Source organism: Pinus tabuliformis, chromosome 6 (genome assembly GCF_031772625.1).
Source record: "Pinus tabuliformis cultivar Carrire ecotype Pingquan chromosome 6, CPIR1, whole genome shotgun sequence".
NCBI classification, from domain to species: domain Eukaryota; kingdom Viridiplantae; phylum Streptophyta; class Pinopsida; order Pinales; family Pinaceae; genus Pinus; species Pinus tabuliformis.
The window spans coordinates 166,997,426-167,069,514 of NC_142292.1; the positions used below are offsets into that span (position 1 = coordinate 166,997,426).

General features: G+C 39.6%; 1 pseudogene; it reads left to right on the forward strand.

Annotated features, from left to right (window-relative positions):
• Positions 1–889, forward strand: part of LOC149257906 (uncharacterized) — a 1,515-nt pseudogene extending 626 nt beyond the window's left edge.
• Positions 890–72,089: the final 71,200 nt, after the last annotated feature.

Below are 72,089 nucleotides of genomic sequence, written 5' to 3' on the forward strand. Positions count from 1 at the left end.
TACTACCAGCTTAGTGGATTTAAATGAGAAGATTTCCCTTGATCTTCCTGCAGCACAGGTGATGCCTTAGATTTTGAGAGATTACAAAAGCAGGACTCCAGATTTGTCTGATCCTAAATGCTTTCGCGACCTCTCCAAGCCAATAGGAGCTCTTAATCCTGACCGACTTGCTATATTCAAGGATCGCTACTCGCAGATGATTGAAAGTGGTACCTCTGAGCCACCATTTTTGTATGGGACACATTATTCGACTCCTGGCTATGTGCTATATTGGCTTGTCCGTTCTGCCCCTACTCACATGCTTCGTTTGCAGAATGGATGCTTTGACACACCAGATCGACTTTTTGTTAGCATGGAAGAATCTTGGCAAAATGTCCTAAATAATACTGCTAACCTGAAGGAGCTTATTCCAGAATTTTTCAGTTTACCATATGATTTTCTTAGAATAAGGGATAACTTGAAATTTGGAACACGACAGAGAGGAGACATTGTCGGGGATGTAATATTGCCACCATGGGAAAATGATGCAGATGCTTTCATTATTAAACATAGAGAAGCTCTGGAATGTGAGCATGTTTCTCAACATCTGCATGAATGGATAGACCTCATTTCTGGTTATAAGCAGCATGGCATGGCTGCTTTGGTGACAGATAACTTATTTCACTTTCTATCATATGAGGGTACAGTTGATTTGGAGGAGATAGACGATCCCATCAAACGTGCTGGGCTTGAAGTTTAGATTCATGAATTTGCGCAAGTGCCACAACAAATTTTTGAGGAACCTCACCCCACACAGTTTCCTCATGAGAAAAATGTTGGAGCTACTTCATTTTCATCAATGCGTCAGCGGAGCAGGTGTTTTACGATGTGTCCTTGGAGGGTCAGATAGGCAATCTGCTACTGAAGGCGGAGGTTCCAAATTTGATCACGGTGGCAGCACATCACAAACTGGTCAAGAAAGCTCTGGTATAGCTATGAGCATGCCTCTAGAATCACAGTTTAGGTCAGCTGAAAAAGTTGATGCTATGAGAGAAGCAAATATGAACACTAATAGAAATGTTCGTGAAACCCAGTCTCTGTCCTCAGTTAATGTTGCAACAATAGGGGTTAATAGAAGGCTCGAGGACACTCATGGGTGTCAGAATTTTGATCACGGCACCAAAAGATTTAGGAATGATGAGAGAAACAAGCTTCTAGGATTTGAAAATACAATTGATTTTTCTTCATACAACCATAGCTCCGCCATGGGTGGAAGGTATTCACATGAGGATTTCACACCTCGATTTGGGAGTGCTGGCGTGTCTTTAACGTTGGGCCTGCGCCACAGTGGAGGTCAAGAGAAGTACAGCAATGGTCTTTATATATCTAGAGATGATGCAGCAGCAGATTCCAATCACCATTATAATATCCACGACAGTCATGATCAAGGCTATGGAAGTGGCTTTGATGCCCAAGACATGCAGTTCAGAAAGCACGTAGGAAGTCAGCTCTTGCATTGATTTAGTGGCTTAATTAGGAACTATAGAAACACTAAAGAGTTTCTTGCAGAAGATGACATCTTAATGCAGACATATAACGTCTCAAATTATGTGGAACGAGGTGAGAGTTTCAACCTTCAACTCCCCATCTCGCTCTGTACAAATTAACCCACGGAAACAGGAAACTTGGATTGATGGTGGGCTTGTTTTCTTCATCAGTCTTGCAAATCATGATGGATGAGATAGAAAATACACAGTTTTCGCTTCAGTTATTTTACAAGATATGTATGCGCTGATATTAGAGAAGATATTGCGCTATTTTTATTAAAGATTAGTTCTTATTCAAAGGCAGAGTAAAGTCAAACCCAGATTAAACGCAGATTATCAACCTGAGCAGAAAAATAGGGACAGATTGCTTATCCTAGTCTTCAGTTATGATTTGGAGGGTTCACACTACAGCTTCCGCCTTTGTATTGGTCACAGAAAATGTAGCGTTGTTCTTTAGGAACCGATGAGTGGCTTTTTACTATTTTTCATAATGTCAGTTGAAACAGTTCCATCTTTTCATGTATCGGTTTTCTCCTGAGCTTTTTATTGTATTAAAAAAATATTTTGTAAAAAAGGAGAGAGAGTTCTGAGCGCTGGTGGAGAAAAACAGAGCTTCATTGTACAGATTTTGACAGAGATTTTAATTAAAAAATGCAGCTCTGACCCCTGAGATTCCTGTGGTATGAGATTTAACATTTGTGTCCTCTTTTGTTTCATATGTAGCCTGTTATGTGTTCATGTCATTTCATATTCGTTTCCATTTGAACAAATGAAGTGTTAAGGTAGAATTCATAATTTCTATGCTCTGCCTTTAAGTTTGTTCATATTTAATGTTTTCTTCTGTTTGACAAGGATTCATCTTCTATGCCCTTGTCAGCTCCTCAGCAGTCTTGCCATTCCATTTAATCTCAATTTGATGTTAAACTTTCTTGCCTACCTTGCCTCAGGGGATAATCTGTGTTTTTTATTACATTTCTCTGTTCAAACTGTTCCTTTGCCCCATGCAGCCCAGAAAAACCCCATCATTTTATTAAAAACCCCTTTTTATCAATTTACTAGCCTAAAATCAGTTTCTTTTAAAGTCATCTCAGCCCCTTTTAGAAAAAAATTTGCTGAGATAGACTGGAGAGAGCCCTCTCCTATCCTCGTAGGGCTAGCTACGAGGCTAAGTGGTTTGATGTTGCCTTGGATTTTGCCTTCCTCAGCCTGGGGCCAAATTCGAGCGCTAACAGGACCTATGCTGATCTAAAAACTTATGACACTTCATTAATATAGCATAAGATCCCTTTGAAACTAGAGGCAGTACCTTATCAACAAAAACTTAGGAGGATTAATCCAACCCTTTTACCAACTACAGAAAAGGAAATTAAGAAAATGCCAGATGCCCAGATCATTCTCCCTCTTAGATATTCTAATTAGGTTGCAAATTTAGTTCCTGTCAGGAAAAAGAATGGAGAAATTAGACTTTGTGTGGACTTTAGAAATTTGAACAAAGAATCATTGAAAGTTAATTACCCTTTGCCTAAAATGGATCAGTTACTTCAAATGATTTCAGGAGCACAAATACTTTCTATGCTTGATGGTTTTTCAGGTTATAATAAGGTGAATGTTGATCCAACAGACAGGGAAAAGACAACCTTCACTACACCCTGGGGTACATTTATGTACGCTAGAGCAACATTTCAGAGAGCTGTGGATGTAGCTTTCATGGGTCAGGTAAACAAATTTGTGGTTATTTATCTTGATGACATTACTGTTTTTTCTAAATCTGATCAGAAACATATAAAGCACTTGATCAAGGTTTTTGACAGGTGTAGGAAATTTGGGATATCATTGAACCCTAAAAAGTCTTTGTTGCTATCAAAGAAGGAAAACTATTAGGCGATATAATCTCAAAGGAAGGAGTGGTAATTGATCCCAAGCGTGTGTCTTCCATTGAAACATTGACCTTACCTAGAGACAAGAAAGAAATTCAAGATTTTCTGGGTAAGATTAATTTTTTAAGGAGATTCATCCCGAATTATGCAGAGATTGTAAAAGATATAACTAACATGCTCCGAAAGGACCATGAAGTTAAATGGATTGACTCTTCTAGGCATGCATTTGATCAGATCAAGAAAGCTATTTCCGAAGCTCCCACCTTGACTAGCCCTGATTATACTAAACCATTGAGTATCTTTTCTTTTGCCTCAGAAACAACGCTTGTTTTTGTTCTATTACAAAAGAATGAAGATTCCCGTGACCATCCCATAGCCTTTTTCAGTAAGGTTATGGGAGATGTCGAGCTTAAGTATGACATAATCAATAAGCAAGCATGTGCCCTCATTCAAGCCCTGAAATATTTCAGGATGTATGTCCTACATTCACCCATTATTGTTTATGTTCCTAATGGTGTTGTACAAATCATTTTAACCCAACCTGAAACTGATGGGAAAAGAGGTAGGTGGATCACTCAAATACTTGAGTTTGATCTAACTATCAAAACTACAAAGCTAGTAAAAGGCCAGGGATTAGCCAAGCTTCTAGCAGAATCCAATTGCAAAGTGCTTGGAATCAATTCTACTTTCGAAGTACAAGGGAAGAATCCACAAGAACCTTTTTTCCTTGCACAAGGGAAGAATCCACAAGAACCTTATGCCCTTGCATAAGGGGAGAATCCACAAGAACCTTCTCTTCAACCTGAAGAAAAGAATCCATAAGAACCTTTACCTTCAGATCAGATTATCCCTTTACATATTGATGACAAATTTCTATTGTCAGATTGGTATCAAGACATTGTAAATTTTCTGCTCCATTTTGAATGCCCAACATCATTCTCCAAAGCCCAGTGTAAAACTCTTAAATTGAAAGTAGTCAAGTACTGCATCATAAATGCAAATTTGTACTAGAAAGATCCACTGAATATTTTGTTATTATGTTTAACAGAATCAGAAACTGAAGGAATCATTGATCAGTTTCATACAGGATTTTGAGGAGGACATTATGCTTGGAGAGCAACAACATACAAGATTTTAAGAGGAGGATTTTATTGGCCAACATTGTTCTTGCAAGTAGGGGAAAAAGTCGGAGGTTGTGTTCCTTGTCAGATGTGTGATGGTAAGAAGAAACTAGCATCTCTTCCACTAGTACCATCAATAATCTCAGTACCTTTCCTTCAATGGGGATTAGATTTTGTTGGAGAAATCCATCTCACTTCAAGTAACCAGCACAGATGGATCCTCACAGCAACAGACTACTTCACTAAATGCGTAGAAGAAATTCCGATAAGAAATGCTACCGATTCAATAGTAATTAAATTCATTGAAGAAAATATCTTATCTAGGTTTGGTTGCCCAAATCAAATTATCACAGATTAAGTAGCAACATTCTCTAGTGTTAAAATGATTGAGTTTTGCTAGAAATATCAGATTTTGTTACATCATTCAACTCCATACTACCCTCAAGGTAATGGCCTCGCAGAATCCTCAAATAAAAGTCTAGTGAAGGTAATCAAAAAGACCCTAGAAGATCATAAAAAGAGCTGGGACTCTCATTTAATTTATACAGTATGGGCAAATAGAATAACTCCAAAAAGATCTACTAGGAAATCTCCTTTTCAGTTATTCTATGGGAAATATGCAATTTTTCCCACCAATTTGGCTTTCCCAATTTTAAAATTATCGCAAGACTCAACAGATGAACCTGATGATTTTTCAAGAAGGATAAATCAGATTATTGAACTAAATGAAAACAGAGATGAAGTTCAATACAAATTGGAGAAATATCAAAATAAGATGAAAATCATGTTTGACAAAAGAGCCAGGGAAAGAGACTTCAGGGAAGGTGACCTAGTTCTAAGATGGGACTCCAGGAGAGAGGAAAAGGGAAAGCATGATAAGTTTGACAACATATGGTTTGGTCCTTTAGCAATTGCTGAAGTAAAGGGTAACAACACTTTTGTGCTATAAAATCTTGAGGGACTGTATTCCAATTACCCTGTAAATGGAAGGTTTCACAAACATTTTATTCAATACTGAGAAGTTGGGAATACATTTCATTGTAAATACTCTGGTTTCTTTTACTTTTAAAGCTGTTAGTAAGATTTTTACAGCAAAGGAATCCATAGCCCGAGGAGAAGGCACATGGATTTGCAGGTTCTCTGCATTCTATAGGAGAAATCAGTCCCCAATTGGAGCCAATGTTGTAGCATTTTTTGGTTTTGATAAGTTAGAATAAATTAGACAAAAAATGAAAATGTATTTACAAAATGTTAAGATATGATATGGACAAAAATAATATTGAATAAAAAATGTTAGGAAACTATTTTGATAAATACGTCCATACCAAATAAAATGTTAGGGTAGATTCCCTAAAAAATAAAGGCAAAATAAAATGTTAGGTTAGACAAAAAAGAAAAATAAATAGACTCTTAAAGTGTTGTGAATCTAAATGCCACTGCTTTGTTCTAAATTCAGTTTGAAAAATAATAGTTGTGTGTAGTTTGTTTAGATGCCACATAATTTTTATTTTTTTTCAATTATACAGTTGCATCATAATTGGATTTGTTTTAAATTAATTTTCATAGGTGGAAAATAAATTGGCTCAACAGTTTAATCTGAGCCAATGGAAGAAATAAGGTATAGAGATAGATTGTTTATAAAAAGAAAATATTGGGTTGCTAGTTCAAATGCACTCTGGAAGGATAAGTAAAGCTGTTAGGAATAGAAGGGTAGGTAGAAATGTGAAAGTTTGAATGGTTATTTCCTAAAGATCCATATCACATCACATCATTCATAAGTGAATAAACCATTGGGCAGAAGAAAGTGTGATGTGCGATATACGATATCACTATCAACCATTGGATGACTGCTCTTTCCTCGTTGTAGGATCATATCACATAGCATCATTCATAACTGCATGAACCATTGGGCAAAGGAAAGTGCAATGCGTGATATTCTATCATTTCATATCATATCGTGACCCCACCATTCATTCCCCACTCATACACGTTAAACTCCCTCCACCTCACCTCTCATCCTGCACACTCCTCTACAATCACATGACCCACAGTCCCTTTCGGCCCTCATTCACCGACCGAAGTTTATCAGTCGGGGGGGGGCGAAATGGACAGTCTTTAATACCACCCATATAAACCACAAAAATACCTTTTAGTCTTTCAGGACTAAAAATCCCAAAACCACAAACTGCTCCGTCTTACCCCCGAACACGGTATCTTTCATAGTTGTTACTGCCACTCCATGTCACGCTCCACTTCATATCTCCCGTCCATTCATCAGTCGCCTATCCGTTGCCCATTCATTTTCGCTCCCACGCATTTATAACAAAATGTCTGTTAATTAACCAGTTGGTAATTAATGAACTTTCAAATGTTCAACGCCACCCTTCCACTCCATTTTTCTCTTTATAAGCACTTTGCCATACATTTCAAAGGTTACACAGTTAACTTCTGTGACCGGAACAATCTTCAAGCTTTCCTGCTCAATAACTCAGCCACTATCTGACATTCTAACAACCATTTGTCCTGTTCGCAAGCACACCTTCCAGGTCCACTTATCAGTTAACTGTTTCCACTTTGTTTACTCCTTTTCTTATATCATTTTGTCATTTATAGTCCATGGTTTCACTTGCAAAAATGCCTCCCAAGGGAAGAGCAATTGTAGAAGTGTCGAATCCTCTAATCCAACCACAAATTGATTTCCACCATACTCCACTAGTTGACAAGGATTGCAAAATCATTGAGACTTCTTCTCAACTAGATTTTTTTGAAATTTATTGTTGGTGGGAAGAGCAGCTGATTGACCAGAGTGATGAAATTGGGCTTTGGGAATCCCAATTATCCCATTATATTTTTCCACAGATACACAGAGCTTTAGAGTTTGTGAGAAAATGCCATGAATACTATGATACTAGCCAGAGAGCCATTATCTCACCTACTAGAGAAACCCTCTATCCTATTAACGCTGATTCAATTTAGAAAATGTTGCAAGCCCCTGCCACTACACCAACTCATCCTTTTTCTCATGAAAACTTGATAGAAGCTTATAACAAATTGGACTTCACCAAGAGATCCCAGACCCTGGAACTATTTTTAGCAATTGGTAGTCCTCTACCAAAGAGAAACCCACCTTATGATTCATCTATGTTTCCTGATAGAACCAGGCATATCACTACTATCCTATCCTATTTGCTTGGTTATCACTCTAATCAGTCTATCAATGAAGTCATCCTTGGTTTCTTATCCATGTTTTCTTCTGATTCCAAGCCTACTGTTATTTATGATTTTGGTCATTTCATAGCTGAAACCATACATGAGTAGTTTGTCAAATTCAACACTGAAGAAGTATTCAAGTATGCTTCAGTACTTGTGTATCTTTTTATATATTTTCAGGGGGACAAATTCCCATTTTCTTTGTAGAAACTTGATGAAGAAGGATCGCCACAATTAGTGATTTTGTGGACTTCAAAGGGGATAAAGGAGAAAGAAGAATTCACATACAAGAAATTTATAGAACTATTCATCCATCCAGCCCTCAACCTTATGAGCATCACTCCATTACCAAGGATCAGTGAAGAGATTGCCAAAGAGCCTCAGTTCATAGATAAAGTTGCAACATGAGATTGGTATTGCTACCAGAACTACACAAAAATTAGGGTTTCTTGTTGTGATCTTCCACCCTACAAACTTCCAAAGTACCTCCCTATTAGAATCTTTGCACTGGAGTACTTGAGGCAAATATTGAATGCAGATGAAGTGCATTTTGTAGTTGCCAAAAAGAAATCACAATTGAAGCTCAAATCTCAAGTTGGTCCCTTCATTTGTAAGACCAAGGTAGTAGGGGAGGAAGATGATAAGCTGCTAAAGGAAATGAAATTTTCCCTTAGTTTCTCTTGGTCATATGACCCATTTGGAGTCATCTCCAAACTCAGGGTGGAAAATAATTTCACACCATATCATCATACAGCAAGGCCTGAGATAGAACAGTTCAAAAATCAGTTGGAATGGACAGAGAATACCCTCGAGGAGGCTGAGGATCAAGTAGTCTCTACATCAAATATGCAAACTCCAATTGCATAGGAAAAGGTATCCAAGAGAGGGAGGGAAGAACAATCTTCACCTGCGACAGAGGCAACAAGCCAAGGCTTCAAGGCATTTCACAGGAAAAAGAAAAAAAGAGTCTCTATGAATGTTGATAACCAGTCTGGTGAACAATCTATACAATCTTCAACTCAGTCCACCACTTCTCATGAACAACAGATAATCCAACATGTTGGAGGCATTCCAGAGAATAAAGAGGAAGACATCTTCCATGTCTTCAATGAAATCAAAATAAAGAATGAGGAATTGAAGTTAAATAATTACACCCAGTTCTAGAAGCATTCTTCCATCTCTTAAGCAAGGCTTCTTTTAGTCTTTGACTCTAATAAAGGGAAGATGAAAATGGCTTTATTACAGGCCCAAGTTCCTCAGCCTAGGACTGCAGCACAATATCATAAACATACTTCTTTTGAGTTCAATGTCTAGGATGTGCATCCAATTGATCAAATTGAGATGCACAAACAAACTGGATAGATGATTGCTTCAACCTTGACAAACACTATTATGAGTTTGTCAAAATTGCAGGTTACATTGGCCAACATTTAGTCACAGTTGAAGTTGGAGAAGGTCTCCTCGTTAGCAAAGGATACCAAGATTCAGTCCCTGGAAAATGCAGTGCTAAGGATGGGATATAATCCATGAAACATAGATACTGTTGAGGAGTTCATTAAGAAAAAGAACACTGAAGTTGCATCACTAAAGAAACAGCTAAAACTGCCAGCATCTAAGGATCCCATGGCCAAAGAAATTGAGGAGATAGAGACTCAAAAGTCAGACATGGTGAAGCTCATCATAGAACAAAATTTGCAAATAAAACAAATGGAGGATAAAATGGATAAATTGGTTAACAAGAAGGAGGAAGCTATCAAGAACATCTAAACTTAAACATATGCAGTTTCTCTTGTAGCAGTTCCCATAACTAGAGTTTCTACTACAACCACTACATTAGCAACAGGTACAACGGAAGGAGATGAACAGCTTACTGACATTGTTCAAAACCTGTCTATCTAGACAAGATAAATCAATAGATTGAAGGATGAACTCAAAGAATTACAGCTCTTGAAGTCTATATCAGACAATACACACACAACTGAAACAAACAGACTTAAAGGCCAAGTGGAATTGTTGAAGAAAGAACTCACAGATTCCTTCATAGTTAACAAATTGGGTTTAGCAAAAGAAATTCTATGGGAGGAAATCACAAAGGCAATCAAGGAAATTTGGCCCTCCATTAAGATAATATTCAACCAAAAAGATCTCTTGGAGAAAGCTCAGGAAGCAGTGGAATCCATAAATAGGCAGCTGGAGGATATGCCAGAGACTGCCTCTGATATAATCAAATTTTTGAATTCCAAGGATGATTATGAGCTTGAGGAGTTAAGGATAAGTGACAGAACTGCAACAATATTAGAAGTAAAGAAGGTTATCACTAAAAGAAATCTCAACCTTCAGCTACAAGAAAAGTGCAGCAATGTTAACAACATGGTTCAGAGATTCTTCAACAAAATTGAACCTTTGATTAGCAAAGGTTTACCTTCCATGATGGTTATTAATGATAAATTGATGCCAATTGAAGATTATGTCAAGAAGTTAACAGAAGTGGGCACCCATGCAGCTTCAGTAGCCAATATCAAAGGATCAGCAACACCAACTCTCATAATAAAAACACTCAGGGATTCTTTCTTCATCCTGGATGAAATCAAGCATATATTCTTGGTAAAACCCACTTTTACCAAATACACTGAGATGGATGAAATCTACAGGAGGGTAACAAAGATTTCTATCCCAGATAAGAAACGCTGGGAAGAATTAACAGATTAACTAGATTGAGGATAATGGAACAACATTCAGTTTTTGTACAAATAGTCAGCCATCTCCAACCATTTTTCAAATTTTTCAGCATTAGTCATCAAAAGCGCAACACCAAAGCAGTGCCAGATCATTAGACATTTTTATTTTTTATTGTGTAAATAATCTACTTTTGTAAAATCAGTTTAGGATATTTTTCATACTATTGTTGTATAAATAACTCTCTTCAGGAGTTATCATGGATTGCACCCTTGAAGAAGCATTTCTAGACATCCGATGTAATTAATCTTTTTGGATCATTAATACGAAGCAAAGGATTCCGAATTCTGTTTTGCGCAGTTTATGTTTCCTGTAAGTGTTTCCAGTGTCATTCAGTATGTTTTTCTTCATATACTTGTTTCTTGCAAAGATAACTAGGTAGGAGTAATTATATCTCAATCTATCCCTATAAGATTTCTAAAGTGATAATCTCTAAAGAGAATGAATTAATGGACTATTTGTTTAATTAATTCCCTCAAAATCAATAAATCATCAGCATCTTTTGTAAGCACATGTATTTTCTCAAACCTGTAAACATAGTTTAAAGGTTTTCATACTTATGATTATCTAGCTTTCTATTTGAAAACTGTGGAAATCATATTACTTTTCTATTTCTGCCCATCATTTTAAAAGTTATTTCAATGTGTAAATATTTATAGCAGCCCTCCGCTGAGATATTGATATTATTCAAGAGGTTAGGCACATTAGTTCTATATCTTTTTCATCCATTGGTCTCCCAAATTAAAACAAAACCCCCCAAACATTTATCTTAGATGCTCTGGCATAATAGCTTGTCATTATTATCTCAGAGGTACAACAAAACCACCCATTTCACGTGAATTTGAAATGTTGAAGATCGGATATAAAAGTGCGTGATGGCTATTGGATGTGGGAGAGTTGGATCGAAGGGCTATAAGGAGTTGAAGTTGTGGAGTGATTCATTAGGGTGGGACCTGGGTATATTATAATAAAAAGTTGGTTTTAACAATGCTTATGAGGGATTTAATATAATATATGATGGGAGATTTAATAATATGGTGTTAATAAAAATAGGAGAGGTTTATATAATAGCGGGGAAGTTAAAACATGAAGTGGGGATAATATTTATACGCAGGATTTAAAAGGTATATGAAGGGGAAGGTTTAAGGGGTTAGCGCGGGAAAGGGTAAATAGGAAAAGGAAAGGGTTTAGCATAAGGGGAAAATATTTTAGCAAGGGAGAATAGTTGGGATAAGGGAAAAATAGGGAAGGAGTTTTTTCTTTTTAAGGGAAAAGGATTTAGAATATTAGTGCCATAAACTAACCAGATTTGATGCTTTTCCATGCCCTGTAGAACCTGCTTTCTTCCCATCCTTCTTTACATTTTTTGTTTCTAATATGGGAAAAAAAATTGCAGAAGGAAAAAAGGATGTACAATATTACTAGACTGATCCTCACCCATTGAAAATTATGAATCCTATCACTATAGGACTCTAATAGTGGCTCCACATGGGGATGGCATTTCCTAGTGAAATGTCAAGAACTTTCATATCGATAGTGTTAACACCCAGGTTGTTCCCTTTGACTCCTGAGGGAATACGGCCGGGGTAACCACTAACCAAGCTTTGGATTACAGTTTCTAGCCAAACTGTAATCAGAGAGGGCTCTCTCTTATAATTGTTTAACTGTGTTCATGAGGATCTTAGGCTAGCTATAAGGTGAGGGTTTGGTTTTATATTTTGGTTGAGTGATGTCTTTCAGTACCTAAGATGATATCTTCAGATAGTTTTAGTCCATTGGGCAATGGAGTCTGTGGTTACAGGTTGTTTGAAGTGTTGAGTGGGATTGTTGAAACTGCAGGGCCATTTAAATATTTCATGAAACAAACTTGAAATTGTGATGATGAAGTATGTTTAACCAGTGGAAGGCAATTAAGAATTTTCCACTAAGCTGGTGGTGTGAGAAAGAGATGTATTGCCCAGAAGCAGGTTTGAATTCCAGAACAATAATCACTATGAAAGCTATAGTCTGAAGGTGCAGCAATTAAGAATCACACTCTTATAACTATGACTGAGGAAAACATTCATAACAGCATAGATTGAGTTCAGGGTATTCTATGAATAAATCCTGAAACTATTCTTTTTCTTTGCCATTAAACTGTGAAACATAGAACATGAATGGATTATGAAGGAAATAACAAACATAACAAAGAGGATAAAGAAAAACTTATTGTTCCATGAAATACACAGGAATCCTGTAGCATTCAGCAAACACACCATAACGCATCAGACAACGCAGAACTTTGGAAATTCCATTAGCTCTCTGTATTAAAACTCTGAAAATTTACAACATAGGCTCTCTTGAATAGAAAATCAACAACCTCTGCAAACTTATGCGAGGGGATATATATACAATGAGTTTTACAAAATATCTAAACGCTGAGTTAATTACTCAATAAATGCATTCACCAACTTTCAAAATAGCAGATCAGGAAGTTATTGCTGCTCTAAATACAAAATGAATGCTCTTTAATTCTGTCAGAAGTCTTTTTGACCTTTGGAGGCCACTGAGTCGGTTGAGCGTTCTGCATTAATGCTGAATGATGTGTCTTTATGGCTCTGTCATACTGTAGAGTTCTCGGCCTTGTCACCTGTAGCTGTCAGTGTTGCTGTGGTGGCCGAATCTGTCTGCTGAGTTGGCTCAGCCCAGTCTTTTCCAGTCATATTAAATTTTCTGAACAAGATGACTTATATTTTAATAAAAAAAACTTGATGAAAGCTTGTTGTTTACAGTAATAATTGTATCATGCTGGTCCACCATTCCTGTGTAGGCAATTGATGTCTCAAAATTGCACCTAAGGTTTCATCTGCCTCTGTATATTTGTAGAAATTTGGAGGCACCTCGAACAAATGCCTGATTTCATTCATAATAAAAAACAAATTCTCCACTTTTTCATAAAGGCTCTGCCCAGATGCAGGCCCTACTTCCTCTGGAGTGCTTGATCCTGCAGTGATCTGATTGGTGGCAAATGAATTTACCGTTTTTGCATAGTTCTCATGTGATAGTAGCCTTCCTGCGCTGTTCAGTAAGCTGGGAAGGCCTTTGTTATGCAATACTGTGACTTTTTCCACAAATTTATTTACTTCTGTTTGCATTTACTGGCATCTTCTTTCCAATGTTTGCACCAGGTTTCTCAAAGTGAGCACTCTTTTTATCAATAATATGGTGTCAGTTCTGCCAGAGATACCCATGGCTGTCAGCTGAGAGCCTGTACGGTTGTTGAGGACGTTGATCATCCTGTTGGCTATCTCAGGCCTGTTTCCAAGAGATGCCCTTGCTTTTTGAATTTCCTTGTGAGCCCTGCTGATGAGATCCATCTGCTCATGAATAGTCTCTATATACTGCCATTGATCTGTTATTGATTGGCCAATGTTGGCCCATAAAACCTTCTTGATCTCGGCCACCACTTTGTCAAGAGTGAGCTCCTTTTCCAGCTCCTTTATCTTCTCCTTAAGAGCTTTTATTTCTCTTCCTTTTTCAGCTACACTTTGCTTAGATTTGTCATATTTTTCATTAAGAGTAGCTAGCTTTTACTTGGCCTCATTCAGCTCTGCCATCTGGGCTTCTAGGACTTGAATTTCATTCATCAACTTTTGCATGTCCAGGCTTGGAGCCTGCTCTGATGTTGGTGTTGGTGCTGATGTTGATGGAGCTGTCTCAACTGTCTGTTCTATAGGAGGAGTGACAATTTGAGGGGGGTCCTCAAGGTTGATTACTTGCTGAGGGGGCTGAGATGTTTGGCCTCCTTCTTTCTGTTGTAGGGCTGCCTGCAATGCAGCCTCTGTCTCTACCAATTTTCCCTCTGTCTGTACCAGTTGCTTATGGAGTGATACGAGCATGGCTGCTACATCTTGGTCCTGCCTTCGCTGGGCAACCTCTTTCGTTTGAGGGTGAAGGGTTGCTGGGATCTTTATCATCTTTCTTAAGGCTACAATGTCTGAATCTCTTATCTTTAGCAGCTCCTTTATAGCTTTAGAATCCTTTGGGTCATGCCCAAGCTCTATGATTATATCCTCCAAAGACCTGATCCTGTTGTCTTTGGCCTGAGAGGATGCCTTCTCCAACTCAGGTTGGGCAGTTGTATTGTTTAGGCTATTTTCCAACCTATGTGCCAAGAAGGTCTTGTCTGCCAGTGTTGAATAGACCATCTCACTCGTTTGCTTGTGAAGTTCTATTTGATCCATAGGGTGGATGTCTTTTGCAAGAACCTCAAGGTTGGTCCTTATATAGTCTGCAGCTGACTGTGGCTGCAGCATGGTTGGCATGAAATGACTCATGGTCATTTTCCCCTCTGTTATGTCATAAGCTGACATAAGCCTCTGTTGGTTTGTAGGGGCCATTTTAAGCAATTGATTGTAGAGCTGGAGCCTGAGTGGCTCATTTCTCTTTTTTATGTCAATGAATTGTTTCTTGATGCCTTTTTCAGCTCTCCTTTGCTGACTTGAGGAGCTGACCTCTCCTCCAATTATTCTTTCTTGTTCCTGCTGAAAGGAACTAGTAGATGCTTCCATGCTTGGCGGGCCCATGCCCAAGGATTTCCCAATAGGCATCTCTTCTTCTGAAAGGGGATTTATCCTCTGCCTTTTCTCCCCTTGAGTTGTGGATGCGGTGAGGGGAGTCTCCTGCTCTCTATCCCTCTTTCGGTTTCTTTCTTCATTCTGTGGAGTTTGGAGCACCGAGGCCTCCACTGTCATTTCTTGCCTAGGAGGCACAGTTTCTTGAGCCTGCTGCTCTTTGGATTTTGCGGCCTCAGCTGTTTCTTCTTGCTGCATTGGCTGCTCTTCTTTTTGTTGTTCTTTTTGCTGTTCTTTTTGTTGTTCTGCTGTAGGAGGTGGTTGTTCCTGCTCCATCTGCTTTTCTTTACCTTTGCTTGATACCTGAGGAGCAGTTCTATCTGCTTGCTGGTGGGCTGTAGAGGATGAGGCAGCTGCTCCAAGTTGCCTTTGATAGGAAGAGGAAACCTGCCCACAAGTTTCCAAGTCAGCCTCTTTCTCAATATTCTTTGCCTCTCTTTGTAGCATTTTCTCTCTAGTGATTGCCTCCTCTAGAGTGCCCTCTTTCCAACTTAATAAATTGGCATATTTCTCAATATGAGGCAATCTGATGTGAGCATAGCCACCCAATTTATGTTTTACCCTCCTGAGAGAAATGAAATGATTAGGGTCATAAGGTACCCAGTGGAAACTGGTTTCTAATTGGAGGGTCTCTAGGATCCTATCTGCTTCCTTCCATCCCTCCTCCCTTTTGTTGTAAAGAAATGGGCCTAGCTGGTTCCTGACCTTTAGTTGCACCTTCTTGTTTTTACTGTGGAAATGGACCTGGTCTGCATTTCCAAATTGCCTGAAATACTCCAAGGAAAAGAGTCTCATAGGGACATATCTTGGCAGCCTATAAGGGTCCAACTCACAGCCATATATTCTTATTACTGTATGGTGTTGGTAAAAGTACCAATCACCAATGCTGTAGGCCTTTGAGAGCTGGAGTATTCTTTGCATCTCATCGGTCAATCTTGGAGGAGGGACACCAAATAACAAGGTCATAGCTGGATGGATAAAAAGGTCTATGAATTCACAGTAGGTGTATGGTGAACAGGAGGTGTGATGAAAAACTGAAGTCCAAAATACTACAGACCTTGGGTTTCCCTGGGCATCAAGCTTCTTGAGAGGAATAGGGAAACTGTCAGGTTGATAAAATAAGAACAAGTGATAGATGTATGAGGTGTATCTAAACACCTTTTCCCTCTCTAGATTCATCAGTTGCTCATGAATCTTATTGGCAATGTATGTAGCATAATCATAGTGCACAGTAGGAGGCTTTCCAAGGGAAAAGATGGACAGCATGGCCATAATGGTGTCATCAACATCCTCACATGACCTGTATCCCAGGACATAACTGATCAAGTCCACAAGCATTTTGCCCAAGTCATTTAGATATGGATTTCCAATAGGAGGTGTTCTCATAGCTTCAGAGCTTGGCTGAACAAATAACTGATTAATCTTGATGATCTGGGCACTGGACAGCTTGCCCCCCTTCTTTAACAAGTCCATCATGGAAAGGGGAGTTAGTGGCTTTGTAGTGTGAAAGTGCAGCATCTCATTTATGGCCTCAGGGGTGATATGGAACAAGACTGAACCTGTGGGACTGAGAACAGCTCTTTGACATGGATCATAGTTTTCACAGCATCTATGGATCAAGTCTGGAAGGACATTGACTTGAGGAAGGTTGAAAATGGGCAAATTGGAGTCCCAAATCCCTAAAATATCAGCTCCACTGAGGTTTTGAGCATAAGGCTCATTTAGCATATGAATGTTAAATTTGGAATTCATTGAGAATGTCTCTGTCATCTGATAATCATTATCACCCAGGGCCTTCCACTCTAACTCTCTGTGTGGGGCATTCAGAGGTGGAACATTTAATGCTACTGGTGTTTCCATGGCTAATTAGGACTCTGATTTGTATTAGGACTTGTTTTACTGGACAGAGCAACTCCGAGGGGTATTTTTGCAAGAGTGAGGCAAATTGCAGGGAAATACGGGGTAAATTATGGTGAGAGCAACTGAAATGCTCCAAAGAGAGTTAAATGAGCAAATGCTGGGCTAGTAACACTGTTTTCCCGGTGAATTAGTGCAGCAAGGTTTCAAGTTCACGAATGCGCGAACTAACTGTGAATTTATGAAAACTTGACTAAATGTGGGCTCTGCAGGTGAATTTCGACCCAACAACTGAAAATAAAGCTGGTCACTGGAGAATTGCTGGTAATTACAGTGATTTTCACTCTTTTTATGCTTGCTTGGTAAATTATACTCAAAACCAGGCGCGGAGGGGAAACTCGGATAAATACCTGGTAGAACTTTGGCAATAGTGACAAATGCAGGCGAATTTGCAGGCGCCCACGGTCTTTAAGTTGAATTCTGCAGGTTGGCGGCGAAAAGATCGTATTTTGCATGCAAACCGGAGCAATAGTTCTTTTGGCCAAAGTGACAAAAAACACGAATTTTGGCGAAAATATGGACTTTTTGGGTTATTGGCGCTTTTTTTGAATGACGTCAGCATGACGTCATCGAGTGGGGTCGGGTACGAAAGGGTGACGTGGCGGCCTGTGAGTGGTCCACGGGGACTGGTGAGGTGGCGGACAGGTCAGAGCAGTGGCGGGTCGGGCGCTGACACGGCGCTGAGTTGACATGATGTGGGCGTGACGTAGCGGTGACGTGGGCGGGTGGTATACACAGGGTGGTAAGCGGTTCCATCGGACCGCTTATGGTACGGTGGTGGCAATGGCAGGCGGCCTCCCGATGAGATTTGGGAGCAACGCGTGGCAGAGGCCTGACGTCACCCTCTGCCATTTCTCGGGAGGTAACGTCCGGCCATCGGGGCCGACCTGATATGGATATGGGCCGTCGGATGGGAAAGCCCAGATCCGACGGTCGATGGGTCGATAAGGTAGCAGGATGATACGGCAGCGGGCGGGGAATATTTTAATGTATTCCTTGAAATGCGCACCCGGGCGGAACTTTAAGCTTTGGCGGTTTTGTGGGCTTTTTCAATTTTTTTGGGAAAAATGGGTTATAAGGGGTTTATTTACAAAGACGGGGTTAGGCTATTAAACCAAGCGGTTCTTGGTTTAATCCCAAAAATTAAACTCTCGGCGTCTTTTGCATTATGCTCTAATGTTTAGCGCTCAAACCTTTTAGAGCATATATAAAGCTATAACGCTTGGGAAAGGGGATATGTACATATTTGGGATTTTTCTATAGGATTAACCTAATAATAGGGTAAAGGGATTATAGGGAGTTAAATAATAAGAAATTAGGAGTTAATATGAGTGGAAGAGGTGGATGAGGGGGGAAAAACACTAAGTTTTATATGAAATCAACTTAGTTTAGGAAGAAGATCAAAATGAAAAGAATTTTATACAATAAATGTGGCTCTTAAAGGAACAAGAACCAACAAAAGACTTTGACTTCTTTCATGAACATAGGTAGTATTGGGATGTTAGTAATGAATGTAATGGGGGATAATCAGGGAGTTAGACATGCTTCATTGTACTGTTGCAAAACTGCTGAATAAGAGACCTGCACTGGCACCATAGTTTTCCTTTGCTTGGGCCAGTGACAAAAAGGAAACCATGCTTCTGCAACCCCATCTACCTACCCACTCCATTGCCTAGCATTTTTTATTACTCCAAGGAGGGTGCACTTAGACTTGCAAACCCTTATGTGCCTTTTCTTTTCTTTTGGCCTTTTCTTTTGATTTTCTATCTAAGGCTAGCCTTATTGCTTCCAAGGCCCCAGATTAAACAGTTGGGAACCTTCTTTCTCTACCTAACTACTTTATCTGCCAAGATTGAACTGTTTGGACAGATTTCTTTCTCTAATCTACAACAGAAAATTGAAACATGGGATGACCCAGCTTAGACTGTTGGATCACCCATTCAGAAGTGGGGCAACATCAACCAACTGTAAACATGTGTCTTTCACCAAAATATGAGATCTTTGCATCACCAAAGTAGATCATATTGGCACTTCCCCTGCCAATCATGAAACATGAAACCTATTGGTATAGGTAGCTAACAGTGGCTCCACTTGGGGATGGTTTTTCTTCTTGAAAGACCAAGAACAGCAGGTCAGATTGCCTTGGCTTTTGACTTCTCTTCAAAACTTGAAAACTTTCTCTTTGGACTTCAAACTGGAATCTGCTATCTTTGTGGAACTTGCTGAACTAAAAGCCTTTTCCTGCTTATATACAATACCTTTCAAACTGAGCTATTTACATGCTGAAAGAAAATAGTATATACAACTGATTATGTACAGGGGAGCAGCCATGCTATATACATGGAAAGTAATCAAAGTAGTGCTTTAACATCCGGCCATTTACAGGGCCCTCTTCAGCTTCAGTGCCATCCAGACTTTCCAAGAAATAAGTATTATTTCCTTGTACTGCTTGAATCACAAAAGGTCCTCTCCAAAGTGAGTCAAACTTGCCATGCTTACCCTTGTCTTCTCTTCTTGAATCCCATTTAAGCACTTTGTCACCAATAAAGAAATCTTCAGCTTTGGTTCTTCTATCAAAGGCTTTCTTTAGTTTCTCTTGTAGGACTTGAACTCTGTTAAACACCTGATCTCTGGTTTGCTGTAAGCATATAATTTGGTTTACCCTTCTTTGCATGTCATTTGGTTCAGCTTGACTTTCTTGAAGAAGTTTCATGACAGGGATCCCTAAGGATGAAGGGAATTTGGCTTCCATTCCATAAACCAATTCATATGGGCTAACCCCTATGGATCTCTTGGTTGTTAGCCTGTCTGCCCATAAGGCATTTACAAGCTTCTTATGCCAATTTTTCTTATTCTCTTCCAATACTTTCTTAATGATGTTGATGAGACTTTTGTTTGATGATTCTGCCAAACCATTGCCTTGAGGGTAGTATGCTGTGGAGTGACCCAAAGTGATATGGAATTTGTGACAAAAGTTCACCATCTTCTTGGATCTGAAAGCAGCAGCATTGTCTGTTATAACCTTGTCAGGACAGCCAAATCTAGAAAGGATATTGGTCTCAAGGAACTGAATGATAGTTGAATCATTTGCCTGCCTACATGGAACAGCTTCAATCCATTTAGTAAAGTAATCTGTGGCTGTTAGAATCCATCTATGTTGGCCTGAGGATGAAGGATGAATTTCCCCAATGAAGTCCAAGCCCCATTGTTGAAAGGGTTTTTCTGTTGCAATAGGCTTTAAAGGAAGTGGTAGTAACTTTCTTTTTCCCTCAAACACTTGACATTTGTGACATGAAGTGGTAAATTTTTTAACATCAGAGAACAGAGTAGGCCAATAGTAACCAGCTCTTAATATCTTATCCACAGTGGACTTCCAGTACAAATGACCACCACAATCTCCTGCATGAAATTCTTTCATAACATTGTCAGTCTCATCCATATTCAAACAGTTCAGCAGTATACCTTCATGATTTTTCCATAGTAAATTACCATCTATAACACAAAATTTTGAAGCTTTCATTTTTAGAAATCTAGATTTGGTTCTGGACAATCCTGGGGGAGCACACAGGTTTTGCAATATATAACAAATATCAGAATACCAAGGGGATTGTTCAAAGGCTACATTGATCTTTGGAGTCGCCAGCTCCGATTCATTGTCCAGTTGGTTAATGTCCAAGGCTTGGAAATTTGCTTCAGACATTAGTTTGGCCAAACCTTGCCCTTTTATCAGTTTTGTAGGTTTTATTTCAATGTCAAATTCTAAAATGTTGGCAATCCATTTTCCTCTCCTACCCTCTAAGTTTTCTTGAGTGAGTATGTCTTTCACAATGGGACTTGGTACATAAGCTATAACATGGGAGTATAAGATGTAGATCCTAAAGTCTTTGATGGCTTTGACCAAAGCATAAGCTTGCTTCTCCATGATCTGATATTTCAGAGGTGCATCTCTAAGGGCTCTACTAAAGAAAGCAATAGGTTTTTCATTTCCTTGGTCATCTTTCTGCAATAAGACAGCAGCAATGGTATGCTGGGAGGCAAAAGAGAAAATGATAAACTCTCTGTCAAATTGAGGATTTGTTAGGACTGGGGTTTGGGTAAGGGCCAATTTTATACCTTCAAAAGCTTGATTTGCTTCTACTGTCCATTTTACCTTTGAATCCTTCTTTAGCATGTTGTTTAGTAATCTGATCAATTCTGCTAAATTTGGGATAAACCTCCTTAAGAAGTTGATCTTTCCCAAGAAGGCTTGTAATTCTTTGATGTTTCTTGGATGGGGCATTTGCAGGATGGCCTGTATTCTGTCTGGGTCAATTCTAATGCCATCCTTTGAGATGATATGACCTAACAGCTTACCTTCTTCCAAACCAAATAAAGACTTCTTAGGATTTAAGGAAATTCCATACTTCCTACATGTTTTGAATATTTGTCTCAAGTGTTTTAGATGTTCATGGTCAGATTTTGAGAAAGGTGTGAGGTCATCTAAGTAAACGACAAGAAAGTCATGAATCTCTTTAGCAAACGCAATATCCATTGCTCTTTGAAACGTAGCTCCTGCATTTTTCAATCCAAAAGGCATTTTAACATATTTGAAAGTTCCCCATGGGGTTGTGAATGTTGTTTTATCTTGATCATCAGGGTGGACTAGGATCTGATTAAAGCCTGAGAATCCATCAAGTAATGATATTCTTGAAGCCCCTACCACTCTTTGGAGAATGTGATCCATCTTAGGTAAGGGATAATTGTCTTTGAGGGATACTTGGTTCAAATTCCTTAGATCAACGCAAAGCCTAATCTCACCGGTTTTCTTTCTTGTGGGCACCAAATTTGAAATTCAGTCTGAGAACATGATTGGTGCTATGATACCCGCTTTAAACATTTTTTGTACCTCTTTCTCAATTGAAGGAAGAAGCATAGGATTGATCCTTCTCAATTTTTGCTTGAATGGCTTTTGATTAGGCTTGAGAGGGATGGTGTGTTGGATAACAGAGGTGTCATAGGATTTTAAATCCTCATAACTCCATGCAAAGACATCTTGGAACTCTTTAAAGAGGTCAACGTATTTAGGTTTCTGGTCAAGAGGTAAAGGTACGGACAATTTTATTATTTTGGGTTTTTCAGGAGTCCCGATGTTACATTCTTCAATGGCAGCATTGAGGGGCTGCATTTTCGGTTTCCTAGGGACATCATTTGAGTCAAAAATGTCCTCCAATGGAGTTAGGCCTGTTGGTAGAAAGTTATCCTTTAGTTCTATGATTTCAGCCTCTGTTCCAGCTACTTCATCAAAATGGAATTGTTCAAGTTCTTGTATTTTCTCCTTGTCAAAGTTAGTTGGACAAAGCATTTGATTTTCTGTTTTGGGTGATATCGCTGTTTGGTCCTGTTCACTCAATGGTTGTGTGTCTTTCACAGTGTCAGCATCAATGTTCAAGCTTGAAAATTCATGCTGCAAGGTTAAGAAATTATTTATCTGTGTGTCATCCTCAAATACTTGCCAGTCTTTAACATTGTTTGGGACAGAAGGTCTGTGTTTTATCTCAGCTGTAAAACAATGGTTAGGTTCAAAAGGCAATTTGCATGTACTAGCAAATGTGGCTAAACTGTGTGCATGAAGGTTGTGGGTTCTAGCTATTTTGGTTATTTGAAATTCACTAAAAGTTTCGAGCATTTCAATTGCAGCAGACCGGTATGACCTTAGTCTTTTGTCATTGGTGACAAAATTGCCTTTCACTTGTTGGATAATAAGGTCTGAATCTCCCATAATTGAAACTTTTGTGGCCTGCAATGATTTTACCAATTTGAGGCCTAGTAGAAGAGCTTCATATTCTGCCATATTGTTAGTACATCTGAAATTGAGCCTAAAATCTTGGCCTTCTGCATGATTTCTTTGTTTGTTATGAATCCACACTCCAGCTCCTGCCCCTAATTTGTTGACTGATCCATCAAAATAAAGGAACCATAGGATCTCTTGGTTCAAGGGATTTTCAACATTTTCTCTATGACTTGGGATTATAAGTTGGAGTTCTTGTTTTTCACCTGGCTTGCCTCCTAGAACAGTTTCATTACTAGATTGCACACCCTTGTTTTCTTGGGAACTTGATTCCTCACTTATATGTAGGTCTTGTTCAAGCATGATAGATTTGTTATTGCCCATTGGACTTACATCATCGCTGAACAGAATAAAGGAGTCCATATCTGAATGGACTGCATAAATGGGGAAATTTTGAGGTTTTTCTTCACTGCTCACCATGTATTTCATGAGTGACTCTCTGTATAGCCTCTTGGGTTGCCCAAAGACAGAGATGGTGGCATATGACATGTCTAATTGCAGGGAACCTTGGAGTTTAGCCCCCATTGATCTTGATAATAGCATTCCATACTTGGGTGGGATATCAGCAACTACAACATCCATCAAGATTGCCTTATTTGGGTATTGGACAAGTGACACACAGAGATCCTTTATCAGGCCTAAACACTTAACTTGGCTGGAGTCAAATGAAAATAGGTCCTTGTATGGTCTTGTAATATCTAGGTTCAATCTTTCCATGACTGATTTGGGCATCAGGTTGTGAGAGGCGCCTGAGTCAAACATTGCATTATGTAATACCTTATCATGAACATGCAGGCTGACATAAAAAGGTAAGATTCCTGTACCTGCTGTCTTTCCATCAACCTCTGGGCCAAAAAGTAGCTCTGGGGTGTCATCCAACACATTGACATCATCTTTATTTTGAGTGAGTTGCAGGGATTTCTTGATTTGTTGTTTATAGATGCTATGCTTGGCTAACTCTGAAAGAGGGATGGCTATCTTCAATTTTCCAATTTCAGCTTCTAAATCAAAAGGTCTTTCAGATTGGGTCTTGGTGTCTTGTTTAACAACTTTTTCTTTGCTAATTAAGTTTTCTTCTTGACTCTCACTTTGATCTTGAGGCTTGTCCTTCTTGTTTACCTTTTGAAAAGTGTTGCTTGGATTATGCTGCAAGGGTGAAGTAGCCATTGGTTGTTGTTTGGAGGGAGATGCTTCAGTTATTTCTTCAACTGTTACTTCACTTCTTATTGAATCAGTTTTGTCAATTGGTTCTGTGACAATGGTTTTCTTGGGCAGTGGGGTGTCCTTTGTTTTCTCAGGCTGTGTCACATTTATAGTTCTGCTCCTTAGCTTGTATTGCTTATGAACTTCATAAACAGCTGTGTCATAGCCTTGTTTAAAATCAAATGACTCACCTGATTTGGTTTGGAACTGCTTAATGTCATCATCCTTATGATCTTCTTGACTTAGAAAAATTTGTTGATCATCGTTCAGGCCCATTAGGTTAATGTGGGTATCATCTATCTGCTCATTTGAAGTGGATGTTTCAGCATAGTTTTCCTGGAATGGTGGTCTAATTTCTGGTTCAGGGCTTGCTCTACCAACATTAGGATTTTGATTTCTTCTAAAATTGGGATTCCTGATTGGGTTATTTTGTGGTGCTTCCCATGATGACTTCCTCTCAACTGATTCTACTCTGTCACCTAATCTCTGCATACCAGTGATTATTGCATCCAGTTTTTGATCCCAGCCTGAAGGCTCTTCTTTAAAGGTAGTCTTTCTCTCAGTTCTTGTCCTATTTCTCTTGGCTATCAGGTTGGCTTCTACACTCACTGCTATATCTTGCATTTCAGCTAAAGTTCGGGGAGCCCTTTCCCTTAATTGATATGCCATATCTGAATCAAACCCATCAGGAAAGGTATATAGGGCCAGATCCGGTGGGGGTCTAAGATTTTGGGGAATAGCATTGTAGACATTGTTAAACCGAGCACAGTAGTCCAAGACAGTTTCTTGTGGACCTCTTTTGATTGTATTGTATTCAGATAAAATATGAAGTGGATCCTTCTTCTTCTCCCATCTGTTGATAAATGTTTGATAGAGGGCTTCAGGGTCAGCTATTGAGTTTGCTGTAAGTGACCTAAACCATGTTCTTACATCTCCTGTTAGGCTTTGCACAAAAATTTTCATTCTAACCCCATCATCATCTATTTCGTAGTTTTCAAAGTAGTCCTGCATTTTCTTAGTATGTTGAAGGGCTGGATAAGAGCCAGTACCATCAAAGTATGAGATCTTACTTTGGTACTCTTGAGGCATAGGGGCTGGATTGGCCGGTAACTGCAGTGGAGCATATCTATTAGCCATGTTTGGAGGGATGATATGAATAACAGGGATGAATGGGACAAGTGGGGGAAAGGGGGTGAAAGGGGTATGTGTAGTTGATGGAGGGGTTGGAAGAATACCTTGTGAAGTGGATGATGAACTGGTAGATTGTGGACCAGTGGTATTAGGATGAAGAGAAGCCTTAGCAGGGGTTGGAATGTCAGTTTGAATACCTGCTTCTGAACTGGATTCTGATAAAGTCCCTTCTGATTTATGTCTCTTGAGGATTCTTGAAATCAAGTTTGGGTTTTGAAACTCAGGTGATGGGTCAGGATCTGGGTTAGATCTTGTATAGCGAGTTTTCTTCTTAGGAGCCAGCTTCTGTGATTTTTATTTAGGAGAATTTTCAAGGAGGCTACTGATATTTGATAAGGACTGATCAGATATAGCGCAACTGTATGGAACTTAAGACTGAATAAAGATTGACTGAGGCAGCTTTTATATACTCCTGCAAATGCAAAGCAGAGGCAGTTTCTAAGGCTATCTGGCTGTCACTCAGGCTTTATCTACAGTATTAAGAATCAGACAGGGGGTTATAAAGTTTATTCAGGTCCCCAGTGGAGTCGCCATTTATGTTAACACCCAGGTTGTTCCCTTTGACTCCTGAGGGAATACGACCGGGGTAACCACTAACCAAGCTTTGGATTACAATTTCTAGCCAAACTGTAATCAGAGAGGGCTCTCTCTTATAATTGTTTAATTGTGTTCATGAGGATCTTAGGCTAGCTATGAGGTGAGGGTTTGGTTTTATATTTTGGTTGAGTGATGTCTTTCAGTACCTAAGATGATATCTTCAGATAGTTTTAGTCCATTGGGCAATGGAGTCTGTGGTTACAGGTTATTTGAAGTGTTGAGTGGGATTGTTGAAACTGCAGGGCCATATAAATATTTCATGAGACAAAATTGAAATTGTGATGATGAAGTATGCTTAACCAGTGGAAGGCAATTAAGAATTTTCCACTAAGCTGGTGGTGTGAGAAAGAGATGTATTGCCCAGGAGCAGGTTTGAATTCCAGAACAATAATCACTATGAAAGCTATAGTCTGAAGGTGCAGCAATTAAGAATCACACTCTTATAACTATAACTGAGGAAAACATTCATAACAGCATAGATTGAGTTCAGGGTATTCTATGAATAAATCCTGAAACTATTCTTTTTCTTTGCCATTAAACTGTGAAACATAGAACATGAATGGATTATGAAGGAAATAACAAACATAACGAAGAGGTTAAAGAAAACTTATTGTTCCATGAAATACGCAGGAATCCTGTAGCATTCAGCAAACACACCATAACGCATCAGACAACACAGAACTTTGGAAATTCCATTAGCTCTCTGTATTAAAACTCTGAAAATTTACAACATAGGCTCTCTTGAATAGAAAATCAACAACCTCTGCAAACTTATGCGAGGGGATATATATACAATGAGTTTTACAAAATATCTAAACGCTGAGTCAATTACTCAATAAATGCGTTCACCAACTTTCAGAATAGCAGATAAGGAAGTTATTGCTGCTCTAAATACAAAATGAATGCTCTTTAATTCTGTCAGAAGTCTTTTTGACCTTTGGAGGCCACTGAGTCGGTTGAGAGTTCTGCATTAATGTTGAATGATGTGTCTTTATGGCTCTGTCATACTGTAGAGTTCTCGGCCTTGTCACCTGTAGCTATCAGTGTTGTTGTGGTGGCCGAATCTGTTCGCTGAGTTGGCTCAGCCTAGTCTTTTCCAGTCATATTAAATTTTCTGAACAAGATGACTTATATTTTAATAAAAAAAACTTGATGAAAGCCTGTTGTTTACAGTAATAACTATATCATGCTGGTCCACCATTCCTGTGTAGGCAATTGATGTCTCAAAATTGCACCTAAGGTTTCATCTGCCTCTGTATATTTGTAGAAATTTGGAGGCACCTCGAACAAATGCCTGATTTCATTCATAATAAAAAACAAATTCTCCACTTTTTCATAAAGGCTCTGCCCAGATGCAGGCCCTACTTCCTCTGGAATGCTTGATCCTGTAGTGATCTGATTGGTGGCAAATGCATTTACCCTTTTTGCATAGTTCTCATGTGATAGTAGCCTTCCTGCGCTGTTCAGTAAGCTGGGAAGGCCTTAGTTATGCAATACTGTGACTTTTTCCACAAATTTATTTACTTCTGTTTGCATTTCCTGGCATCTTCTTTCCAATGTTTGCACCAGGTTTCTCAAAGTGAGCACTCTTTTTATCAATAATATGGTGTCAGTTCTGCCAGAGATACCCATGGCTGTCAGCTGAGAGCCTGTACGGTTGTTGAGGACGTTGATCATCCTGTTGGCTATCTCAGGCATGTTTCCAAGAGATGCCCTTGCCTTTTGAATTTCCTTGTGAGCCCTGCTGATGAGATCCATCTGCTCATGAATAGTCTCTATATACTGCCATTGATCTGTTATTGATTGGCCAATGTTGGCCCATAAAACCTTCTTGATCTCGGCCACCACTTTGTCAAGAGTGAGCTCCTTTTCCAGCTCCTTTATCTTCTCCTTAAGAGCTTTTATTTCTCTTCCTTTTTCAGCTACACTTTGCTTAGATTTGTCATATTTTTCATTAAGAGTAGCTAGCTTTTCCTTGGCCTCATTCAGCTCTGCCATCTGGGCTTCTAGGACTTGAAATTCATTCATCAACTTCTGCATGTCCAGGCTTGGAGCCTGCTCTAATGTTGTTGCTGGTGCTGATGTTGATGGAGTTGTCTCAACTGTCTGTTCTGTAGGAGGAGTGACAATTTGAGGGGGGTCCTCAAGGTTGATTACTTGCTGAGGGGGCTGAGATGTTTGGCCTCCTTCTTTCTGTTGTAGGGCTGCCTGCAATGCATCCTCTGTCTCTACCAATTTTCCCTCTGTCTGTACCAGTTGCTTATGGAGTGATACGAGCATGGCTGCTACATCTTGGTCCTACCGTCGCTGGGCAACCTCTTCCGTTTGAGGGTGAAGGGTTGCTGGGATATTTATCATCTTTCTTAAAGCTGCAATGTCTGAATCTCTTATCTTTAGCAGCTCCTTTATAGCTTTAGGATCCTTTGGGTCATGCCCAAGCTCTATGATTATATCCTCCAAAGACCTGATCCTGTTGTCTTTGGCCTGAGAGGATGCCTTCTCCAACTCAAGTTGGGCAGTTGTATTGTTCAGGCTATTTTCCAACCTATGTGCCAAGAAGGTCTTGTCTGCCAGTGTCGAATAGACCATCTCACCTGTTTGCTTGTGAAGTTCTATTTGATCCATAGGGTGGATGTCTTTTGCAAGAACCTCAAGGTTGGTCCTTATATAGTCTGCAGCTGACTGTGGCTGCAGCATGGTTGGCATGAAATGACTCATGGTCATTTTCCCCTCTGTTATGTCATAAGCTGACATAAGCCTCTGTTGGTTTGTAGGGGCCATTTTAAGCAATTGATTGTAGAGCTGGAGCCTGAGTGGCTCATTTCTCTTTTTTATGTCAATGAATTGTTGCATGATGCCTTTTTCATCTCTCCTTTGCTGACTTGAGGAGCTGACCTCTCCTCCAATTATTCTTTCTTGTTCCTGCTGAAAGGAACTAGCAGATACTTCCATGCTTGGCGGGCCCATGCCCAAGGATTGCCCAATAGGCATCTCTTCTTCTGAAAGGGGATTTATCCTCTGCCTTTTCTCCCCTTGAGTTGTGGATGCGGTGAGGGGAGTCTCCTGCTCTCTATCCCTCTTTCGGTTTCTTTCTTCATTCTGTGGAGTTTGGAGCACCGAGGCCTCCACTGTTGTTTCCTACCTAGGAGGCACAGTTTCTTGAGCCTGCTGCTCTTTGGATTTTGGGGCCTCAGCTGTTTCTTCTTGCTGCATTGGCTGCTCTTCTTTTTTCTGTTCTTTTTGCTGTTCTTTTTGTTGTTCTGCTGTAGGAGGTGGTTGTTCCTGCTCCATCTGCTTTTCTTTACCTTTGCTTGATACCTGAGGAGCAGTTCTATCTGCTTGCTAGTGGGCTGTAGAGGATGAGGCAGCTGCTCCAAGTTGCCTTTGATAGGAAGAGGAAACCTGCCCACAAGTTTCCAAGTCAGCCTCTTTCTCAATATTCTTTGCCTCTCTTTGTAGCATTTTCTCTCTAGTGATTGCCTCCTCTAGAGTGCCCTCTTTCCAACTTAATAAATTGGCATATTTCTCAATATGAGGCAATCTGATGTGAGCATAGCCACCCAATTTATGTTTTACCCTCCTGAGAGAAATGAAATGATTAGGGTCATAAGGTACCCAGCGGAAACTGGTTTCTAATTGGAGGGTCTCTAGGATCCTATCTGCTTCCTTCCATCCCTCCTCCCTTTTGTTGTAAAGAAATGGGCCTAGCTGGTTCCTGACCTTTAGTTGCACCTTCTTGTTTTTACTATGGAAATGGACCTGGTCTGCATTTCCAAATTGTCTGAAATACTCCAAGGAAAAGAGTCTCATAGGGACATATCTTGGCAGCCTATAAGGGTCCAACTCACAGCCATATATTCTGATTACTTTATGGTGTTGGTAAAAGTACCAATCACCAATGTTGTAGGCCTTTGAGAGCTGGAGTATTCTTTGCATCTCATCGGTCAATCTTGGAGGAGGGACACCAAATAACAAGGTCATAGCTGGATGGATAAAAAGGTCTATGAATTCACAGTAGGTGTATGGTGAACAGGAGGTGTGATGAAAAACTGAAGTCCAAAATACTACAGACCTTGGGTTTCCCTGGGCATCAAGCTTCTTGAGAGGAATAGGGAAACTGTCAGGTTGATAAAATAAGAACAAGTGATAGATGTATGAGGTGTATCTAAACACCTTTTCCCTCTCTAGATTCATCAGTTGCTCATGAATCTTATTGGCAATGTATGTAGCATAATCATAGTGCATAGCAGGAGGCTTTCCAGGGGAAAAAATGGACAGCACATGACCTGTATCCCAGGACATAACTGATCAAGTCCACCAGCATTTTGCCCAAGTCATTTAGATACGGATTTCCAATAGGAGGTGTTCTCATAGCTTCAGAGCTTGGCTGAACAAATAACTGATTAATCTTGATGATCTAGGCACTGGACAGCTTGGCCCCCTTCTTTAAAAAGTCCATCATGGAAAGAGGAGTTAGTGGCTTTGCAGTGTGAAAGTGCAGCATCTCATTTATGGCCTCAGGGGTGATATGGAACAAGACTGAACCTATGGGACTGAGAATAGCTCTTTGACATGGATCATAGTTTTCACAGCATCTATGGATCAAGTCTGGAAGGACATTGACTTGAGGAAGGTTGAAAATGGGCAAATTGGAGTCCCAAATCCCTAAAATATCAGCTCCACTGAGGTGTTGAGCATAAGGCTCATTTAGCATATGAATGCTAAAATTTGGAATTCATTGAGAATGTCTCTGTCATCTGATAATCTTTATCACCCAGGGCCTTCCACTCTAACTCTCTGTGTGGGGCATTCAGAGGTGGAACATTTAATGCTACTGGTGTTTCCATGGCTAATTAGGACTCTGATTTGTATTAGGACTTGTTTTACTGGACAGAGCAACTCCGAGGGGTATTTTTGCAAGAGTGAGGCAAATTGCAGGGAAATACGGGGTAAATTATGGTGAGAGCAACTGAAATGCTCCAAAGAGAGTTAAATGAGCAAATGCTGGGCTAGTAACACTGTTTTCCTGGTGAATTAGTGCAGGAAGGTTTCAAGTTCACGAATGCGTGAACTAACTGTGAATTTATGAAAACTTGACTAAATGTGGGCTCTGCAGGTGAATTTCGACCCAACAACTGAAAATAAACGCTGGTCACTGGAGAATTGCTGGTAATTACAGTGATTTTCACTCTTTTTATGCTTTCTTGGTAAATTATACTCAAAACTAGGCGCGGGGGGGAAACTCGGATAAATACCTGGTAGAACTTTGGCAATGGTGACAAATGCAGGCGAATTTGCAGGCGCCCACAGTCTTTAAGTTGAATTCTGCAGGTTGGCGGCGAAAATATCGTATTTTGCATGCAAACCGGAGCAATAGTTCTTTTGGCCAAAGTGACAAAAAACACGAATTTTGGCGAAAATATGGACTTTTTGGGTTATTGGCGCTTTTTTTGAATGACGTCAGCATGACGTCATCGGGTGGGGTCGGGTACGGAAGGGTGACGTGGCGGCCTGTGAGTGGTCCACGGGGACTGGTGAGGTGGCGGACAGGTCAGAGCAGTGGCGGGCCGGGCGCTGACACGGCGCTGAGTTGACATGATGTGGGCGTGACGTAGCGATGACGTGGGCGGGTGGTATACACAGGGTGGTAAGCGGTTCCATCGGACCGCTTATGGTACGGTGGTGGTAATGGCAGGCGGCCTCCCGATGAGATTTGGGAGCGACGCGTGGCAGAGGCCTGACGTCACCCTCTGCCATTTCTCGGGAGGTAACGTCCGGTCATCGGGGCCGACCCGATATGGATATGGGCCGTCGGATGGGAAAGCCCAGATCCGACGGTCGACGGGTCGATAAGGTAGCAGGACGATACGGCAGCGGGCGGGGAATATTTTAATGTATTCCTTGAAATGCGCGCCCGGGCGGAACTTTAAGCTTTGGCGGTTTTGCGGGTTTTTTCAATGTTTTTGGGCAAAATGGGTTATAAGGGGTTTATTTACAAAGACAGGGTTAGGCTATTAAACCAAGCGGGTCTTGGTTTAATCCCAAAAATTAAGCTCTCGGCGCCTTTTTGCATTGCGCTCTAATGTTTTAGCGCTCAAACCTTTTAGAGCATATATAAAGCTATAACGCTTGGGAAAGGGGATATGTACATATTTGGGATTTTTCTATAGGATTAACCTAATAATAGGGGAAAGGGAGTATAGGGAGTTAAATAATAAGAAATTAGGAGTTAATATGAGTGGAAGAGGTGGATGAGGGGGGAAAAACACTAAGTTTTATATGAAATCAACTTAGTTTAGGAAGTAGATCAAAATGAAAAGAATTTTATACAAGAAATGTGGCTCTTAAAGGAACAAGAACCAATAAAAGACTTTGACTTCTTTCATGAACATAGGTAGTATTGGGATGTTAGTAATGAATGTAATGGGGGATAATCAGGGAGTTAGACATGCTTCATTGTACTGTTGAAAAACTGCTGAATAAGAGACCTGCACTTGCACCATGTTTTTCCTTTGCTTGGGCCAGTGACAAAAAGGAAATCATGCTTCTGCAACCCCATCTGCCTACCCACTCTATTGCCTAGCATTTTTTGTTACTCCAAGGAGGGTGCACTTAGACTTGCAAACCCTTATGTGCCTTTTCTTTTCTTTTGGCCTTTTCTTTTGATTTTCTATCTAAGGCTAGCCTTATTGCTTCCAATGCCCCAGATTAAACAGTTGGGAACCTTCTTTCTCTACCTAACTACTTTATCTGCCAAGATTGAACTGTTTGGACAGATTTCTTTCTCTAATCCACAACAGAAAATTGAAACATGGGATGAGCCAGCTTAGACTGTTGGATCACCCATTCAGAAGTGGGGCAACATCAACCAATTGTAAACATGTGTCTTTCACCAAAATATGAGATCTTTGCATCACCAAAGTAGATCATATTGGCACTTCCCCTGCCAATCATGAAACATGAAACCTATTGGTATAGGTAGCTAACAGATAGCTTTCTCCATTGGGCTGTTTCCAAATCTGCAACCTATTTCTGCCATTGCAACTGCAAAAATCTCAAACTAAAATCAAATCTACTCTACAAAATGAAATATAAAACACACTAAATTGATATTTGTACTGCTAATTGAACCGAAACTGAAAATATGCTCAGAATCCTGAACTTATTTGCACACTGCTATCTACCCTATACTACTAAAAATCTTGCTAAATCAAGTAATACAATAGTGCCAATGAAGCCAATCAAGTAGTTGTAGAAAGAAATAGACTAATTGATTGCTTGTCAGTAAACTCAAAAGTATAATTTGATCATGTGTCCACACAATCAAAGCTATCATATGTAATGGAAATTGCTGATATATTTGGTCCTTATAAAAATACATGGTTGAGTTCTTGAACTAACAAAAATTTCCATGTAATCAGCTATAGGATCAATAAAAGTATGATGTATGATATTTGCTTCTAGGCCTTCAATGCCTAATTGATCAGTTGCATCTTCAAAATTAAACCTTGCATCCACATCTTCAGTCTTGTACTCAAAAACATAATCATCCTCAATCTGCAAATCAACAGGTAGTACAATTTCCTCTTGCTTTGGAGAAGGAAGATTTTCCAAGAATTCTTTAGGATCTTGGAATCTATAGGATTGAATCTGAAGATCCAAAAGTTCAATATCCTTCTCAAATCTTTCAGCAACTAACTCAAGAAAACAAATTTTACTTTCAGAAGGATATTTGCTTGATTTCAAATGATGAAACATGACTATTAAAAAAGCTTCATCAATTTGAAATTCTGCTAACTCATTCCTGATTCCTTTTAAAACTTCACAAGATAGAAGATTTGCCACATACCCTGTCATCTTGTTTAGCGAGAAATCTTATCAACGTGTAGTGGAGTTACCATGAATGCTCTAAAATCTGGATTCTTTGACAATGGAGTCACCTGAAAACTTTGAAGCTCTGGATACTTTGAACATGGAGTCACCAGGTGAATAATTCAACCTTCTTGTGTCTAATCACTGTTCACCATCAACAATCAGATCTAGAACTTGATACACTTTTCTGAGGAAGATAAAATGTCTTCCCCAGTATGGTCGCCATTTATGTTATCACTCAGAAATTTCTCAAGGCTGAAGAAAGAAATCACTGAGGTAGCTACAAACCTACTTTGGAAGTTGGGATCTAGCTTTGCCAGCTTCAGAGAGGGCTCTCTCTTTCATATTTAACTTTTTTGGAAAAAAATTAGGCTCGTTGTGTGGGACTGATTGGTTTTGATTGATTTTGGTTTGGTGGGGAGATTACTACTTCAGATGGACAGATGCAGATCTATTTACCATTGGGCTATGGAGTCAAAAGTCAAGCAACAGAGCAGAACCAAGTTTCTAAAGAAAATGTTTACAAGGAAAATAACTGAGCCATTTCAGATATTTAGGTTGAATGACGAAAAATCGAAATCAAGGAGCAATTAAGAATTACTCAATCCGGATCATGGAAGAAATGGAAGGGAGATCAATTGGGATCAGAGGGAAATTAAGAATCCTTTGAACTGGATTATGGATGAATCAATCAAAACTAGGGAGCAATTAAGAATTCCCTAAAATGGATATCAGAGGAAAACATAAAAACGGAAACAGTTTAAGGTAGAGTGCTTTTAGACATGTTCTGAAATATGCTTCTTGTTATAACTGAACACTGGAAAATACTTCACTGGAGTAGCTCAACACAGGAATCCTGTAACATGATTTTACACCTGCCTGTAAATGTAAAAACATTTTACATTTTAATTCCATTTCACAAACTTACCCTTATATCCCTATATTATTTTCTCTCAAGTATGATTTTTCATGTAGCAATGTAATTTACTGCTTTCTCATATCTCTAATATTTCACATAATTAACCCTAATTCCCGTAACATACATTTGATAATTTTCGTTTCCACCATACCTTAGGATATAAAATATATAATGGAAAAACTTTAGGATAAGTGAAAATCGCAAGAAAATTTAGTGTGGGTGAACTCCAGTGGTAAGTGGTTTATCGCGCATTTTGAAAGTGGTAAATGGTTTTATTTGAAAGAACGCGATACAATCTGGTGGCTACCACGTAGCAGGGAGTGGGTTGGGTAAAACCACCCATTTCGTGTGAATTTGAAATGTTAAAGATCGGATATAAAACTACGCGATGGCTGTTGGATGTGGGAGAGTTGGATCGAAGGGCTATAAGGTGTTGAAGTTGTGGAGTGATTCGTTGGGGTGGGACCCAGGTATATTATAATAAAAAGCGGGTTTTAACAATGCTTATGAGGGAGTTAATATAATATATGATGGGAGATTTAATAATATGATGTTAATAAAAATAGGAGAGGTTTATATAATAGCGGGGAAGTTAAAACATGAAGTGGGGATAATATTTATACACCGGATTTAAAGGGTATATGAAGAGGAAGGTTTAAGGGGTTATCGTGGGAAAGGGTAAATAGGAAAATAATAGTTGGGATAAGGGAAAAATAGGGAAGGAGTTTTTTTTTAGGGAAAAGGATTTAGAATATTAGTGCCATAAACTGACCAGATTTGATGCTTTTTCATGCCTTGTAGAAACTGCTTTCTGCCCACCCTTCTTTACATTTTTTATTTCTAATATGTGAAAACATTTTGCAGAAGGAAAAAGGTATGTACACTATTACCAGACTGATCCTAACCCATTCAAAATTATGAATCCTATCACTATAGGACTCTAACAATGTCCAATATTACTCCCTCTCACCAAGAGAGGATATCCCTATTCCCTCTTCACCAAGGAATAGATCCTTGCTCCTATTAAATGAGACTCCTTTATTCCCTCTCAAATCTATAGGATATTCCATACTTCCTCTCTATTGGGAAGTCGTATCAGCTACCAGTTCTTCATAGCTACATGCCACCCTCTTTTCTTCATATCTCTTGTATCGAGATTGCTTTCTTTTGAGGTATCATGGAGCCATCTTCTCTCTTCAATCACAAGATCGAGGTCATTTCTCTTGCTTCGTCACTTTCATCTTGTCATCAATAATAAAGGCATTATATTGAGCCTTTTCAATCTTCAAGTTGATCATAGCTTCTACATGAATTTGATCTCCTAGTTTTTGTATGAACTTGACCTTCATGTTATATTCTTGTACTACTACATTTTAATCCCAAGATGAACACATCTTGACTTCATAATTGTGAGGACCATATCTTCAATCCATACAATTGAACTTGCCACAATTGTCATCATGTATTCCTGCAATATCCTCTCAAGCAATAAGAGAATATGTTAACCAGATAAGAAACAATAAACAAAATTAGACTTACCTCACCATGATGACTTTCTCTTCCAAACACAATCATCCTTATGATCCATCTCCACTTGAATCTTCCTTCATGCATCAGAGTGCCCAAGGATTTAACTTGATTACCGAGTTAAAGCTTTTATTTTGTAGATTATACTAGATGTTAATCATTATTATACATACTCTAGAGAAAGTATTAATTCTTGAGCAAGTCAAATTATTCTCTTTTAAACATCACCTAATCATACAAAGCATATTACAAGATTCTACACATATATATCTTATCTGAGAGTTATTTTCAATATGCATTCCTATGTTTCTTATTCCATCATCTAAATATATGTCTCATAATGAGCATGCAACATGAGCCATTTCATTTCTTCATCTATTTAAAAGCATTGTTTCCATACTATATGGAATGTATACTAACCTTGTTAGCTTCTTCCAAGAACCTTTCAAAAATGATGGTTCTTACAAGATCATGATGATCCACCTTCGCAAGATGACTGCTTCATGTCTGGATGAACAATATGGAAAATGATCTATCTATCTCTTTTTAAAGACTAGTTGACTTTTACAAAGTAACTTACTTAAGGAAACTCTAAATATGCTAATATCACATGTTTCTCTTTATGATGCTATACAAAATAAATATTATTCTAAATTAAATAATAACACATATTATTCTAAATGAAAGATCAACTACATAAAGAACCTGACATAGAGGATGCCTTATTTAATAGTAGAGATATTTCGCATCTTCTTTCTTCGGCTTCTTCTTAGGTTCTCCCTATTCCTCATCTACATGATCCTCACTTCTTTCATTTCTTTTGTTGTTTTGTTGGGTTAGAAAATACCTCTTAAAGTGTCCATACGCATTGCATTTAAAGCATTGAACCTTGGACATATATTTCTTTTTGGACTTCCCAAACTTTCCCTTCTTTAGTTTCTTGACTCTAGTTATAAAATTTGGAGACTATTTATTTGATCAAATGTCATCCTTTACCTTGATCCTATTTTCTTCCAAGATGCATTGAGCCCACAGCTCATAAAAAGGAGTTGAGTCTATATTAGAGCATATTCTTGTTCCAAAACTGCTCCATCCTAGTGGCAATGCATGTAGTACACAAATGATCACTTCCAAATCAGGAATTGTCTCTCCAAGCCCCTACAAGTGATCTCTTAATTGAGATATATTCATTAGAAAGGATTCCATTTCCTCGCCCTTTGATTTATTCATTCTATATAGCTTATTCCTCAAATACTTATTTTTACCTTGTGTATTACATAGTACAAATTCACTAACTTGTCATACATAGCCTTAGAAGTTTTCAAATTTGCAACAAATGGAACAAGAGGATCCTTAATGGATTCAACAATGATCCTTTATGTCCTTTCTTCTCCTTTATTTTACTTTGCTAGTTCTTGAGTTTTGTCTTTTCTAGGTTCAGTAATTTCACCAGTAACATATTCCATTACTTCATATTTTGTAAGTGTCAGGTTAATCGTTTTCTTCCATGTTACGAAATTTGATGAGCCAATGAGATTATTACCTTCCTTGCAGAAAGAAACTACATGACCTTTAGATTCAGACAAAGAGCAACAATATGATAATTTTCAATCATGAACCTTCCCTTCTTTGATGATGTCTCTAACTATCTCTAGGCTTTCAAGATCTTCAAAGAGACTTTAATGATGTTCTTAGAAAGATGTCTCCTAAGATTCCTTCAAAAATAGCTTCGAAGAGTGATGAATGATACCAATATCCTTTGATGCCTCCTTCAAATATGTTATTCTAGGTATGTTAGTTTATTCCTACATCAACAAGATACCAACTACACCTTTGTTCTTGCAACTGCTGCAAAAACCCTAGATTTTTCTCTTCAAGAGATCCTCCTTTGAGCAAGAGCTTGATGTAGTCCACTACATCAATAAGTATTCTTCTTCTTTCTATGTGTCTTTATGCAAATGATTCCTTCTTGTGTCCAAAAGATAATCCTTCCAGCTTCCTTCTCTTGTTTGCCTTAACTTTGATACCATATTAGAAAATGCAAAGTAGGAGTTATGAATTCCAATTTTCCTTAACCTTAATACCTCCTTATGAACAATATTATTCTTATTGGGTTTCTTTATTAGATCTTATTCTTGATCAAACCAATATCAAGAGAAAAATAATAAAGAAAGTGAACACAAAAGTTAGGTTCCAAGCTAAGGCAAAACCCCTCCAAGGGGAAAACCCAAAAACACTTCTCTTCTTATAGAATCTACTTCAAATGAGACAACAAAGACCCAAATCCTAGACCAAGTCCTTCCTCCAACATCAATCCAACCCTCCAAAAATACATTCCAATAAGGTCAAAGTCAAGCTAAGTCAACCAGAGACAATCCCTTCTAGAATTGCACCTGCAATAGAATTTCACCCCCCCTTGCAACAAGATTTCAACTCCCCTACAACAAAATTCAAACCTGCAGTTATTGTAGAACTTTCAGCCCTTGCAACTACTCTATAAAATTGCAAGTGTGAGAGAAAAGTGCCCAAAATTTATCTTATTTGCTTTGTTATGGTTTCTTCTTTCCTTCCTCATCCCTCACTCTTCTTTCTTCATCCTTCTATTGCAAATCTAACTTGTTGTTTATGTGTCTCAAATGAGGTCAAAGATGTCTCTATATATAGCCTTTCCAAGACGCCAAATAGCCCCTCTTTAGGCCAACTTGTCTCTGCCAAGACTGACTTGTTCTAGGAGGCTTCCAAGACTTTCTAGACTCAAAAATAAATTCTTTTACAATATTTATTTTGCCCAGAATGGTATTATGACTATGATGTTGACTCCTTTGACTCATGAAAATAAATCCTCTGACTTAACAAACCCTAGAAGCATGAAGAATATGCTTTTACCTATAATACTGTCAACAAATGGCATGAAACCCATGATTTAAAATAATAACTTTTTCTTTCCTTCTTTTCTTTGTTACTAAAATACATATTGAAATGAGTACAACAACAATTATGAAGACTAATACTAGTTATATTTCTAACAAGGGGTTTATGTGTGAGAGATATACAAGGAAGTTCATGCCAGTGAACTAGTGGAACCTATGAGCGGAAAACTAAACGACACATGGGAATGGAAGTGTGACTCTAATTGGGGCATAATAGACTTCTGTGGAGTCTGTCAACTTACTTAAATCAAACAAGTAAAATAATGTGAAAGCCTTTAGTTTGAGCTAGTGACTAGCATAATTTCTTGAATATTTGGTCTTGATATAACATGCAAGACACTGAGAAAAGGGAAGGATCAAAGGACTTCCAAATCAATGAGGGACTCCCTTTGTGCTATGCATGCCCATAGAGGCCACACTATGAATGTTAATAGGACTAAAATCAATAGTTGAAATGTTGAAAACTAATTTCCTATATGTGAAGTAGAGTGGCCTTCATGTCCTCTACCCTTAATTGAATTTATTGACCTTAAGTGAAACTTCCTCCTAAGGAATTGGATTTGGCGTGGGAGTGGCTAGATGCAAGAAATCTATTTTGTATATGAGACTATGGTTGGGTGGAGGGTGGCTCACCCCTATTCATTCTCTAGAAAATTGTAAATCAACACAGATAAGTGTATTTATATTTCGAAATTGAGACTCATTATCTACTTGAAGTCATGTGAATGTTGTTCGAAATTGTTTTCATTGCTTGCTAAGAAGAAATTTGATCAAAATGTTTTTGTTACTTGTTGGGATATAGACTTTGATCTCATGCATGAATGGTTGAATGTTACCTTTGGAAGGGGGTTGAATATAAATCTTTGTATGCAGTCTTTAACATAAGTAATGCTTAGAATGTCAATATTTTATAGTGAAGACTCAATTGTAAGAGTCTTCACAAAGTATTTGAATTAACTGATTAAAGAAATAGCCAATAAACTCATGAAGCTTGCAAATCTGTTGTAAATTTGAGTTGGGACCTTTAAATCCTTTTAAATTAATGTATTTTTAGTATCTTTGTTGGGACAATAATAATAGTGAATCAACTAGAATCTATTTATGTTAAAATTTCAGTACTCTATGTTGTTTCAATTACCTTAGCCCAATCAAATTCTTCAATTAGAAATATTTCAATAATAACTAAAAATTTTCATCAATCAATATTAAATGGAGATAGAACAGTAATGCAATGAAAAGAGGAGACAATCAACACATCAATAAGAGACACCAATTTTATCAAAGATCAAGGAACAACCCACTATGGGGAAAACCCGTTGTAAGTCTTCTTTTATTAGATTGTCATAAAATTTTCAACAAAGAGTACAATGAGCCCATACAAAATTATCCAACAATATCAACTAAACAATATAAAAATTATGATCCCAACAACAATACTGATTAGAGATAACTTTCCCAATCTGCGGTCAACTACTGTCAACTGTCAAAATGTAACCTAGGTCCTAACCACATGGCAGGAGAGTTACACATGGAGTTGAGAAGCTCCAACTACATGGATGAGCCTGCATGCCTGCAGTTATGACCAAAAATTATATATGTCAACCATGCGACTAAACACCAAAAATCCTAATCACACGTGCGAGCTTTGAACCCTGCAATTTCAGACCTATACAAGCCAAATTTCACAAACTTACTTCATACCTATGCGAACCAATCAAAGAAGAGAGAAGAAGATGCTTGATGATGATGTCCAAATGAGGTTGAGGTCACTTGTATTTATAGGCTTCCAAGGGTGACCAATTTCCTGTTAGGGCCAACCTGTTCAAATGTGACAATGTGGGATTCAATTCAAAAATACAATTTCCCTTCTCTAAATTGAGTGCTTCAAAAGTCAAAATTGGTCCTCTCGAAAATAGGAATCTAGTCCCATGATTGGAATTTTCCACTGAGCTACCAAATTAACTCTCCCTCTCAGCTAGGGAGAAATTCCATATGCATCATGTAATCATCATAGTTATCATGTCTTCATCTCATGTCCCATCTCTACTCAGCTTTATCTGCTAAAGCATTTTCAAATCTAAAGAAGAAGAATCATCGGGGAGCTACAACTACCACCATCTTATGAAAAGGAGGAAGGTCCTATTGGACACTCTCACCTCATGTCCATGATAGTGTGGAAGGTCCTATGGGGCACTCCCACCCGAAGTCATCTCATAGGGGAGCAAACATCTTCCACCCTATATTAAGCAATAACATGATACAATATCTCATCCATCCCATTGCTTCTTGATCTTCCCAACAAAGACACTCAAGAGTCATGTGGTAGAACACCTTGCATGATAAGCTTGGGTGAGATACTCATCTTACCAAAGGTAAGGATCACACGCCCCCAAGCCCTCTCAACTCGTTGGCCAAGCAAGGAGTGATAATCACAACAAGCCCAACTTGTGGGTATGATACAAACTAGGGTATACTTTGCTAAACCAAGATAAGGGAGCAACATCTTCCACCCTATGGGTGATAGATAGGGATGATACCCTATTGTACAGAGTTTCCTCAACCTGAGGAGCCCTACATTGTAATTCCTCACCCTGGGAGCTCAGAAAGGGGGTAAGAGTTGGCTTAGTGTCATCGATTAATGATGCCCTTTATCAGGAGGGGTCACATCCATCAGTCCAATTTTCTATTTGAAGACCAAGAAGTTCCCTTTCAGCAAAGCCTTGGTGATAATATCTACAGTCTACTTATTTTTCGATATGTGATGGAGTCTAATGCCTCCATGTCTTGAATGTAATTATATCGGATCTCTATATGCTTGGACTTATCATGAAACATGGGATTATCTTCCAGATGGATCCACTCTTATTGTCATAATATATCATAGTAGTGTCTAGGACCTACTCAAAAAACTCTCCAAATAACTTTCTCAACCAAACTACTTTGCAACTAACCATGTTAGTGGCTATATATTCTGCCTTTGTGGTACTTAATGTTACAAGCTTTTGTTTCCTACTCATCCAAGATATCATAGAAGATCCAAGCCTAAAACAACATCTATAAGTACTCTTCCTATCTACAACATTTCCTACCTAGTCAGTATCGATATATCCATGTAGTCAAACATCTCCGACAGAATATCTAAGATCAAAAGTGATCATCCCATGTAAGTATCTCAAAATGTGTTTAACAACAACCTAATGTGCATGGTTAGGCTTGATTGTGAATTGAATCAACGTATTCATTACATAACATATGTTCGGACAAGTTTTCACTAAGAATAGAAAATCCCTAATCAACTGTCCATCCTCGAATGGATTTGCCAAATCGAATCCTGCAACTTCTCCACATAGTTTCTTGAAATTCATTTCCATCAATGTGGCTAAGGACTTGTATTACATCATTTCAAATCTCTCCAATAGCTTCACAATATATTTTCCTTGTGAAAGGAAGATCTCACTGAGCATTTGCCACACATCATGGCCTAGGAAGTAGTGCATGGTTCCAAGGCCCTTCATCTTGAATTTAGAGGCTAGCTCCCTCTTACACTCAATCATTAGGGGCTCACTACCTGTCATAAATAAGTAGTCAACATATAAAACAAAAATCAATGGCATACCTTGGACCAATTTGAAATACAGGGTGGGATCGACATTGATTCTTATGAATCCAAGCTTCATTGGGTAACTATCTATGTGGGCATACCATGCTCTGGGAGCTTTCTTCAAAGCATACAATGCTTTCTTCAACCAGCAAAGATGTGTCTTTCAATCCTCTTCCTCAAATCCCTATGGCTACTCAACGTACACTTATTCTTGTACCATACCATGAAGGAATGTTGTCTTCATGTCCATCTGATGAAGGGTCCATCCTTGACTTGTAGTAAGGGCAACTAACAAATGAATGGTGGTGTATCGAGCCACAGGAGAAAATATATCATCGTAATCTTCTCCTTCTTTCTAGGAGAATCCTCAGGCCATGAACCTTGCCTTGTATTTATGAATGCTTCCATCGACGCCATGCTTGATCTTGAATATCCATTTTGAAGTCACAACAAATTTCCCCTTTGGTCTTGGACCAACATCTCATATGTCATTCTCCATAATTGATTCATATTCTTTGGCTATATCATCCTTCCAAACTTGTTATTTCACGACTTCTTCAACGGTGTGAGGCTCAATTTGAATCATATTTCTCATAGGTACAACATATCCCTAGTACCTGCATGGCTCCTTACTTTCTCTAAATGATCTTCTAGTAGGAATGTGTCTCTCGGCATCTTGTAATGTATCACGAAGCCAAAGTGATCTCTTCCTCGCAGGGAGATCACATGGAGGAGGATCCAAGGGGTCCATGGCCTTCATGGAATCATCGAAAAGTGTGTCTCTCAAATTCAAGCACAAAAGGACCATCTAAAATATCCATATCATAATTTTTCTGGTTAGGCGAAGGAAGCAGACGAAGGTCCCTTTCTTTCCCAAGGGAAACATCTTCATTGAGCGTTACATCCCTGCTAATTTCAACCTTCCTTTGAATAGGAATATATATTCTAAGTGCTTTAAAATCTTCACAATATCCAACAAATGTACCTTTTCTTCATGTGGCTTCTAACTTCTTCATTTTTGTCATTCGGTACAAGAAAATATACGGGGCAACAAAATATACGAAGGTGACTAACATCGGTATTAACACATGTGAATAATTCTTCGCGAGTTTTGTTTTCTAATGCTTGATGAGGCACCTTGTTCTGAACATATACAGTTGCATTAGTTGCTTCCCCCTAAAGGAACTTCAACAACTTTTTATCATGGAGAATGGCACAAGCAACTTCTAAAATAGACCCATTCTTCCTTTCGACTACTCCATTTTATTTGGGATTATACATCACAATCCTCTCTTTCTTATGCCTTCCTTCTTTCAAAAATATATGAATTCATTGGAAATGTACTCTCCACCATTGTCAAACATGAAGATCTTGATTTTCCTCCTTGTTTGATTTTTGACCAAAGCCTTGAAATTCTTGAACAAATCGAAGGCCTCATCTTTATGCTTCAAGTAATATATCCATGTTTTTCTTGAGAAATCATCAATGAAGGTAATGTAATAGAGATGGCCACCAAGAGAGTGTACAAACATCAAGCCACATATGTCAGAATGAATGAGTTGGAGGATGTCATTTGTCTTGTTCTTACTAGAGGGGAATGGTCCCTTGTCTTATTTCCATTGGCACATCTAAGACATACTCCATCGTGTTGGGCTTGAACATCAGGAATTCTAGAGACCAATTTCTTTAATTTCAGAAGGGCTTCATAGAGTATATGGGCCAATATTTGGTGCCACAGCTCACTTTGATGTTCAATATCATGGACCAATGTTAGAAGAGGTCTTCCATTGACTCTATAGAGTCATTTAAATATAGATCCCAATGTGAATGCATTTCTCATAGGGGTTCCCATCAGCCAAGTAATTTTTCCTTGATGAAGTAAACCCTCATCCCTTTGTCTTCCAAAGCAGACATAGATACCAAATTATTCTTCAATCCCAACACATACATCACATCATGAAGTAAAATAGATTCCTTAGAGTCCAAATGAAATTTAATAGACCCAAAACCTTTCACGGGATGAGTGGAGTTGTCTCCAAGAATAATTTTCAAACTTGACTCCCTCTCCACCAAATTAGAGAGAACTTCCTTATACCCAGAGAAATGATGAGAGGCCCCACTATCAACCAACCAACTATCCCAAGTATCTGGAGGAGAGGAACTAGAAAGTGCAAAAATAAGAATATATTCAGATTGATTTGTAGCATTACTTTCATACCTGGTGTTTCTTGACTTCTTTTGAGGATGATGGTATTCTTCATTATCACTCAGAGCATATATTCTTCTATCATATCCTCTATTATGATCATTCCTTCAATCATCTATTTTTCTTTGATTATTAAATCTGTTATTGTTGCTTCTAGTGTTGTAGTGTGGACCATTGTTCTTCTTAGGGAAATCTCGAGCATAGTGACCTTTCTTGTGACAATTATAACATTCAATGTGTGATGCTTCTCTTTCATTCCTTCCTTTTGAATTTCAAGGAGGAGGCTTCCTTGAATTTGATGGACCTCCTTTTCCCTTCTTTTTCTTGTTATGAGTGACGAATGCAACGGGTTCTCCTTCTTCATGCTTTTGTATCCTGCCTCTAGAAACCATCCTTGATTCTTCTTGAGTGAGATTTCCAACAAGCTCATCAAATGATGGGAAAACATTGTTATTGCTTATAGTGGTAATGAAGGTTTCCCAAATAGGAGGGAGACCTATAAGGGTCACAATCACTAATTGTTTGTTAGACACAGTTTCTCCAACTCTCTGCAATTGGTCTCTAAGATGATATATCCTCATAATGTTGGATTATACAGACTCTCCTTTATTCATCTTCATATATTTGAGTTGATATTTCAAGGAGATGATTTCATTCAAATTGTTGACTTCATACATGCCAAATAGATTATCATACATATCCTGGGACTATTTCAAATTTCCAACCTATGCAAGTAAATTATCTTGTAAACATCAACTATAATTTATTTTTATTTTAACTCACATTTCTTGTACTTGTTTTTGGCAGCAGTGGAAGCATTTTCTAGAGGCTCAGGTACCTTTCCTTGAATGTATTCCCAAACATCATTTTTATCAGCTGTGATTTCCAACTTGATTTTCCAAGTAGCAAAGTTATATGAGTTACCCAACTTCTCATTTTCCTTGAAGAAAGAGGAATACATCTTGACTTGGTTAGATAGGCTCCTTCAACTTTTTCAAATATGATTTCTCTAACTCTTGTCTCCTTTGGGCTTGTCCTTTACCTTAGCTTGATACCATGTTAAATTTTCCTTTTCCCATGGAAAAAGTCATAATTTTATTCATAAGACAAAATTACATTTTGTAGATGCTAAAAAGCATATGTAGAGATATTGATCCGGTTTTCACAGAAACCAAAAAAAAAATGAAATATTAAAAAAATATTCTCTTCTCTCTTTCTTTTTCTCCACCTTTTTCCATCCCCCAGAGTTAGGGGTAGTAGTTACAATGGAGAGATGATTTTCTGTTATAGTTATGGGAGAGTCCTTATCTGATTCAGATCCTTCTAATCCATGAGTTCTCTTGTTGCCAGATATTTCCTTTCCTATTGTCTTGGGGTCTTGTTGCTGTAGTGGATTACTGGGGGCTTCCTCTTGCTCTTGCGTGTTGTGCTGGGCTTTTTGTTCATCCTTTTCTGCTTTGTATTCTGTAGTGTCTGTTGTATCTTCTTCTTCATCCAATGGCTCTGTATGCTGCCATCCTTTAGGCCTCCTTTGTTGTTGCTTGTTCCGATTGGGGATGTTTCTTGCCTATGGACAAGCACTGAGAAGGTGGCCTATTTGTAGACATCCTCGGCATCAGAATGCTGTGTTTTCGTAATCCAAGGATTGTATCCATTGAGTGTTGTTAAAATTCAGTATTATACTTTCTGGTAGTCCCTGGCTGAGATCTACTTCAACACATATTCTGGTGAATGTAAATATTCCTTTTGTGAGTCTGCCTTCATCAATCTTTAGAAATTTCCCCAAGGTATTCCCTATAGCGATTAAAACCTTGTGGTGCCAGAAGTGTAATGGAAGGTTGTGCAGCCTGACCCAGACTGGCATCTTTGATACCACCATTGTATTGGCATCGAAATCTAGAAACCATGGGGTGATGAAGAGCCCTGCGATGCCCCAAAACCATGGCCCCTTATTAAGGATGTATTCATTTTCCTGTTCTGTGCTGAATCTTACTATAAAAAAACCTTTGGGACATAAGTAAATTTCGCAGTTTGGTGTCCAGGTAGTGTGGATCCAATGGTGCAGATCGCCAGATCTGGGCCAATACCCATTGAATCTACAAATGACTGAGTGGGAATATAGATCTGAGTATAGAGCACTTACCTCAGGCATTGCAATGGTGAGAGCAGGATTCACGGTTTTTTGTTCAACAATGTAGGGCCCGGGAAGTACAGGGGTTGTTGCGGGATTGGCTTGCGCTTTTCCTTTACCCTTGACAACATCCTTGAAGGAGCCTATGTTCTTGGAGTTTATATTCTTTGAGCTGGTTCTAGAACATCCACCTCGCAGATGGAGGTTGATGATGATGGTCGAGTCTGTGGTTATGTTGTAATCCTGAAGGGTGTAGTTGTCCTGTAAGCTACGTCCCTTGTAGATCAGGTTTTGCCCCTATTCTGGTATGCCAAGTAGGTTCTGTATTTTGTTCCGTAGATCCTGGATGTTGCTGCCCTTCCATAAGCTTAAGCAGTGATGCCTGCCTTCCGGTGCTTTAAGGAAGAACTGTGTGAGATCCACCTCTCTAGGGTTTGAGTCCGACTGAGTTTGCCCCCGATTTGTTGCCCGGAATGTCCAGATCCCTAATCCTGGATCATCGCCCTTCTGTTTGCCTAACTGGCGTTCCTTTGTGATTATGGCCCAGGAATCAGGGCATGGGGGTATCTTGACGGTTGTGTGCCCCTAGATCTGGACTTTGTGAAGGCTGCTTATTCTTCTAAGTACCTGATCTGTTGGTTCGATAGCAGATCTAAGCATCTGGCTATCTTCCGTGGCGAGAATGCTCGATCCAGGGTTGTGCATTGGCCATGCAAAGGTGACTTGGCCAAGTTCGGGGAAGGGGTATATAAAAGACGAGTTGACCCTTACCTCTGAAATAATGCCATGTGGGCTGCTAGATCCTGCCCCATCCACGCCCAGATTTTCCTCCTGCAGCACTGCCTCCACAGAGATCTAGAAATTCGGAACAGAGTTGAAGTCCTGGGCGTACTCCTTTGCGGCAGCCTTCCAGTGCTTGTTGATGTGTTCGCAGGAGGCAGAGCTGGTCTGTCGGAGGTCGATAGAGTACTCAACATCATGAATGGCCCTGATGTGATCAGCAATGAGGTAGATCTCGCCTTCCTAGTAGCTGGATCGGGCGTATTGGCCATCAAGTAAGAGGCCCATGCTCTGGATGGAGTGTGTGTGCCTAGTCTGGTGGGGCCGAGGGTTTCCTCATTTCTCAGACTTATTAGGAAGATATCTCAGGATAATCGACTTACTGCTGGTTGCAGAGATCATAACCAGGAGGTCAGTCGAGGATACGAAGGTCGTCGCTACAACGATGTAACTTGTATTTGTGCCGCACACGACCAATATTTATGCCATGGCTCCGAGTCGTCACCAATTTTTGAATCTGCAACTATCCTCTCATTACTTCCACCATGTCAAATTTTCACTTCTCTATGTTGTTTCAATTACTTTAACCCAATTAAATTCTTCAATTAGCAATATTTCAATAACAATTAATACTTTTCATCAATCAATAGTTGTTAGAAATTATATATTACGGAGCAATGGAACACATAAAATATTGCAAAAATATAAACACAGAAAACGCATAAAACAAGAGAGACACAGATATACGTGGTTCACCCAGTTTGGGCTACATCCACCCCGAACAGCCAGTCCTTCCTTTCTATTATCCAGCAAAATGAAGAGACACAACCTACAGCAAATCCGTTGTAATATCCTATGTTTTCTCTCACAGTCTCACCTCTCAGTTTCTCACTCACAGAATACACATCTGTATCTCAACCTCAAATACAATACCCTCATACAAAGAGAGGGGTTGCCTTCTAGGGCAAAAAACCCTAAACTAAACATAAGTTCTACCGTCAGATCATCTGCCTAATGAACGGCCCAGATTGACTAGAAATTACTATACTTTTACAAGGAAATTATACATTTGTTTTTAGCTTCGGGGGCGCTGCCCCCGAGCCCCCGCCGGGGGACCGTTGGCCCCCAAACCCCCCAGCCGGGGGGGATCGGCACCCCGTACCCCCCCCCCACGTGGAGGGGTGTACAAATTTCCTGGGGTATACATCCGGCTGAAACAAAGACCTCTGAACAATCATGCTCCACACACAACAATCTCCCACATGGAGAATGATTGTAGAAACTCCACCGCTGCTTCATTTGATGGAAAATGACTCCTCATTGGAGCTGGTTGTTTCTCATCTTCATCGTCATCCTTGAAGACCAATTGAAACTGAGCATATTCCCAGTTTCTCCCTGGTTACAAATTTTGTTAGCATATCTGTAGGATTCTGGCTAGTGTGTATCTTTTCCAGCTTCAACTCTCCATCTTCCAACACTGATAGTATGAAATGGTACTTGAGCTGTATGTGTTTAGTCCTGGAATGAAATGTTGAGTTCTTTGCAAGATGAATGGAACTTTGGCTATCACTATATAACGTGCTCTTATCATGCTCCTTACCCAATTCATCCATAAACCTTTGTAACCAAATCATTTCTTTACTAGCCTCTGTAGCAGCAACATACTCTGCTTCTGTTGTTGAAAGTGCAACAACACTTTGGATTTTTGAAACCCAACTGACAGTTGTTCCTCCAACAGTAAATACACATCCTGTAGTGCTCCTCCTGTTATCTCTGTCACCTGCCATATCTGCATCAACGTATCCCTGTAGAGAAATGTTTGCACCACCAAAGCATAATGCTTGATTTGCGGTACCTTTCAAATATCTGAGAATCCATTTCACTGCCATCCAATGTTCCTTTCCTGGATTGTTCATGTACCTACTTACAACGCCCACTGCATGTGCAATATCAGGCCTTGTGCAGACCATTGCATACATTAAGCTTCCAACTGCTGATGCATATGGAACTTTAGACATATAATCCATGTCTTCTTGGGTCTTTGGGCACATTTCCTTGCTAAGTTTGAAATGGCTAGCAAAAGGTGTACTAACTGGTTTTGCATTGTGCATGTTAAATCTTTTCAACACCTTTTGTATGTACTCATTCTGAGACAACGTCAATTTACGATTTTCCCTGTCTCTAGTTATTCTCATACCAAGGATTTGTTTTGCAGCTCCCAAATCCTTCATTGCAAATGAATTTGCCAATTTTCTTTTGAGCACATTTATTTCCTGCATGTTAGATCCTGCAATAAGCATGTCATCTACATACAATAACAATATAATATAGCTGCCATCATTTTGCTTTTTCAAATAAACACAATGATCAGAGTGACATCTAGTATAACCTTGTTCAGACATAAACTTGTCAAATTTTAGATACCACTGCCTTGGAGCCTGTTTTAAGCCATACAAGCTCTTCTTCAACCTGCACACTAGTTTCTCCTTCCCTTTCACCTCATATCCTTGTGGCTGTTGCATATATATCTCTTCCTACAAATCCCCATGGAGAAAGGTTGTCTTTACATCTAACTGCTCAAGATGCAAATCTTCAGCTGCTACAAGACTTAAAATAGTTCTGATTGAAGTCATTTTAGCAACAGGAGAAAATATTTCATCAAAATAAATACCTTTCTTCTGTGCAAACCCCTTCACCACAAGTCTAGCTTTATACCTCTGTTTTCCTCCATCTTCTTCCTTCAGCCTGTAAACCCATTTATTCTTCAATGTAGTTTTTCCTACAGGCAACCTGACTAAATCCCAAGTCTGGTTATGCATTAAGGAGTCCATCTCTTCTTCCATGGCTACCTCCCACTTCTTCCTTCTTTCAACCTGAATTGCTTCTTCATAACATTTGGGTTCACCGGAATCAGTCAACAATAAATAATATAATGAAGGAGAGTATCGTTCAGGGGGTCTACTTATCCTCGTAGATCTTCTAACACCACTTTCAGGTGTTTGGGTGCCTGTTGTTGTTGTGGTGTGTTGGAAATAATACTGAGAGGGGGGGGGTGAATCAGTATTATCAAGTAATTTACCAAATCTTCCTTATTTGATCTTTTGAATTATTCTTGCATATCAGTACCATAAAATAATGAGCATGAATAAAGAAAATAGACAGTCACACCAAAGAACACAAGATGTAAGGTGGAAACCCAATGCGGGAGAAAACCACCTGCTGCAATATGTCTCTATCTTCTTTCAAGAAATTCTTTTTACAATGATTTTGTACTGGTGCAGTCCTTTACCAGCACGCAGGCTGCAACCTGCAGAGAGCTACAACTCTCTCTCGTTTTCCAGTCTCTCCTGGAAGGGAGCTACAACCCCCTACTTCTTTTCATGAAGAATCAAATGATCAACAAGTATACAACAGATACAGTCCACTACAGATATCAGATCAGTAATTACAGAAATAACCCAGAACACCTTATGAACAGAAATATACAGTTAACAGATCATCTTAAGACAGGGACGCATATTTTCTTTCTGTGACCTGCGACTGGACGCAGTCTACCTTCCACTGTTCTGCGTGCCGACGCACTGTTCCTCTATGCCTTGCTGCGACCGGCGCACTCAGAAACACTATCGCGCCGCGTCTTTTGCTTCAGAGACGCACCCAATAACACTGTCGCGCCGCGTCCTTTGCCTCAGAGACGCACCTGAGCCTTTACTGTACTGCGTCCCGGCGCACTTTCCCTTCACTGAACCTGCGTCCCTTCAGATATAAAAGATATGAGGACTTCAGAACCAACCCAAACACTCAGATCCACAGATCTGATCATGCGCCATAGAGATCACAGTCCATTAGAAGATTCGCCTTCATAGATCTGGACTAGATCTCACCAAAAGATGTTCAACCAAGATGATGCATAATCCAAATGAACTCCTTTGCTTTATATAGGCAAGCTTCTCCCCAAAACATGGAACAAAACCACGAGCCGACACCATAGAAACACAAAACCGTCGGCTAGATACCACACAAGAAACCCCCACGTGCTTTTCTCTGCCTTGAAATGTGAGCACTGGGCGGACGCACCTCCTGAACGGCTGGCCTGCGTCCCTAGACGCGGGTTCTGTATGGTATACCTGCGGGGACGCACTTTCTGAACATATTTCCTGCGTCCTTCTTGATTTATCACCTGAAAGGGTTTGCCATCAAGGACAACACCTGAATCATAAAGCCAACATGGTGGTTGCTGTTGTTGATTATTATTATTTTCAGGCACCTTTACCTTTTCACTGATTTCATCAAGAACTGCGTATTCCTTGTTTTCTTTTTCCTGTTTCTTTTCCTGCAACTGATTCTTATACAAGACCTTTTCATTGAATATTACATCTCTGCTCCTAATGATTTTGTGATTTTCGTAATCATATAAGCGATAACCAAAATCATTAACACCATATCCAATAAAGGTACATTTCTTTGACTTTGCCTCAAGCTTTGTTCTATTTTCTTTATCAATATGGACAAAGGCCTCACAACCAAAATGCTTTAAAAAAGAGTAGTTTACCTTTTTACCTGTCCATGCTTCCTCTGGAACACCACCATCCAAGGAACTTGAAGGCCCTCTGTTTATTAGATAAACATCAGTATATAAAACAAGAGAGACACAGATATACGTGGTTCACCCAGTTTGGGCTACGTCCACCCCGAATAGCCAGTCCTTCCTTTCTATTATCCAGCAAAATGAAGAGACACAACCTACAGTAAATCCATTGTAATATCCTCTGTTTTCTCTCACAGTTTCACCTCTCAGTTTCTCACTCACAGAATACACATCTGTATCTTAGCCTCAAATACAATACCCTCATACAAAGAGAGGGGTTTCCTTCTAGGGCAAAAAACTCTAAACTAAACATAAGTTCTACCGTCAGATCATCTGCCTAATGAACGGCCCAAATTGACTAGAAATTACTATACTTTTACAAGGCAATTTTACATTTGTTTTTAGCTTCGAGGGTGCTGCCCCCGGCCCCCGCCGAGGGACCGCTGGCCCTCAGACCCCCCAGCCGCGGGGGGGACAAGTCCCCCCGCACCCCCCCGCGTGGAGGGGTGTACAAACTTCGTGGGGTATACATCTGGCTGAAACAAAGACCTCTGAACAATCATGCTCCACACACAACAATAGTAATTGAAGATAGAATTGTAATGCAATGACAATAGGAGACAATCAACACATCAACAAGAGACACCAGATTTGGTCAAAGACCAAGGAAAAGCTCACTATTGGGAAAACCTTTTGGAATTATTCTTCTATTAGATTGTCATAAAATGTTCAACAAAGAGTACAATGAGACCATACAAAAGTATCCAACAATACCAACCAAACAATATAAAAAATATGATCCCAACAACAATATTGACAAGAGATAACTTTCCCAATATGCGGTCAATTGTCAAACTGTAACCCTAGGTCCCAATCACATGAAAGGAGAGTTATGTGTGTGGTTGAGAAGCACCAACCACATGGATAAGCTTGCGTGCTTGCGGTTATGATCGAAAATTGCATGTGTAAACCCTACAACTAGAAACCAAAAACCCTAATCACATGTTTGAGATTTAGACCTATAATTTCATACTTGTATGAACCAAACTTTGCAAACTTACTTCATACCTGTGTGAACTAATCAAAGAAGAGAGAAGAATATGCTTGTTGATGATGTCCAAATGAGGTTGAGGTCACTTCTATTTATAGGCTTCCAAGGGTGACCAATTTCCTACTAGGGTTGACCTGTTCAAATGTGACATTGTAGGCTTCAATTCAAAAATACACTTTCCCCTGTCCAAATTGATTGCTTCAAAAGTCAAACTTGGTCCTCTTGAAAAGAGGAATCTAGTCCCATGATTATAATTTGTCACTAAGCTTCCAAATTAACAATTGATGAATTGGATCAAGAATACTAGGAGGTATTCCTTAAGTTGTAACCTTAGAAGGATATGGTGAATGCCTTGGTTGGAATAACATGGAACATAACTCATAATAATATAGGGGAATCTAAATGCTTTGGTATGTTAAAATGTTTAAGAACACATTTGGGGTTTTCATGAATCTAGACATTCTTATCATGCATGTAACAACCCCAAGTCAAAAGTTCATGTAATAAAGTAATAAAGGAAAAATAAGACCAAGGTCAAGGGACACTTATTCCAAGCTAAATGTTGGAAACAATATTCTAGTGGGCATCACTTGGTGTGTTTATGGCTAAAGGGAAATTGACAAAGGCTTTGAAAAGGAAAAGAGGCATTAATTGACATTTTTTATAAAAATAAGGGAAATTAGGAGAAAAGGGAGGTGAAAGCTCATGGGTTGCATGTGAGGAGGAAATTGAAGGAAAATAATGGAAAAATGAAGAAAATAGAGGCATCAATAATAAAAAGACATCATAGAAACAATTGGTAGCCTTTTTTCAGTTCAGCTTTAGAGTTAGTCTCAGAGAGGAGAAGAGAACCAAGAGGAGAAGCAAAGCAAGCAAGCAAAGGAAGGACAAGGAAAGCAAGGATCAAGAAAGGAAAGATTGGATCAAAAAGCTTCAATAAAAATATTTGCAGGTAATAGATTGCATGTATGGTTTCCTATCTTGTTTTGGAATGCATGGCATATGCATGTGTATTTTGGCTTCTTTTTTGTTGGTGGCATCGATTTTGTCAGGTTTTGACAATGGTTTCAGCCTTGCCTTGCCATTTTCGGATAGCCATGGTGTGATGGGATTCATTCTCGGTTGATCTATGGATTGTCGAAAGGCTTTGGATTTGGGTGAGGTGGTATCAAGAAAATCCCAAGGGTGGGGGCGGAGATGGTTTTCTCTGGGAAGCTCTCAATAGGTGAGTGGAGATAGGAAAATTCCCCAAGGGATGGTGAAGGAATTCTGAGGCATCCAAGCTCAGTTTGGTTTTGTAATCTCGGGACCGGTTTAGGTGAGATCATGGTATGGTAAGGGTGGAGGTGGTTTAGCCTTTGGATTCCCTTGTTTGTTTATTGATGGTTTTATCCCATGAGATCTCGCATTCATGCTTAGAATATGGCCTGAGGGTGATTGGATGAAAGAAATATTTGGTTCAACCCAATCTATGGTCGGGTGGTATGTGGAAGTCCCTGACTTGGTTGGCTTTTGCATATGGTTAATAAGAGCTAAGTTCCTCTTGTTTTTATGAGTAAATGTACTTGTTATTATGTGTCTTAAATGGTTGTTCTCTCATTGTTATTTATCTAGTTATATGCTAGTTATAAGTATGGTTAATTGATAGATATAAGTATGGATCTTATCAAATTTCACTCAATGAATGTCTAGTTAATGAATGTATGACCTAACTGGTGTTATGGAAACTATTGTGAGAAGGCATAAACCCTTCTTGTTAAATCTTAGATAAGTTTTCAGATCCTTATGTTCATATATGCATTCATGACTTGTAGGTTGGATGTTCACCATGTGTTTGATGGAATTTAAGTCCTGATTCAAGTTTTGGTTTATAAGCTTTGTTTCTTTGTAATTTATCATTTCTAGAAGTTTCACTGAGTTTTGGGCAGAGGCCTGAGTCCTTGTCTTCAAAAAGTGGCTCAAAAGTTAGAGTCGTTGGCATAGAAATGACTAGAAAAGTCCATAGTCGCATGGAGGTAGGCTTATCAGTGCGAATGTGTGGAGCACTGGAAAGGTATGTTTTTGACAAACAATTTAGTGACTTTTCAGTAACAATTGTAACCCTTTCTGCATAATGAGCTTAAAGAAATAAATAATTTTAATAGAATGTGTGAGAATTAGTATGGAAAGCTTAATCGCTGATAATTGTTATTTTTCCATGCAGGAAAGGGTGGAAACGAAGGGTTGCCAATCGAAAGGAAAAGACAAAGAAGCAATAACTGCTGTCCCTTTAGGAGGGAACCAGATGCGAACAAGATCGAACAGATCGAAACAAGATGACCCTTGAAAGAAAGAAGGATTATCGACTCGGCAGAGCAGGGGAAGAAAAGTAAAGGATTAACGGCTTGGCGAATCCCTCAGGATCTTTGATCCTCAGGGATCGCTGTTTTGCTTATTTTTGTTACCTAGATACCTCAGCCATTACTCTTATAAAAAGGGACAGCAGTGTTAAGCAAAAGGACTTTTTTTGTTCATAGATGTAACTGTGAATTCCAGATTCAACTTTGATCATCGACGCTCACTAAGACTTGTTTTGTTGTACATTTGTTGATGTATTAATACAAAAGACCTGGTGTTTATTTCATCTCTACGTCTGGAGTAACCTAAGGCAGTGTGCCGTTGGAAGCTAAGGGCCCGGCTCCGAAGGACACTTGCTTTTGTATCATTATAATTTGGTTTCTGTGTGGTTTGTTTATCTTTACAGTTCGGTAATCTGATATGTTTTTCATATGCTATTCCATGCTCTGTTACAATTAATTCATTAGTGGTTTCTTTCGAGAAGATTTATGTCGTGACTCTGTATTGCATGAGTGAATCTCTCCAGAGTTGATCGCATGTTTACAGTCTAAGCCAACTGTTTCTGTTACAGAGCCTTCATATTGAATATTGTTGTATTGGATTCATTTGAAATCTCAGTTATTGGAATCCGGAAGTAATATTATTCTATTTGGAAACATAGTCATATTCTCTTTAATCATCAGATTGCTATAGTAAGTGTGTTGTGTATATATGATTGATGATTGCTGTTCCAGAATTCATTTGTGAATACTGTTCCATAAAGTATAATTCATTGAAGTTTCTTTAGAGAGAAGATTGCTATTTGATTGCAGGATGTGAGTTTAATTCAATAGAGCAAGCTTAGTCGAACTCGCGAGATTTAGTTTACTGGATTGTTGTTCCATTTCTTGTTGTTCCATTTATTGTTGTTCCATTTATTGTTGTTCCATTTCAGATTTGTTGTTCCATTTCCTGCTTGCTGTTCCATTTTACTTTATGTCGTTCCAGTTACTTGCATTAACTGTTTTGGTGTGAGAGAAGGTCTAAGGCTGTAGTGAGCCTCAGCAAGTCGCTGCCTAGCTCCCAGACCTATGGTCCATGCTCTAATTTCCTTTCCATCAGTTTCTAGAGGGATGGGTTATCGCTTCCGTACCCTTGACTGATAAACTGCGTTGTGTGATTTTATTCTTTTTAAAAGCAATTTAGTCATAGGTTTAGCAGCCGTTTACTCTTGTATTTTCTAGACACTGTACTACTAACCATTACTCTGACGAATAGCCTCGGATTGAGTTACTCTTTGCAATAACAAAGCGTTCCCGAATTGACTTATTAATGTAGCATAACTAGAGGTGAAAGAGACCCTTGTTACAGCTCTACATTTTGGTGCCGTTGCCGAGGAAAGAGTACAGCCATTTGTCTTTTACAGAGTAGTGTACGAGTCTGCTAGGGGAGAGTTGGATTTTAAAAACGGAAGGTAAGAACCTGCGTACGAAGCATGTAAAAGCCCTGCTCCACCGTCCGCTTTCCTGGCAGAATTGTGGGTTGAATAGAATTTGGTAGTTTATAGAGTGCATGACTAAGTAGAAAAAGCCAGAAAAAATTATCAAACCTCTGTTCAAACCCGAAAAAGCCAAAGGGCCGGTGACCCTTGGCCGAACAACCTTCATAGACGAAATCTATAAGAAAACTGAATCTCAGCCATTAGTAGGGTTTAGGAAAACCAATTCTAAACAACCTACTAGCTCCCTTCAGGCCGCAGGATCACCATCTGTAGCCTTCGCTGAGGTGCATAGTCAGACTGATGAACAGGACTTTCAAGAAATTGAAAATTCTATTCCAGAACGACTGCAGGAAGGGAATCTAAGCAATCTTTGTGAAGGAGAAGGGGAAACAGGAGAAGTTGAGGAGCCAAGATCTCCTCCTAGGATAATTCATCCATTAAAAAGCCCAGATAAAGGAAGCGCTGTAAAAATCATTGTTGAAGGGATTCAATCTCCTCAAGCAACAGGGACTCTCGTTATTCCAGATAAAGGAAGTACTATTAAAACAATCCCTGTTAAGGCCATTCCTTCTCCGCCTAGGAATACCCTCTTAGAAATCCTAGAAGGTTACTGGCACATATTCGATCCCATGGCACAGAATCAGCCAAACACTCAAACTTCTACATTACAATATCCTATAGTGGATTCCGCAACAAATGCTCCCATGAAAGCAATTCCCCTTCAACACATTCCTACATTTCATGGACTTACATCAGAGGACCCTGATGCATTCTTATTTGAATTTGATGTATTATGCAGGGGATATGATTACACCACTGACCCCCAGAAACTAAAGCTGTTCCCCTCCACTTTGAAAGGAGCAGCTTTAAGATGGTTTATGGGTTTAGGTGGTGGGGTTATAAATAACTGGGAGCAGATGAAAGAATCTTTCCTAAAGAAATATCAAGATTATTGTAGGTCTAGAGAACTGAAAGATGAAATATTTCAGATGACAGCTAGACCAAACGAAACACTAGAAGAATATGTAGAACGTTTTCAGTATAATTTGCAGAGATCTCCATATGCATCACTACCTCTGCCTGATAATGTGTTAAAAACAACATTGATTAGAGGCATGAAGGAACAATGGATTGAAACATTAAATATCATGGGAAAAGGGGATATTTATCAAGAAAATTTTGCTGACATCATTGATTTATGTATCAGGAGCTCGAGAGGTAGCACGAGGATAAAGCAAGCAGAATATGATCGGTTTGTCAGAGATAAAAAAATACCAACAGAAGGAGTAACACGTGTAGAACTTGGGAATTTATTAGAAAATTTTAAAACTAATATCCTGGGGACATTGACTACACAACTTGATATTGTGCAGGCTAAACAGAAGCAGATAGAGGCAGAACAGAATTTGGCGATCTTCTGCCCCCGATGTAGAAGAAAACATAGCCCCAAGGAATTTCCGCTGGATGCAGTTCAAATATGTGCTATCTGTACAAAAGATCATCTTACTGAAAGTTGCCCCTCACTTCCTGGGTTGAAAGCAGTATATAAAGAAGCAGAAGAAGAGCCAGAATCAGCATACTTCGTTAACCAGCAACCAAGGCAATCAGGTATGTTTTCAGATCCAACTTCTTCTTTTCAGCCTCCACAATATAACACTCAGCAATATAGTATGTGGCAAAACCAATCTCAACCCCCATTTCCGAACTGGTCATCACAACCATTTCCTTCTCCAAATCCATGGATGAATCAGCCAAGCCAATTTGGTTGGCCGAATTTTCCTTACGCCCCACCATATTGGCAGAATAGCTCATACCCTCTGCAATGGACCCCTCTACTTCACAAAGTTCACCCTGGCAGACAAATTGGCCAAGATCGACATATCAGCCAATAGGAACTATTCCGCTCCCTCAACCGACTCTGCCAGCTTTGCAACAAAACCCCCAGTCTAATCTGAGACCGCAACTCCCAGCCCAACCCAATCCTAATCCTAATAACAGGCCGGTCCAATCCCTCCAAATTATAGAATCAGCAGAAATCGGACCCGAACTGAGGGAGTGCAATGATCTTCAGTTAAGATCTGGACGTATAATAGAAACAGAGGGAGATAAAACAGTTCACATTGAAGATCAGTTACCAATAGAACAGTCGTTACAACAAGAGGGTGCAAATAAGGAGCAGACTCATCATCAAGCAAATACACCCTCTCCTCCCTTCCCAAAACGATTAGTCATACCGCGACCTGTACAACATCCTGACTTTGACATTCTGGGAGAGCTACAAAACCGGTACATACGAATTCCTTTCCTCCAAGCCATTCAAGACATCCCTATATATGCAAAAACTATAAAAGAATTGTGCATAAAAAAACCAAGGAGGAATGTAACCACTAACCCAAGAGTCCAAGTAGTCGGTACTTTATCTGACCTATTATCAGGAGCACCCATTAAATATGAAGATCCAGGAAACCCAATCGTAACTGTCCAAATCTATGGCCAGACCCCGACTAATGCTTTAGTTGATTTAGGAGCTGCAATTAATATTTTGACAACTTCTACTTGCCAAAAGCTCGGTATTACATCGGTAGAACCCACCTCTACTTTGTTAGAATTGGCTGACCGATCTGTAGTTCAACCAGAAGGAACTCTATATGATGTCATGGTCTCTATAGATTCTTGGGAATACCCAACTGATTTCCTGGTAATTAATCCAAAAACCCGACTGGATGGACACCCGCTAATTTTAAGTAGACCTTGGCTTGCTACCGCCAATGCTTACATTGGTTGCCGACAGGGGAATATGACCATAACCAGAGGACCAGATATTAAAAACCTAGTCCTATACCCTCCAGCACAACCAAGTCTTACAATGATAAAAACTAACCAGCACCCTGTATCATACCTTACTGACAATATCAGATCACCATTAACTATACAGAGGGCCCTAGACTTTAAAGACCAAACAGAAGATGATGCCATCAATAACTTTGTTAGTCAAACTGAATCTAGACCTCATGCACAGTGTTTTATGATAGAAGCTGCATTCGAGAACGAACTAGAAGAAGATCCCTTGAAAGATACTCATGACCAAACGATACCTGTAACTTCTGTTGCCAATAGTAAAGCAGTGGAAATTGAACCGGGAAAAACGTTAAACATCAATGCCAACCTTACACCGGATCAAGAAATAAAACTCATCCACCTGTTACGGAAGCATCAAGAAGCATTTGCATGGGATTACCCCGATATGAAAGGGATTGACCCCCAATTGTGCACCCACCATATTTATATAGAGAAAGATGCAAGACCTGTCCGTCAACCGCAAAGAAGACTCAACCCTCACCTAAAAGATGTTGTAAAAGCAGAACTTCAGAAGCTTTTAGATGTTAATTTTATCTATCCTATTTCTGATAGTAAGTGGGTCTCTCCACTTGTGGTTGTACCCAAGAAGAATGGGAAATGGAGGATTTGCGTGGATTATAGAGAGTTAAACAAAGCCACACAAAAAGACCATTTTCCCCTCCCATTCATAGACCAAGTATTGGACACGTTAGCAGGAAAGAAATTCTTTTCTTTCCTAGATGGCTTCAGTGGATACAATCAGATTCAGATTGCCCCTAAAGACCAGGATAAAACTACCTTTACTTGTCCTTGGGGAACGTTTGCCTATAGAGTTCTACCCTTTGGCCTATGTAATGCTCCTGCCACATTCCAAAGGGCCATTCTTAGCATCTTTTCAGATTTAATAAATGATGGGCTTGAAGTATACATGGATGACTTTACACCATACGGAGATGATTTTGATCCAGCTCTGGACACCTTAGAAAAAGTCCTACAGCGTTGCATTGATACCAGGCTTTGTTTAAGCCACGAAAAATGTTATATGATGATGACTGAAGGACTCATTCTCGGACATTTCGTCTCAGCAGCTGGAATTCAGGTAGATCCGGCCAAAATTCAAATTTTGTTGCTTATCCCCACCCCCACTACTCAGACAGAGGTACACAACTTTCTTGGATTTTCTGGGTATTACAGACGATTTATAGAACATTATTCACACATTGTTGCACCTTTATATGCATTAACTGGTAATGTTGATTTCATGTGGATAGAAAAATGCGACCGCGCTTTCCAGGATTTAAAGAAGCTTGTATCAAGAGCTCCAGTCCTTCGAGGACCAAACTGGAATTTACCGTTCCAAATCTCATCTGATGCCTCAGACACAGCAATCGGTGCAGTCCTGGGGCAGGAGGAGGATAAAAAACATGCGCTATTTATTATATCAACAAAAATTTATCTCCTGCTGAATTAAATTACACTGTCACCGAAAAGGAATTCCTCGCTGTAATACATGCTGTCAATAAATTTAGACATTATATTACAGGCTATCCCATTGTTCTATATACAGATCATTCTGTTATCAAATATCTAGCAAATAAGCCTGTTACAAATGCTAGAATAACGAGATGGTTGATCTTATTGCAGGAGTTCGATATCACAATCAAAGATATACCCGGCAAGGAAAACCCTGTAGCTGATTTTCTCTCACGAATACCAAAATCAATTGAGGCAGCAGCAGTGGAAGACCAATTTCCGGATGAGCACCTGTTTGCTGTTGCTGTTCAAACACCTTGGTATGCTGATGTTTCCAACTACCTTGCAGTAGGTAAGCTACCAAAACACTTAACCCCTAATGAACGTAAGCAGATTGTTCAGAAGAGTACTCGGTTTTCGTGGATCAGGGGTTATTTGTTCCACACAGGGGCAGACATGCAAATTAGAAGGTGTATCCGAGAAGATGAAATTTTCGACATCTTAAAAGCTTGTCATAATGGACAATGTGGGGGACACTTTGCCGAGAAACGAACAACACACAAAGTATTGCAGACGGGATACTACTGGCCTACAATCTTTAAGGATTCAAAGAAATTTGTTCAAGCCTGTGACAGCTGCCAGCGAGCAGGACGACCTGGTCAAGCCGACGAAATGCCTCTGAGACCACAATTATTCATTGAACCATTTGAACGATGGGATCTTGACTTCGTTGGACCCATCAACCCATCATCAAATCAGAGAACATATATTTTGGTAGCCACAGAATATGTTACCAAATGGGTTGAGGCCGAAGCGTTGCCTAGAGCTACAAAAGATTCGGTAATACAGTTCTTGTTCCATTTGTTTGTACGATATGGCCTTCCGAGAGAAATAATCACAGATGGAGGACCATAATTTTTTGGAAACAAATTAGCTGCAACACTTGAAAATTATCACGTCCAGCACAAAATTACTACCCCATATCACCCGCAGGCGAATGGGCAAGTAGAAAGTAGCAATAAGGTAATAGAATCAATCTTAACAAAAACCATTGCTTCACATAGGCGCGATTGGGCCGCCCGACTACCTGAAGCACTCTAGGCCTATAGAACCACCTGGAGAAGCACCACTGGTTATTCACCCTATCAATTAGTGTTTGGGAAACAACCTATTTTCCCCATAGAATTCGAAATCCAAACACTACGAACTGCACAAGAAGTTGGCCTAGATTTAAGTGAGGCACAAATCAATCGACTACAGTAGATTAATGAACTGGATGAAATAAGGCTCTCTGTATTACAAAACACAACACTTATTCAGCAGCAGCGAGCTAAATGGCATGATGCACTTATCAAGAATAAAGTCTTTCATGAAGGAGACTGGGCTCTGTTATATGACTCTCGGTTTCAGGATTTCCTGGGGAAACTGCAAACTCGTTGGTTGGGGCCATACGAAATCTAGAAAGTACATGATAATGGGACCCTTACCCTCATCACAATCGATGGTTCTGGATATGCATTCAAGGTAAATGGCCACCGAGTTCGTCTCTATCGCAGGCCACTCACTAGGGAATCCTTCTGTGAGCAGCTACGTCAAGACACTGACATGGAAATTTTAGGAGAGGAAGTAAAACCTTCCTCACCTATAGTTCAGTAAGGAATGCATTTTTTTGACCTGTACATAAGTTCTTATATATACGTTTTCTTAATATTTCTTTGATCTTTCTTTCTTAAGATTACTTTTTACAGTCAGTGTGTTTTTGCTGTTCCTTTTCCAAAAAGGAACAGCAGCTGCTTGTTTTCGTGAGTTTGCTGTTCCTTTTCAAAAGGAACAACACTTGAGAGATTTTGTTGTTCCTTTTCAAAAGGAACAGCACTCGAGAGTTTTTGTTGTTCCTTTTCCAAAAGGAACAACAGCTGCTTGTTTCCGTGTTTTTTTGCTGTTCCTTTTTCAAAAGGAACAGCATTTCTGTGTTTTTGTTGTTCCTTTTTCAAAAGGAACAGCATTTCTATTTTTTTGTTGTTCCTTTTTCAAAAGGAACAACATTTCTGTGTTTTTGCTGTTCCTTTTTCAAAAGGAATAGCATTTCTGTGTTTTTGTTGTTCCTTTTCCAAAAAGAACAGCAGTTGCTTCATCTCGTGTTTTTGTTGTTCCTTTTTCAAAAAGGAACAGCAAGTGTGAGTTTTTGCTGTTCCTTTTCCAAAGAAACAACATTTTTGGGGTTTTGTTGTTCCTTTCCAAAAGGAACAACAGTTGAGAGTTATTGTTGTTCCTTTTCCAAAAGGAACAGCAGTTGCTTATTTTCATGTTTTTGTTGTTCCTTTTTCAAAAGGAACAACATTTCGTGTTTTTGCTGTTCCTTTTTCAAAAGGAACAACATTTCGTGTTTTTGCTGTTCCTTTTTCAAAAGGAACAGCATTTCGTGTTTTTGTTGTTCCTTTTTCAAAAGGAATAGCATTTCGTGTTTTTGCTGTTCCTTTTCAAAAGGAACAACATTTGCGAGTTATTGCTGTTCCTTTTCAAAAGGAACAGCAGTTGAGAGTTTTTGCAGACAGCACTCATGATCTTAGGCTGTTTCTTCTCAAAGAACGGCATCCCAACTATTTGTTTGCATGGATTCTTCTCTTTCAAAAGGGATACCATAGCCATATCTTTGCTCTCAGTGATGATTCATATTGAGGATGCTTCTTGCCCATGATCTCTCCAGTCTTTAAGATACAACTATATACTTATGCAATGAACATCAATTACAACATGCCGAAGTCAGCAGATCATAAAATCGCTATCTTTATAGAGCCTAGTATTGATAAGAGGACAAAAGGAGGGACATACTCTACTTCTAATCACCATTGTCATTGACTTATTCCCATTGTCCTCGTTGGTTATCTTTATCATGGCGATTTCCTTAAAAATATTTCTCTGATTATTACACAGGAATAAGAACAGAGGATTTATATCTTCTTGTTGGGATGATAAGACTTCTTCCACCATTCCCACTCTTAAGGAGTGCTGAACCACCCTTATGTGTAAATAAATAAGAAAAAGGTGCTTCGCAAAGAAAGAAATGATAATGAATATGGATTATTAATTGTCAAATGCAGGATAGGGGGTCTCATCAAGAGCCAGCCTACCATGATCATCAGGTTGGAAGCGAAGTGGCATTCCCAACATGGCCACCACACCAGGGATATGGTCCAAAAGGTACACTAAATAAACAGACCTTGGAACAGGGGGTCTCATCACGAGCCGACCTGCCCACGATTTGCACCTTCCTTGTGAATGGCATTATGGCTACCTGGTTACCAAGCCAGCATAATGGCCTACGTTTTGACAGAATACTTTTTATACACATACAGGATCATGGTTCCACGGGTGAAATAAACAACTCTGCCAAGGTTATGAACACCTGTCGGCAGCAGAGCTCTGTTAATGGTATCGAAGTCATAATATTTACACCAACAGGGATGATACTAATACCTCTTCATCTCTTCTATCCTATGAATAATTCATATTTTATTTCCCGATGAACATATCGCACGAACACTCATTACTACCAATCATGGCAAGGGAACTGACAATGACTTCTGGGGATTTCGTACGATTGACAGACGTCCCATCCCCCGGCCTCGCATCATATTACGCAGGCTCTTATGTAAAACGTGATCCACCTTTTTGCCTCGATTTCGGTATTTCGTTGTCCATCTAAAACATGGCATAATTCTATATGCTGTTCATTTATGACTGGTTACACGATGGCTGCTGCTCCTCTATTTGGCAGCTGGGGCAGCCTATCACATCACGGGGGGGAAGGTAATCTCATTACTCCACGAGTTACGTGTCAGCACACCATTCGGGGTAGATAGTGTACGAAAGTATGGCATGGTTTAACGGTATGATAATTCTATTTTACGCAAAGTTGCCATCCGCAATCCATTTTTGCTGCATACTCTGTTTTTCCGCGACGATCACCTTCTCTGCATCCCAAAACAGCACAGGTAGTTGCTGTTCCATTGAAAATCCTTAGTAGAACCATGGGAGGAAAGGCAGTCCGAAGCGAACCTCAAGAATTGACAGTCTCTGCTGCTGCCCGGGAGATCCTGGAAAAGGCTGGATGGCTGAATTATTTCAGTCGCCTACAAGAATCAAATGAGACAGTGGCGTTGGAATTTCTGCAAAACTTGCAGGAGGACCACTCCATAGTAAGAGGAAGGCGGATAGCGGTCACTGACGATGTAATTGCAGAAGTCTCAGGCCTACCAGCCACCGGACCTGTATGGACGCTGAAGAAAGAAAGACTGCAGAAGATTATGGAGATTTTTCAGGACGAAGGCCAAAGCTTGACAGTAAAGGGGAAGGGAGTTCTACCAGCAACGTTAGGAGAACCCTGGACCGAACTAGCAAGGATAGTACAGAGCTACATTACGTGCGAAGGAAGGAGGGACGTGGTAAGACCACGCCATCTTAAACTTTTAGCTGTTTTGAAAGAGAAATGTTCTGTAAATATGCCTGCACTTTTAAATTCACTATTGCATGATGCGGCCTGAAGCCTGAAAACGACACAGCACGTAGAAGCAGTTGTTAGCCACCATAGACTGATTCGATTGATAGTGAGCCCTAGTCTCACTCAACAGCAGAGCAGCTGGGAAGAGCTCGTTGCATTGATTGAGGGGAAATTGGCTGCACCATCCCCAAAACCTAAAACTTCCTCTAGCACACCGGAACGATCAGAGAAACGCATAGAAGTGGCAGCAGGAAAACGTGTTGCTCCAAAATGAAAGCATTCTTCAAGTACAACGCAGAGAAGTGATAGCAGAAAAACCTATTGCTTGTACACCTGAACAACCAGAGAAACCAAGAAAATCAGTCCGGTTAGCTCGAATTCGAGGGAGGTTGGAAAAGATTCGAGAAAGCACCAGCCAACCAATTTAGATCATAGACGAACCTCCAGAACCAGAAGGAGTACCTTCCGAAGAAAATGTTGGGCAATCTGGGGGCGAAGCTGAGCAAGCCGGAGGAGGAGGTGAGGAGAGAGAAGTGCACTCTAAAACAGAAACGGAAGCTGAACACTCTAAGGCAGTCGCTGAACAGGACAATCGGGAGGAGCCCATTCATGAGGAAGAAATAAGGGACACCAACCGAGAACAATCTGCTCCCAAGGCACCAGAAGAAACTCTAGATAGAATAGGAGCAGATTTAAGGGCCAGTCGCAAACCCTCTGCTGAAGCAAGGGAAATCAAGAAATTAAGGACTAAACAGCAGAGGCTGCTGAACACCATAGCCCGGCTCCGACAGAAAATTCGGATTTTGAAAGCCAGTCTGAGGATACAAAGGACCACAAGGAAAAGAAAGAGGACCACTACAGCAAAATCCCGCAGAACAAGAAGACGGAGGACTTACAGTCGCACTGTTGGTCGAAACCCGATTGGAAGACCTGCTGCTGTTCCAAATGACACTGAGGAACAAACTGTTGTTCCAATTGTCACAGAAGAACAGACTGTTGTTCCAAATGATGATGAGGAACAGACTGTTGTTCCAATTGATAATGAAGAACAGACCACCATTCCATTTGGGGCAGAGGGACAGGATGATGTTCCATTAACAGAGGAACCACAACAACCTTTCATTCGGGTTAAGAAAGAAAAGGAGAATAAGGAGATCCAAACAGAGGCACCGCCCTCAGGGGTGATCCGGGTTCTGAACTCCAAACAGCATAATAAAAAGGTTCAGGTAAAACTCCCGGCCTCTACGGCCCTATGGAAAAAGGATCCAAAAACACGAACCTTGCACAAGATGATGAAGCAAGCTCAGCAAGAAGCTGAACAGTTGAAGGAACAAACAGTCCCCCAAGAGAAATATGAAGAGTTGCAACAGCAACTTCGGGATATTAGTCAGTCCGAGAGCCAGGCCTTCGAAGGCTGGCAAAAGGAGCAAGAAAAGGTTGCAAAGGTAACTCGTCGATTAGATATTGTTGTTAGGCAGATGGACACTGTGTGTTCTTTGTATAATGACGTTCTGGCCTGTACGGCCCCTGCTAAAAACTATGCTTTATTTTTGCTTGAACGATATTTACGATTAAAGATAAAAGCTGTCAGGGCAGGTGCCCCTATACAAATCAATACTGTTAATGATTTCATAGATTGTTGCAAGCATTATGGAGTTAAGGTTCCAAGGTTATTATGTGAATTTTACTTGCATAACCTCGTGCTAGACCAGGAAACTGATTTAAATCCTGGCCCTTTTGTTGGGGACATCCAATTGCAAGCCTTCGTTTCCTTCAGGGTTAATCAGCTAAAATGGCTCAGGGCTTATAACACTTTTCAGAGACAGGAAAATAGCCTAGACTTGTGGGTAAGAGTCGAGCCTAGAGACCCAGTACTGTTATGGAGAGCACATAGGAACCTTATGAGAACCCCGGGTGTTATGGAGACATTAAGACCCATGCACGAGGATATAATCTGACAAAATCTGGAATATTTTCTGACTATTAAAGACCTTGCCATCGATGCTGCAAAATTTCGATACCAGACTTCGAACCCAAACATCCAACTCAGGGAACCATTCAGATATGAAAATTTTGAGCTAGCTGCTAGCCGATTGAACCTTTATGGTGAGCGTATTTTGCAAGCAGGGCCATCCTGGTTAGGGTATCGATTTCGTAGTCCAATTATTTGGCACCCTGAACCCGGATATCAGGCCTTGTATGAAATGCTTGAAGGTCAAACAAATCAGTTCTTTGATGATCTAGTTGCTCATCATGGCTGTAGGCCTCCACACGAGGTTCCCTCTCCAGCCTATTCTCTTACCGCCTTGCATGTCAACTATAATGTTTTCATGAGGGCATGAAACAGGGTAAGCAGGGGGGTGTGTGGAGCACTGGAAAGGTATGTTTTTGACGAACAATTTAGTGACTTTTCAGTAACAATTGTAACCCTTTCTGCATAATGAGCTTAAAGAAATAAATAATTTTAATAGAATGTGTGAGAATTAGTATGGAAAGCTTAATCGCTGATAATTGTTATTTTTCCATGCAGGAAAGGGTGGAAACGAAGGGTTGCCAATCGAAAGGAAAAGACAAAGAAGCAATAACTGCTGTCCCTTTAGGAGGGAACCAGATGCGAACAAGATCGAACAGATCGAAGCAAGACGACCCTGGAAAGAAAGAAGGATTATCGACTTGGCGGAGCAGGGGAAGAAAAGTAAAGGATTAACGGCTTGGCGAATCCCTCAGGATCTTTGATCCTGAGGGATCGTTGTTTTGCTTATTTTTGTTACCTAGATACCTCCGTTGTTACTCTTATAAAAAGGGACATTAGTGTTAAGCAAAAGGACTTTTTTTGTTCATAGATGTAACTGTGAATTCCAGATTCAACTTTGATCATCGACGCTCACTAAGACTTGTTTTGTTGTACATTTGTTGATGTATTAATACAAAAGACCTGGTGTTTATTTCATCTCTGCGTCTGGAGTAACCTAAGGCAGTGTGCCGTTGGAAGCTAAGGGCCCGGCTCCGAAGGAAATGAGAAAATTAAATGGAAGTGGCCACTGAAGCAGGGAAGACCTTAGGATGTAGGTGAGAAACAAAATGTGGTTCCTTGCAGAAGTTCAATGCAGTTGAGAAGGGGCATGGGTCATAGTCTAGAGAGCACAAAAACAAAGGTAATGGTAGGGGGCCATTGCGTGTTGGATATGTGCAAAGATCATTGCAAGAAGGATTGTCCATTGTACCAAGGTGGTAGGCCTCAGATCTATAGTGCTCAGGGGGCGCAGATAAATGGGTGTGTTGGTCATAACATTCCTCATATTTATGCAACAGTAAAAGACAAGCAGGAAGATCACCAGGCATCCGTTATTGAGATGGAAGGTAAGCTCCGTGGTCGAGTTGTTTATATTTTGATTGATCCTGGATCTAATTATAGTTAAGTTAATCTTGAACTAGTGGATAAGTGTGGTTTGATAAAAGAAGTGCATGTAGAGTCTTGGTTGGTGTAGTTGGCTATAGGTACTAAGAAGAGAGTTCGTCGCTGGGTAAGATCTTGTGCATTCGAGCTAAAATGTGTCCCTACAACAATACATATGAATGTAATGCCACTAGGATCATATAGTATGCTTTTGGGTATGGATTGGTTGTACCTTCATAAGACCAAAGTAGATCGTTATGACAAGGCTATTGAATGTCTGGATGATAATGGGGAAAAACAAGGAAAGAAGAAGCCTACATCAGTGAAGATGGTCACTGCTATACAGGCTAAGCATAGTTGTAGGAAAGGATGTGTGATGTTTGTAGTCCATATCTCTAGTGACAAGGGTAAGGATGTTGAGGATGAAAAATATTCAAGAGGTACCCTTTATTACAACAATTTCAGGATGTGTTTCCAATAGAGATCCAAATTTTCCTCCCCATAAGGAAGTGAACTTTTCTATTGAGTTGGTACTAGGGGTAGCACCAAAATCAAAGGCACCTTACAAGATGAGCACACCAGAGTTAGTAGAGTTGAAGTTATAGTTGAAGGAATTGCTCGATAAGGGATACGTTAGTCCAAGTTTATCACCTTGGCATGCACCAATATTGTTCATGAAGAAGAAAGATGGTACTCTCAGGTTGTGCATTGATTACAGGCACCTGAACAAGGTGACAATTAAGAACATGTACCCATTGCGGAGGATCGATGAATTGTTTGATCTGTTGAAGAGAGAATCAATGTTCTCAAAGATTGATATGAGATCGGGATATCATCAAGTACGCATCAAAGAAGAGGACATCTACAAGACTGCTTTCAGGACCATGTATGGGAATTATAAGTTTTTTCTAGTTCCATTCGGTTTGACTAATGCTCCAACTACTTTTATGTGCTTGATGAATAGTGTGTTGCATCCTTATCTCGACAAGTTTGTTATTGTATTCATTTGATATATTCTAAGAATGAGGAAGAGCATGCTGAGCAGTTAGCAACAGTGTTGAGATTGCTAAGAGAGCATCAATTGTATGCCAAGCTTAGCAAGTGCATTTTCTTTCAGACAAAGGTGCATTACTTGGGACATGTTGTTTCCAAGGAAGGCATAACAGTAGATCCAAAAAAGATAAGAGCTATCATGGAATGTGAAACTCCTAGAAATGTGGATGAGGTAAGATCATTCATGGGGTTAACAAGTTATTATAGGAGGTTCATTAACAACTTCTCTCAGATTTCCTATCCCATTACATCTTTGCAAAGAAAGGGGAAGAAATTTGAATGGACAGAGGAATGTGTAGCCAATTTTGAGCGGCTCTAGTTCTTAAGATTGTAGATCCAGATAAAGGGCTTGTGGTGTCTACAAATTCTTGCAAGATAGGACTTGGTGGGGTCTTGGTGCAAGAGGGACAAGTGGTATGCTATGAGTCCAAGAAATTGAATGAGCATGAGCAGAACTATGTGACTTATGATCTTGAGTTGGCAACTATTATCCATGCATTGAAGATGTGGAGACACTATCTTCGTAGCAAGAGGTTCATATTGATGAGCGACTACAGTGGATTGAGGTACTTATTTGACCAACCAAATCTGAATGCCAGGCATGCTAGATGGTTGGCCACCCTTAGTGAGTTTGACTTTGATATCATATACATCAAGGGTGTGGAGAATAATGTTACGGATGCTCTTAGTAGGAGAGTGCAAATGAACCATGTTGCAGCAGTGAGCTCATATGGGAAAAATTTACAGGATCATATATTGCAGGCAAGACCATTGGATGACAGGTACAAGGATCTGAGGCACATGTTATAGCGACAAGGTATAGGTGATCAGGATGTGGACTATCATCTCATGACATATGGTTTGGTGAGATTCAGGGACAAGATTTATGTGTCAGATGACAATGGGATCAAGAAGCTTATCTTGAGGTAGTTTCATGTCAAGCCTTATTCATGACACCAAAGATACCAAAAGACATTGACAACAGTGAAGAAGTTCTACTATTGCGCGACTCTGTAGAAGGAAGTGGCAGAGTTCGTGGCTAGATGTTTGGACTGTCAACAGGTGAAAGCAGAGTGTAAGCATCCAAGTGGATTACTTTAGCCTATTCTGATTCTAGAATGGAAATAGGAGTTCATATCCATGTACTTCATTACAGGTCTTCTGAGGACTTTGAGGCAACATGATTCTGTCATGGATGTGGTCGACAGGTTGAGAAAGGTAGCTCACTTCATTCCAGTGAGGACAACTTATTCAGCTAGTGAGGTGGCACAAGTTTTCGTTAGGGAGATTGTGAGATTGCGTGGTGTTCCAAAGAAGATTGTCTCAAACAGGGATGCTAAGTTCACTTCCAACTTTTGGAAGGCGCTGTTTGCAGGTTTGGGGACAGAGTTGGCCTAATTCAGTACAACTTATCATTTGTAGACAAATGGACAAATAGAGAGGGTCAACAAGATTACAGAGAATATGTTGAGGATGTATGTGATGCATTAATAGAGGAGATGGGAGGAGTGTCTTTCATTGGTTGAGTTTTCTTACAACAATAGTTATCACGAATCACTGAGGATGAGTCCATTTGAGGCATTGTAT